This window comes from Benincasa hispida, chromosome 2 (assembly GCF_009727055.1).
Source record: "Benincasa hispida cultivar B227 chromosome 2, ASM972705v1, whole genome shotgun sequence".
In the NCBI taxonomy this organism is placed as follows: Eukaryota; Viridiplantae; Streptophyta; class Magnoliopsida; order Cucurbitales; family Cucurbitaceae; genus Benincasa; species Benincasa hispida.
The window spans coordinates 30,431,585-30,503,673 of record NC_052350.1 but is presented as its reverse complement, the minus strand read 5'-3'; the positions used below and the strand labels follow the sequence as shown (position 1 = coordinate 30,503,673).

Here is a 72,089-nt window from a genome sequence, read left to right as displayed (position 1 = left end):
ATTATCTGAGATATGGGTATGTTTAACTTTTTTATGTAAACATAAGTTTGAAGCTCTTGAAAAGTTCAAAGAGTATTATCAGGTCGATGTTGAGAATTCATCAGGTAAAACCATTAAAATACTTCGATCAGATCAAGGTGGAGAGTATATGGACTTAAGATTTCAAGACTGTATGATAGAACATGGAATCACATTCCAACTCTCAGCACCTGGTACATCTCAGCCAAATGGTGTATCAGAAAGGAGAAAAAGATACTTGTTAGACATGGTTCAGTCTATGATGCTCATTTACCTGATTCATTTTGGGGTTATGTAGTAATGACTACAACTTGTATTTTGAAAAATGTTCTATCCAAAAGTGTTTCTAAAACACTTTTGGAATTATGGAGAGGTCGTAAGGGTAGTTTACGACACTTCATAATTTGGGGTTACCTAGCATATATGCTTGAGGAAAATCCTAAGAAATTGCTCGTTCAAAATTGCGCCCATTTGTTGGTTATCCCAAGGAAAGTAGAGGCGGATTTGAATATTTCCTCTTTTTCATAGATGATTATTCGAGATATGGGTATGTTTAACTTTTTTATGCAAACATAAGTCTAGAGATCTTGAAAAGTTCAAAGATTATTATAAGGCTGAAGTTGAGAATTCATCAGGTAAAACCATTAAAACACTTCGATCAGATCAAGGTGGAGAGTATATGGACTTAAGATTTCAACACTGTATGATAGAATATGGAATCACATCCCAACTCTTAGCACCTGGTACACCTCAGCAAAATGGTATATCAGAAAGGAGAAAAAGATACTTGTTAGACATGGTTCGATCTATGATGAGTTATGCTCATTTACCTGATTTATTTTGGGGTTATGCAGTAATGACTGCAACTTGTATTTTGAACAATATTCTATCCAAAAGTGTTTCTGAAACACCTTTAGAATTATGGAGAGGTCATAAGGGTAGTTTACAACACTTCACCATTTGAGGTTACCCAGCATATATGCTTGAGGCATCCTAATAAACTGCTCATTCAAAATTGCACCTATTTGTCGAATATCCCAAAGAAAGTGGGAGTGGTTACATCTATTAATCCTAAAAAGAATAAAGTATTTGTGTCAACAAATACTTTTTGGAAGAGGACCACATCATAGAGCATAAGTCATGCAGTAAGATTGTGTTGAATGAACTTTCCAATGAAACTATTGAAACTTCAACAAGAGTTGTTGAAGGGGCTAGTACATCAACAAGAGTTGAAGGAGACTCGGCGTAGTGAGAGTGTTTCAAACTCATCTGTTCATTATATGGGTTAACAGAAACCCTAATCGTCATATCATATGGCGATATTGAGGATCCATTATCCTATTAACAGACAATGTATCACCCCCCCTTTAAGCTCGTCTCTTTCGCCCGAATGAGGCATGAAGACAACAGATACTACCCTTTTGAGATATCTATTACCCAATTATTCTATTCTTAGTTATCCATAAAGAACGAACTCAATGTATAACGGTTCATTACTCAAAAAATTAACTTAACAATTTATTTGATTTAGTTCAAATATTTGTTACATGCTCTAGTTTACTCATGATAACCTAGTACCAACTCAATGCATAACATTCATCGTATGTGTACATAGAGCTCTCGTCTTGGTACTAGGTTTCATGGATTGAAAAAATTTCTTTTGGGAATCTTAGCTCAACATTCAATCTAGAGTTTCAAATAACTCAAAGCATAAAAACATAATTTCTAAAACTTTACTTAATCAAGATTTTCTTTTTAAAATAATCATTCACAATTAACCGGTATCAACTCTTTTTCCTAAGTCTCTGGTGCTTTTTCTGATGTCTCCCCAAATCCCAAGCCTTTAAGGATTCATAAACAACTTAAAATATTGAGTTTAAGCTTAAACTGACCTTAGAACACTTTCTAAGTCCCAAATTTTCCTTACCAACCCTAACAGGTGAAAACTAGCCCTTTAACTAACAACTTCAGATGTGGACGCAGACTTGACTTTCCTCAGCTCCAGGTGAACGCATGGCAGCCATTCCTAATGCCTGGAGGATAATCTCAATGCCCAAACAACATTTTGGACGCCCAATGGTACCTTTTCAATGCCTAATTAGTCTCCCACCTCTCTTTTAAGCCCTTTTTTTGGGAGGACTTTGAGTTGTGTGGTGAAATGAAAGTCTTTCGGGGTGTTTATAGGCTCTCCAAATCATCCTTGTCATCATCTACTATCACCAATTCATGACACCTTCTTCTTGTGAAATTTTGAAATGTCTTCATCTCATTGTGCCACCACCTACTTTCATACCACCTCCTACTTGCATGTGAGCTTGAGGTGTCTTCTCCTTCTTCATCCTATGCATGCATGCATCCACCTCCTACTTGGCTTGGCCAAGATTCCATTTGGTTGAGCCACCTAACTCACCTTGCTGTCATTTTGTTCCTTAATGCCGAAGAATACTCAATCTCAACGCATGTTACATCATCTGGACACATGGTTCTTATCTTCTGATTATTTTTCTAAGTGTTCATTGGTTCCCATTCTCAATCCTCAAATCCCCATGATTTCCTCACTTGTTGTGTCATATGTTGTCCAACACTTAGCCAAATTTTCAACCTAAAACTGTGTTATGCATTCATTTTTACCATGGCTATGCGTCCACCCTAAATTTATGGTTTTTCATAGCATAGTTTAGACCCTTAGCCAAATTTCTTTATTCCTTACTATGTTGTGACTTTAACTCTAGATTCTCAAGTCATAGTTTGGACACTTAGTCAAATTTCTTCATTCCTTACTATGCTATGACTTTAACTCTAGATTCTCATAGCATAGTTTGGATACTTAGTCAAATTTTTTCATTCCTTACTATGTTGTGACTTTAACACTAGATTCTCATAGCATAGTTTGGACACTTAGTCAAATTTCTTCACTCTTTACTATGCTATGAGTTCAACTCTTAATTCTCACAGCATAGTATGCTATGAGTTCAACTCTTAATTTTTACAGACCCTTTGCTATACATTAAAGCTCATATACATGTGAGCAATTACAAATTTCAACAAGAAATTAAATGAAAACTAATGTCAAAATCATAATGTATCCACTTTAGTCAACCAAACATTCATCATATGAATAACACCCACCAAAATGCAATAGAACATTATGAGCATGCTCTAATACCATTTGATGAAACATAAAGAGCGCATGCACAACGGAAGCGATGAAATCGACAACGTTCTAATTGCAATAAAAACAAGAATAAACATGCAAAAGGGATAGAAAATACAACCTTTGAAGACTCCACCGCAATATTCCTCTCCGAGCTCGATCAACACCACCAACGGTAAATCCCACCATTCTCTGGTTGAAAAACACAGTTGTGGGACTGTTTTGTTAGTGAAAATAAGGGAATTTCACTATAGAAGAAAGGAGAGTAAAGAGAAATGAGGTGGAATATTTTAGGTTAAAAGTTGAAGAAGCATTAGTATTGTAAATTTAAAAAACAAAGCCTTTTGTAAAGAAAACACATTGCATGTCTTCCACCTCAAACTCCACTAGCATGTAATCTCTAGGTGTCAAGCTTGGGAAAAACCACTTCAAAGTGCACTTAGTTATTAGGAAAATCCAACAATTTGATTTTTCCACTAACTAATTTTTATTATTAGAAAAATGAAATACAATTTTCAAATTTTGGAAATTTTATAATCAAAACAATTTCAATTAAATAAAATAAACAAATTTAATATCACATATTAAATTGTCTTTGACACCTAGCTTTGATTAATCACATTAATCAAGTTTTAGAAAACACTTTCATGCTAATGATCAACAATACTCTAAAAAACAATTTATGTCAGAGTATATATCATTCATGCAAAGTAGTCGGATATAAATAAAAAATATATACCACAATATATAAAACCCAGATGAACTCAATTTCAACATCATTCATCGTATAATCATAAATTTTCAACATAAATCATAGTATATATACCATACTTGGGATGTAGTGTGTGTGTGGTTAAGAAAAATAAAAGGCTTCCCATCTTCACCTTTGCCTTCGTTCGACCACCTGTCGCGTGATCACTATTGTCCGAACCATATTGTCGCATCGTCAATCTGAGTCGTTCATCATCCATCGTCCAGCCGAGTTGCGCACTGTTTGAGGTCGCTGACCCGAATCTGTTGTGTGTGCACCATCATCCAAGTCAAGTCGTCGTCTATCGTCAAGCCGAGTCACTCATCATTCATCGACCAGCCAGTCGCTTACTATTCCGCTCAATTAAGAGAAATCATGTACTAACTTCTATTGCCATGCCTTCACATGATGATGAGTCGATGGTAAAGCTTGCGAACTTGTACATCCTAGAGCGTTTCATTCATTGTAAGCAAATGCATAATGAAGTGGAGTTGAAAGAACTTGAGATGATAGAAAACGATGAAACTTTAAATAACTTTCCATGTGGTTGATTAGTTTTTAATCTGAGTGTAGAGTTTGTTAGAAGGGTTGCACAATCCAAAAGCCTAAACTATACATTGCAAGGTTTCCATAAGCTTTGTTATGTTGGGCATATAAAATTATCCTAAAACTTTCTAAACAAGGTGTTAGGATTGTAATACAAATTAGTAAAGAATGCCCAAGAATGTTGAGATGGAAGCCAACAAAAAAAGCCTGATTGGAACTACCATAAAGTGTTGGGTTGTATATCCTAAAACTCGCAGTTTGTAAAGTTAAACATTTTCTATTATCAATAAAGGTGTTATTGACATTTATTCAATAAATCTGTTGTTGAATATGTAAATTGCACTTGTAAAGACTAAATCCAATAAACTAAAGATCCATGACCATTATATAAATACTTGAACTTTATGTGGAGACATCAAACTGGATCAGGTTCGAGTAAATAGCCAAAACGGTGTATATTACATGAATAAGGTTGGGTGCCTTATTCTGGTAACACTATCGGATGCGACCCGCTTTGTAGATAGTACAAATGATGTGATCCTGAATAGAGACATGAGAAGTGGGTGCGTCCTATGCTATGAGTTTGCATAAGATTGGACCAAAAAATAAGTCACTCTTACTTTATAACATTGTTTACTGTTTAAGACTGACTGTTTCGAATAGAAGATCTAGGTAACTCAACCTCAATCCTGAGCTAACTATGAACTCCTGTTTATTCAGGATTATCCTTCGACTTTCATAAGTGAGGGTTGGCTCAACAACACCAGCTCAATAAGCCTCTCATTTCAAGGATAAGAACGGGTAGATAGTTGAAGACATAGGGTGCAAGACGAAATTCACACCTACCCAATTTAAGGATAGAAGAAAGGTTGTTCTCTTAAGTATTGAATTCAAGTCTTGAGCAAGAGGCCCCATCCTCTCATTGGCCCGAGAGGGATACGGTTAGTGATTGGATTACAAACTAATTGTCATTAGAGGATCAGTGGAACTTAAGGAACAAAATGTGATTTCAGAGGTAAAACAACATTTGACCTAGTTGTTATTACGAACAACTTGTGAATAGTCTACTTACTAATTATTGTTAAATTAAGTGGAAAAAAATAATATCTAAAGTGAGAAGGGTGTAGCTATCAAGCTATAGTGGTGTGTCTCAGTAGTTAAAGAATACTGATTAATTCGGTCTAAAGAGTTTAGCCAATTAATCTCAAATTGTTGGAGCTCATGATCTGTAGGTCTATAAGGTTTCTCTAGTAGCTCATAAAACATGAACAACTTGAATCAGTGAATTGAGTGATTTTGAAATGTTCAAAATTAAAATTAAGTTTTCAATTTGAAGTATTCAAATTGAATTTTAATTTGAAATATTCAAATTGAATCTAGGTTTCAATTTGAAGTGTTCAAATTACAAATTAGGATTTAAATTTGAAATATTCAATTTTAAATTAGGGTTTGCATAATTATATTCAGTATAATTAACGTTTAATTTATCAAATTAGACGAAATTGGGGAGTTTAAAGTATTTAAATATTGACTACATGATTAAGATTCATGTATAAAAATTAGGTGTTTGGTCAATTTAATATTTGATATTAAATTATTATTTAATTAATTAAATTCAAATTAATTTTCAATTTTCAATTCAATTTGAGAAATTGAATTTTTGAATTGATTATTTTAAAAATAAATCAAATAAATTAAAAATTAATTGTTGAGATAGTGGAAATTTGATATGGACTAAACAAAATTCCAACACCTAGCCCACTTCCTTGTGTTTTTTAAAGTGTCAATGAGTTGATTTTATTAGCATGTATTGGATATATAAAATCTCCAATTTTCAGATTGGAAGAAGAAAAGTTGCTGAAAATTTTGAATTTCTGCATAAATTCTCTCTCTCTAAAACTCTCTCCATACCTCTTGTAGAACTTCTTCAAAGCTCCTTCTCCAGCTGCTATCTTCTCCGAATCTTGTTGCAAATCACCTCAAGATCTTCCTCACTATTCTCTTGGTGCTATAGATTGAGTTGTGTGATTCAAAACAAGCTTGAATCAAGGGATGAAGAAGAAAAGCTCACAGCAAAAATCTTGGTAAAGAATCCTTTCTTCAACCCGAATTTTCTAAGTTCTCTATAAATTGAATTTTAATTTGAAATATTCAAATTGAATCTAAGTTTCAATTTAAAGTGTTCAAATTGCAAATTAGGATTTGAATTTGAAATGTTCAACTTTAAATTAGAGTTTGCATGATTATATTCGGTATAATTAACATTTAATTTATCAAAATTAAATGAAATTGGGGAGTTTAAAGTATTTAAATATTGACTACAGATTCATGTATAAAAATTAGGTGTTTGGTCAATTTAATATTTGATATTAAATTATTATTTAATTAATTAAATTTAAATTAATTTTCAAATTTCAATTCAATATGAGAAATTGAATTTTGGAATTGATTATTTTAGAAATAAATCAAAGAAATTGAAAATTAATTGTTGAGATAGTGAAAATTTCCAACTTTTGGAAATTTGATATGGACTAAATAAAATTCCAACACCTAGCCCACTTCCTTGTGTTTTTTGAAGTGTCAATGAGCAGATTCTATTAGCATGTATTGGATATATAAAATCTCCAATTTTCAGATTAGAAGAAGAAAAGTTGCTGAAAATTTTGAATTTCTGCATAAATTCTCCCCCTCTCTACAACCCTCTCCATACCTCTTGTAAAACTTCTTCAAAGCTCTTTCTCCAGCTACTATCTTCTCCGAATCTTATTGCAGACCACCTCAAGATCTTCCCCACTATTCTCTTGATGCTATAGATTGAGTCGTGGGACTCAAAACAAGCTTGAATCAAGGGATGAAGAAGAAAAGCTAACAGTAGAAATCTTGGTAAAGAAGCCTTTCTTCAACCCGATTTTTCTCTAAAATTCTCTATAGATTGTATGCTCGAATTTCACTTCAATCTCTTCATTATATTGCAGATCAACAAGCGAAGGAGAGAGTTGCATGAGTTGCAGCTCATGCTTGGAGAAGACAAGGCAAAAAATATGCTATTTGTGTGAGCAACTTAGTGGATAATGGAAAACAAGATTTTTCCTTTTTGTGTTTTGTTTTTCTCTTTTTCAATTTTTATCATAAATTCTCCAAAATGCCCCATTAATCCTCCCCCATGAGCTTCCTTCACAAGCAACTCTCGAATGGAATACTTAGGAATACAAAGTTTTCCTTTCCTAAAAAGCATTTCATCAAACACAATAAAATCATGCACACTTTTCCCTTCTAAACATTGAATATACACATAATGAAATTCAGATGTCTCTACTTTGTACAAACCAATCATGTGTTTAAAACCAAGAATTTTTGCACTAAGGGAAGAAAACAATGCATACCTTCTTGATAATGCATCAACCACCACATTATCCTTACCTTTCTTGTAATGAATGACATATAGAAATGTCTCGATGAACTCTACCCATTTAGCATGCCTCTTGTTCAACTTTGTTTGGCTTTTGAGGTGCTTCAAGCTTTCATGATCCATGTGGATAACAAACTCTTTTGGCCACAGGTAATGTTGCCAAACTTGCAAAGCCCTTACAAGTGCATGTAATTCCTTATCATATGTGGGTAGCTAAGTTGTGCTCCATTTAGCTTCTCACTAAAGAACATGATTGGCCTCTTTTCTTGCATCAAAACAGCTCTAATCCCTATCCCACTTGCATCACATTCAATTTCAAAAGATTGGTCAAAGTTAGGTAAAGCAAGACAAAGTGCATTTGTCAATTTATCTTTCAATTCCTTGAATGCATTTTCTTGCTTTTCTTTCCATTCAAATTTCACATTCTTTTTAATAAGTTCTTCAATGGTGAGGCTATGCTACTGAAATCCTTAATAAACCTCCTATAAAAACTAGACAAACTATGAAAAAATCTCACCTTGGTTGCATTGATGGGTGTTGGCCACTCTCGAATAGCTTTGACCTTTTCTTCATCAACTTTCACTCCATCATTTCCAACAATGAATCCTAAGAAATTGACTTGGTCTAGAAAAAAAACTACACTTTTTGAAATTGGCATAAAGCTTTCTTCTCTAAGTTTAAGCAAAATTGTCTTGACATGCAACATATGTTCATTCAAATTTTTAGAGTAAACAAGAATATCATCAAAGTATACCATAACAAATTTTCCAATGTATTCTCTCAAAACATGATTCATTAGCCTCATAAAAGTAATTTGTGCATTGGTAAGACCAAATGGCATAACAAGCCACTCATAAAGACCAAATTTTGTTTTGAAAGTCATTTCACACTCATCTCCTACATGCATTCGAATTTTATGGTAACCACTTTTAAGATCAATTTTTGAAAACAAGTTTGCACCATGTAATTCATCTAGCATGTCATCCAATCTAGGAATAGAATGTTGATACTTTACCGTTATTTTGTTGATGGCTCGACAATCAACACACATCCTCCATGTTCCATCTTTCTTGGGCACTAAAATGTCTGGAACCGAACAAGGACTCATGCTTTCTCGAACATAACCTTTATCCATGAGTTGTTCCATTTGCCTTTGAATTTCCTTGGCCTCGATTGGATTGGTCCTGTATGCCGCCATATTTGGAAGCGTTGCCCCGGGTATGAAGTCAATTTTGTGCTCAATTCCTCATAAAGGAGGTAGACCCGTAGGTGCATCTTCATGTGGAAACATGTCATTAAATTCCTAAAAAGAGATTTAAAAGCACTAGGCAAACCATCATTAGAGGTAGGTTCAGTTACTAAACACATTCCTTTGCACATAAGTACAAAGTTTGGTACTTCCAATGGAAACATATTCCTATCTTCCCCCTTTCTCATAACCAAACTCATACTCTTTCTTTTCTCTTCAAAATCACTCTTTTCTCTCTCTTGATTTTCACTCACATTTTGCCCCCCCTCCCGCCCCCACTTTTGCTCTCTCCTCCTTTTTTTTTTTTTTTTTTCAGCTCTCTGCCTTAACTTACTTTCTTCTCTCCTCTCTTGATCCTCAAATTCTTTTCTTTTCTTTTCTAATTTCACTTGATCGCATTATACTTCATATGGAGATAATGGAAGCAAAGTAAATTTCTTCCCATTCAAAGTAAATGTGTACTTGTTCAACAAACCATCATATGTGACTTCTCTATCATATTGCCAAGGTCGGCCCAATAACATATCACCCGCATGCATAGGTACTACATCACAAAGAACCTCATCCTTATATCTTCCCAAAGTAAAAGAAAAATAAGAATTTGGGAGTTTACCTTCAATTCTCCTTTGTTTGTTAACCCTTGAAGTTTATATGGTTTTGGATGTGGACGAGTAGTGAGCTGGAGTCTTTTTACAAGAAAACTACTTACTACATTTGTGCAACTTCCACTATCAATCACCAAGCTACATGAGGTTCCTTCAATCAAGCACCTTGTGTGAAATAAGTTCTCCCTTTGATCTTCAACTTTCTCCTCCTTGATCTGCACATTAGGTACTTGCAACTAAGGATATGGAGTTACCTTCTTCAATGTACTCATCATCAAAAGCTTCAGATTATTCCTCAAGGCTGCCACTTAGTTCATCACATTCATTTTCCGAATCAATAATTCCATTTCTTATAACCATGACTTTTTTATTGACACAATCTTTGCTCATGTGCCCAAATCCTTTGCACTTCCAATATTGAATGGAACTAGATTTCTCTCTTTCCTCCTTTGAAGCTTCATTCTTTTTAGTATATGTGCTCCCGGCTTCCACTATTTTAAGAGCCACAAACTTCCCTTTTTGCTTCACCCCTATTCACAAAACCATTCTTGTTCCAAACATTAGAATTTGAAAAGGTATTAGTTTTAGAATTATACCCCTTGGGATGTTCCTTTTCTTCTCTCAATTGTTCTTCAATTTTGATTGCATAATGATACATATCTTCCAAGTATAGCTATGGATATCTATCAACGATATGAGCGATTTCTCGATTTAAACCTCCAAGGAATCTAGACATGGTGTCTTCTTCTTCTTCTCGAATATTTGCTATTTCTATCAAAGTTTCTATCTCTTGATAATATTCAACTACACTTTTTGTTCCCTGCCTCAAAACTTGCAATCTAGTTCTCAAATCTCTTTCATAATGTTTTGGAACATATCTCTTTCTCATGGCTTATTTAAGTTCTTCCCAAGTTTCAATGGGATCCTCCTCTTTCCTTCTTCTCTCGGATTTGAGATGTTGATACCAATTTCCCGCATGGTTAGTGAATTCGACAATGGCAAGTCTCATCTTCTTATTCTCACTGAATATGTTACAATCAAACACATGTTCTATCTTCCTTTCCCATTCCAAGTATGCCTCCGCATCTGACGTTCCACAAAATGGTGGAATTTTGAGCTTGACTCCACTATCTCTATCTTCATGGATTCTTTCTCCTCGTCTAGGGTGCATATTATTTCTTCCTCTTCCTCTCATGTTTCCTCTTCCTCCAATTTATCTTTCTTTCTCACTTTTTCTCTGAAAATTAGTTGATATTTTTAGGTAGCATTCGATTACCTTTTGATTTTCACATGATTATACTATATTCCCTGCCACATAGTTTGTAGCTTCTAATATAGTCAACTAATTACCATCTGATTTCCTTCTATTTTTTGTCAAGTAGTTAATAGTTCATGATAGCCTTCTAATAGTCATCTAATTGTCTTATTATTACCTTTTGATTGTTTTTTTTTTTTTTTTTTTTTTTTTTTTTTTTTTTTTTTTTTTTTTTTTTTTTTTTTTTTTTTTTTTTTTTTTTTTTGTCATCTAATTATTTTTTTATTGTATAAAATAGGAAGAACAAGGAACTTGAAAAAAGCAAAAAAACGACCTAGAAAAGTTAAGAAGGGAGAATGTTCGACAAAAAAAAAAATAAAGTAAAAGAACAAGGATCAACCAAAGTCTTGAAGTAAGTAGCATGTTACCACATTGTTAAATTGCCAATTGTTTGACTCATATTTTACTTCACATAATTGGTGATTGTCGTTGATACATTCGATTCTTAAATCTAATACAGTGGCAATATACTTTAACAGGGTATTCCATCACGCCGGGTCAAGGTTCATTATTATTCTAAATTTGAAATAATTAAAAAATTGATTAAAAATCTAACAACAACACAAATGGAAATGTTTAAAAGAGGGCCATTGGGATTCTTTTTAGACTTTGGAATCAATATATTTCACGGACACTTGTTGGTTCATCTTATAAGAAGATTGTCTGAAAAAGATAGCACAAATGAACAATTAGTCTTCCATTTATAAAGTTTTAAAGTAAGATTTTCCATCAAAGATTTTTCTTTGATTACTAGTCTAAATCTTAGTCCATTTCCACAATCCTTACAATTGACCAATGAGCAAAGTAAACCGCGTTATTGAGAATGACATTTTCAAGAACTTAGGTAAACATATAACATGTTGGCTGAACATTTCTATTGGTTGAAAATGAGAAAGGATGTGAATAAAGTGTGCAAACAATGTTTCAAATGTAAGGAGGCTAAGTCTAAGACACAACCACATGGTCTTTACACGCCTTTAGATGTTTCTAGTGAACCTTGGGTTGACATTAGCATGAAATTTGTTTTAGGACTACCAAAGACTAGGAGACATCATGATAGTATTTTTGTGGTAGTTGATAGGTTTAATAAAATGGCACATTTCATACCATGTAATAAAACAGATGATGCCACTAACATAGCTAATATTTTCTTTAGGGAAGTGGTTAGATTACATGGAATTCCTAAGACCATTGTTAGTGATAGAGATGCAAAATTTTTAAGTCATTTTTGGAAAGTTTTGTGGGGTAAATTGGGAACTAAGCTTTTGTTTTCAACAACTTGTCACCCACGAACCGATGGGCAAATTGAGGTGGTTAATAGAACATTGGGAACTTTGCTTAGGTCATTAATGTCTAAAAATCTCAAGTCTTGGGAGGATACTCTACCTTTTGTAAAGTTTGCTTACAATAGAGCAATACATAGCACCACTCATTGTTCACCTTTTGAGGTTGTGTATGGCTTTAATTCATTAACTCCGCTAAATTTGTCACCATTTCCATCTAATATGTTTACTAGTGATACAACTGTTTCAAGAGCAGAATACATAAAAAATTTGCATAAAAAAGTCAAAAAAGGGATTGAAAAGAAGAATCAAAAGCTTGTCAATAGCAAGAACCAAGGGAGAAAGAAAATGATTTTTAAACCCGGTGATTGAGTTTGGTTTCATCTACGAAAGAAAAGGTTTTCCGATCAAAGGATGTCCAAACTTCAACCAAGAGGAGATGGTCTATTTTAAATGATAGAGCGGATCAATGATAATGCCTACAAATTGGATTTTCGAGGTGAGTACAACATAAGTTCTACTTTCAATGTGGCTGATTTGACTCATTTTTTATGTAGGGAATGAAAACCTTGATTTGAGGACAAATCCTTTTAAAGAAAAGGGGGGATGATGTGAATTCAACCATTGAATCATTGCATGTACCTAAAGGACCAATTACAAGAAGCAAGGCAAAGAAGATTCAAGAGGTATTCACACTACATCTTAAAAAACTAGCAGATTCACAAGAACCGACAAATAATTTTGAGACCAGAGTTTTATATAATGTTAGCTTAATGAGTCAAGAAGAGAATGACATGAAGATGGTACATGAAAAGTCTTATAGTTTGGAAGATGACACGGTGGTAAAAAAAAGTGTGCATGTTTTGTGAAGAAAGTGTTGTCAAGTGTGCATTACATGGGGAAATGTGATGTAAACCTTGTCAAACATGCATATCTACTTTGCCGCCTTTTAGAAGAGATATTTAAGACAATTTGAAGACTTTCTACATTCCTAGTTTTGCATTTTGACTTATAATTTAGTATGCAATTAAGTTTCAAGTTTCTAGGTGTTATTTTCTACAATTTGCAATTAATTGTATTTGAATGACTTTTGAGTTTCTTGGTCTACCCACGACCATTTGGCCTATAAAATGGCTTGCAATGTTCTTCAAAACTCAGATTATCGATAGTAAAAAGCTTGTGCTTATTCAACCTTTTGGTGTTGTCTTTTTCTTTCAAATCTTGCTTTAGATTTGATATTTAAATCAATTAATTGGATTAGTTTTTAATCAAGCTAATTCTAGAGTGAGTTGTCTTAGGATCTAGCAGTGACCATCATAGATCTAAGTTCGATCTAAGTAGCTTTCTTTGTGAGTGTTTGCAAGGATTCTAGAATGATCTCTAGCTTTGCATCCAACAAGCATCGTGGGCGCTTATCAGTCGCTCTCTGGCCGAAGCTTTTGTCGGCGAAGATGATACATTAGCGCACAATGACACGAGCTACAAATTGACTGGCCGATAAGAGTTGGCCAGAGCACAACACAAACTACAAGCGGCAAGAGATTTTTGTTCAAGGGCGTTGTGAGTCAAAAGAGAAAAGATGAGGGGGAATTATGGGTTTTCCTTTAAACTTTTTTAACTTATTTTTCTTTTTTTCTTTTTTCTTTGTTTTATTTTTTATTTTATTTTCTTCTTTTTTTTCCTAATTTCATTTTTTTTTATGTTTCTTTTGTTTTTTTCCTTTCTTTCTTTTTTTATTATTGTTTTTTTTTACTTTTCGTTTCTTTACTCTTTTTTTTTTTTTTTTCAAACTCTTCTCCTTCTTTTTTGTTTTTGTAAATTTTATTTTTACCATTTTTTCTTTAAATTTTCTACTATTTTTTAGTATTTTGCAGTCTTTCTTTTTTATTTGTTATTCTTTTAATTTTTTTAAAAATTTCTCTCTCTCTCTCTCTCTTTTTTTATGGTTTTTTTTGTTTGCATTTTTTTTTACATTTTTTAAAATAATTTTCTCTCTATAATTTTTATAATAATTTTTTTCAAATTCATTTCTTTTTACAGGAGTTCACAACCTTTGTTCCAATTTCATTATCACTTCTCAAGCGTTGACAAAGACTCTTCCTTATTCACAACATAGTAAAGCGCATCAACTTTGGAGGTGAAGAAGTGGCTCGCCAGACTTAGAGATGAAGCGAGCCACGCCAGCCTTTGGAGATGAAGCGAGTCACGCCAGCCTTTGGAGATGAAGCGAGCCATGCTAGGCCTTGGAGATAAAGCGAAGCTGTGCCATCAGTTTGGAGATGAAGCGAGTCACGCCAGACTTTGAAGATGAAGCGAAGCCGCATCATGATTTTGTAGATGGAGACATTGTAGATGGAGTTGAGCCATGCACACCGACCTTGAACTTGGAGATGGAGCGAAGCCATGCACACTAACCTTGAACTTCAAGATGGAAGTGGAGCCATGCACACCAATCTTAAACTTGAAGATGGAAGCAGAGCCATGCACACCGATCTTGAACTTGAAGATGGAAATGGGGCCATGCACGCCGATCTTGAACTTGAAGATGGAGCAGCATAGATGAAGCCTCTGAACTTGAAGATGGAGAAGCATCAACGAGACCTTCACGTTTGAGTTTGATAAAGAATCAACAAATCCTCCGCATTTGAGTTTGACGAAGCATCGATGAATCCTCTACACTTAAGCTTAAAGAATTGACGAATCCTCTGCATTTGAGCTTGAAGCATCGGCAAATCCTTCGCACTTGAGTTTGACGAAGTATCGATGAATCTTCGCATTGAGCTCGACTTCGCAACTTTGAGCATGAAGGTGGCATTGCAAAGCCTCTAGACTTGAGCATGAATATGAAGCATCAATGAAACCTCTGATGAAGATGGAGGAGCATCGATGAAACCTCTGAACTCGAAGATTGAAGAGCATCGACGAAGCCTCTGAACTTGAAGATGGGAAAGCATCCAAGTTTGATTTTGAAGAGGGTGCCTTTTATTTATTGTGCTAGCTCCTTACTTAGGATGAACATCTTCAATCTAGAGTGTCATTCTTTAACGGAGATGATCGACGTCAATCTTGTAGTATCATACTTAGGTGGTTGTGGTACCCTTTCTGATGGACTAAACTCAAATTTCTTTAAGTTGCCTTCGTACCCTTAAAGAAAGGGATCAAATCATGACGTAGTTCAAGTTTTTTTTTAAAAAAACTGGACTGAACTTGAAGTTTCTTTCAAGCTGCCTATCTACCCTTCATAATTATAGGGATTAAGTCATAACGTAGTTAAAAAAAATGTTTTTTATGCTTGATTGAGCTTAAATTTCTCTAAGTTGCCTACGTACCATTTATAATGACAGGGATCAAGTCGTAACATAGTTCGTCTATTTTTTGTTTTCTGGACTGAACTTGAAGTTTCTTTCAAGCTGTCTACGTACCCTTTATAATGACAGGGATCAAATCATAACGTAGTTCAATGAAGAGATTTTTTTTTTCGGTCGTTCACCTTTTAAGCTCACGCGGGCCAGGAGCACCATACAATTTAGGCTCTTGCGATGAGGAGCTTCTACATTTAAACTTCAGAAGCTCTTATTTCATTATGACTTTGATCATCCTCTTCATTTGTAGTATTTATCAATATGATGAGTTTTGACTTCACTATCAAGTAACCTTCTGTATTTATATCAACAGATAATTTCCTCTTCATGCGTGAAGGGACACGACTGTGGATCTTATCATCATCGTTTTCTTCATGAAATGGTCTTGCCTTCAAGATTTTCATCCTTCCTTTATGTTGATCGCTTTATCTTGAGACGATCAAAGACAGATGTTGAAGGTCGATCTTTCTTTGATGTGAAGATACTTAGCCTCTTGAAAGCTAAAGTTCGAATTGCAGTAGACATTGGACATTGGTTTCCTTCTTCTATCGTGGCCATACTCAATCTTTGGAAGATTGAATATCGAGTAGTTGAAGGCTTGATACGATCCAAGACAGAAGCTCTTTGCTCGATTTCTTTTGAATCATTGACTTATTTAATAGCTGTATGATTGTTGTCAACTTTCGCTATGCTGACAGCATGACATCCAATAACTTCTGATACTTCCTCTGAATGATTATTGAGAAAGCTTTTTGGGAGAAATTCTGTCAAAGTTATCGGTCGTTGAAGTTGAGAAAAGTTTTCGTCTTCTTCCTTAACAGGTTTAGGCTTCCATGCCTCATTTTTTTCCTTTCTTTTTATGAGTCTTGTTCTTTTTTCTATAGCTTCGATAGGAATGCGACTCTTTTTTGAGTGGAATTTGGTTGTCTTCTTTTTCGACCAATCACAATTATCCAACCTTTATTGTCATCTTCAACAGGATCATCTTTGCTTCGAAAATCTGTAGTTAGAATCTCTTGTTGGAACCGAACGACTATAGGCTCAAAAAGTCCTAAACTGGATGAAGCTTTCTCTTTGATCATGAGACACAAACGGTGTTGGGACATTTGAAATCCTCGCTACTATTGTGTGATTTGTTTGAGCTCTTTCATCAAGCTCCAGCTCAATCTTCTTTTCACGAGCCAACTTTAGAATCAACTTTGGAACCGAACGACTATAAGTTGTTTCTCAAATAATTACTCCAACATGTCGAGAACATCAGAGTCTGGGAATGGATAAGCCTTCTCATGTCTTTCTTTGAGAGTTGGGCGACGCTTCTGGCCGCCATCATACTTTCTTTCAGACTTTGTTTCTTTTCCTTTGGAGGAATTTTTCAGCGAGATCATCTGAACGACCATAGATTCTCTTGTGGCACTATCCACGATCTTTTCAGTGCCCTTGGCTTTATTCTTGTATTTTCTCCCTTCAGAGACTAGGAAATCTTTAGTTCCTCTGTTGGCGATGCTCAGCTCCATATCATAAGCGCGTGTTACAAACTCCTCAAAGGTACAAGGTTTTATCCCTTGTAGGATGTAGAGAAGCTCCTAGTGCATGCCTTGAGTGCACATCTCCACTGCAGATAATTCAGTTAGTCTATCTTTGCAATCCAGACTCAAAGCTCTCCATCGATTGATGTAGTCGATGACTGTCTCTCCCTTCCACTTTTTGGTGTTTGTCGGCTCCATCATACTAACAATATGCTTTGTATTGTAGAAGTAGTTCAGAAACTCCCTTTCTAGCTGTTCCCAACTGTCAATCACTTCTGGGTCCAAATCAGTATACCAATTGAAAGCATTTTCTTTCAAGGTACGAATGAACTGCTTGACTAGCTGGTCTCCTCTGGTTCCTGCATTTTTGCAGGTTTCAATGAAGTGTGCAACATGTTGTTTTGAATTGCTCTTTCTATCGAATTGTTGGAACTTTAGAGGTTGATACCCAGTTGGCATTCTTAGGTTGTTGATTCTCTTGGTGTACGAATTGGAGTACATAATGGAAGATTGTGATGGTTCTCCATACTGAGTCCTTATGGAGTTTGTAATCATATATTGCAGTTGTTAAACTGACAGGGCGACGATAGTGGTAGATTGTTGCGGCTGGTCTTCCTGTAAGACAGTTTTCCCTTTGTCATTGACTTTTGTAGCTGGAGATTGACTCGACTCGGTAGTTTCTCGAGCCTGTATTTGATCTCTTAAAGCGGGGATTTCATGATATCGCTCTTCTACAGTTTTCATTAGGAGATTTATCTTTATCTCCATCTCTGCCATGGTCGAATCAGTCGTTACGTCAGTCATTATGACAGACACTACATCAAAATGTGATTCTTTCTCTGATAGATCGGTAGCTGAAGCATAGTTGTCGAACAAAGGATTTTCTCTGATGACGATCCTGCCTTTAGGAGATTCCATCAGTTAGTCCCAAATTTCCTTCGTGATGACAGAGCTTATGTAAGTGTTGCTTGTGACGGTAGATTTGGATGCAACTTCCTTTGGTGTTATTTGTAGATTTGTTGACTTGGATGACGAGAGAGAGATGAGAGGTAGAGATGTCCCACTGGGTGTGCCAATTTGTTCGCACGAGATTTCAAGAGAAATTTATTTCGTGGAACTTGAACTTTTTATTTGTATTAATTTTATGGAAGAGGAGTACTATCTCTAATACATAATATTTTGATGCTTTAAAAATGAACTGTAGTCTTTAAGCTGGTTGATCTTCTTGAATGATCGACCATTGGGTTTGTTGATCTTTTTGGATGATCGACCTTTGGGCTTGATGATCTTCTTGGACGATCGGTCGTTGGGCTTGTTGATCTACTTGGATGATCGGCCTTTGAGCTTGATGATCTTCTTGGATGATCAGCCTTTGAGCTTGATGATCTTCTTAGACGATCGGCCTTGAGGCTTGTTGATTTTCCTGGATGATCGACTTTTGGGCTTGATAATATTCTTAGAGGGTTAATGTTTGGGCTTGTTGATCTTCTTGGACGATCGGCCTTTGGGCTTGTTGATTTTCTTAGATGATCGGTCTTTGGGCTCGTTGATCTTCTTGGATGATCGACCTTTGGGCTTGATGATCTTATTGGATGTCGGCCTTTGGGGTTGTTGATCTTCTTAAGCGATCGGCCTTTAGGCTTGTTGATCTTCTTGGATGATCAATGCTCACAAGAGGCTTCCGAAGAAACTTGTTTCGTGGAGTTGAACTTGAGTTGGTGTTGAAGTTGATGTTGATTTGATTTGATGTGATGTGATGTGGTTTGATCTCTAGTACTTGATCCTCTGATTCTCTCTCGATTGAGTGTGTACGCTTGATGTATAGAAGTGGGGCATGTGAATGTTTGATAGCAATATCAAAATAAAGAGAAAAAAGGAAAAAAAGGGAAATTGAAGTTTGAATCGGTTGAAACTTGTTGTCAATGTTATTGAGAGAAGTTGAGGTTTAAAAAGAAGGAAGGAAACAGAAGATGAGGGATTCTGAATATTCATGAGTGAGGAAGAGGAGTTTTCGAGAGTGGGAGTTCGAAAGACGCTGTCGTGATAGTATGCCGCTTATCGTCTACTTCTACTAGGTGATCGTGTAGCAGAACTAAGCCATCGTGTAACGGAGCTCAGTGATCGTGTTGCATTTGGTAGACGATCGTATAGCAACTGGTGGGCGATCGTATAGTAACTGGGTATGCGATCGTGTAATAGCTTGTAGGCGATCGTGTAGGAGTTAGTGAGCGATCGCAGAGAACTTAGTAAGTGCTCGTTTAGTAATACTAGGCGATCGTGTCGAAATTGTAAACGATTGTTTAGTGTTTTGTAAGCGAACGGGTGATAATTGTAAGCGACCGTTTGGTCTTGTTGACTCATTTCGTTTAATAAAGAAGTTGTTCATAGTTTAACTGCTTTCCTGGAGATTATACCCATCTGTTACGTTATATAAAGAATTTCAAGAATCAGTTTCCTAACAAATTGTTAGCAGAGCAAAACACTTGGGCAAGCATGGTTCATAAATGTTTTGAGGAAAAACTGGAATTACTAGAATAAGAGATCTCAAGATTCAAATTCGAAATATAGAAACTGTCGACCATAGAGGAGAACTCGGCGTTGTTGGCGAAGAACGTAGAGAATTTGGGATTGTAAGCAGAGAAGCATCAACAGATGCTATTCTCTCATGTTACGGAACTGGCCAAGGGAAAGGAAAAATTTACGGAAGAGGTAGAAAGATCGAATACCCGTAATATGTGTTACACAAATAGTTCGAAGAAAGCTGCTAGAGAAGATGCGATTGGCAATTGTAGCAAATTCAAGAAAGTCAAAATGCTAGTATTTAGCAGAAGCGATCCAGATGCGTGGTTATTCAGAGCAGACTGCTATTTTCAAATTCATAAGTTGACAGAAACTAAGAAGATGACAGTGGCAGTTATGAGTTTTGACGGTGCCGCCTTAGATTGGTATCGGTCGAAAGAGGGCAAAGAACCGTTCAAGGACTGGGAGGACTTGAAGGAAAGGTTGCTTGTGGGATTTCGATCATTAAGAGAGGGATCGATCTGTGGAAGATTCCTGACTATTAAACAAGAAACAACGGTGGAAGCATATCGAAATTTGTTCGATAAGTTAGTGGCACCGTTGCGCATCTATCGAACGAGGTTCTTGAGGAAACATTCATGAATGGTCTGGCGACTGGGTTAGCACAAATGATGTCGCTGGCACAACGTGTTGAAGATAGAGAAAATGCATGAGCCGAAATCGGACGAGCGCGAATATATGTGGGTAAGTTCCACAATTTGAACGCTTCAAGATCTAATATTGACAATGTGAATAAATCAGTAAGCGAGAATGATTTGAAAGAGGGGAAGAAAACCGAAGAGTCGTTTTCGATAAGGACCATCACATTGCGAGGAACGTCGAGTAATGATAATCGGAAAGAAATCCCGACGAGAAGATTAATAGATGCTGAATTTCGGTCGAAGAGAGAAAAATGGGTCTATTTCTGGTGTGATAAAAAATACACTGTTAGATATTAGTGCAAAGGGCGAGAGTCAAGAGAATTGAGATTGCTGGTGGTGCAGGCATCCGGAGAGGAGTGGGAGTTGCATTAGGAAGACGAAGCAAGAGAAACGACGTTGGAATTGTCTTTACTGGCGCCGACTAAGGAAATTTCATCTGTTACTGAACTGATCGTAACTCAGTTGTGGGGTTGACGAACCCACGAACAATGAAGATTAGAGGGGATATCAAAGGAGAATCAGTAGTGGTATTGATAGATTGTGGATCGACACATAATTTCATATCAGAGAGTTTAGCGAATCAACTGCAGTTGAACATCACAACCACGACCAGTTCGGAATAGTTTTGAGAGCGGGACCTGCTCTACGAGGCAAGAGAGTATGCCAAAATGTGGAAATGAGGTTGGGAGATTGAAGAATGTGTGACACTTTCGTTCGCTGGAGTTGGAAGGTGTTGACGTGATTTTGGGGATGTAATGTTTACGCTATTTAGAGAAAACAGAGGTCGATTGGCAAAATTTGACAATATCATTTGTTCGTGAGGAGTGAAAGATCACTTTGCAGTTAGTCCAAAATGTACGATGAGGATATGGAATGGGGCTCTGCAAGTACTTCAAAAGCATTGGAGGATGACTCAAGAGAAAATGAAGAAGACTGACAAAGAGGTAGTTGAACAAATAGAGCTTTACCTTGAGGACAAGGTAAAAGTGGAGGGCGGGGGTAATGATAGGGCTCCAATTATATGGCAATATCAAAACAAAGAGTATAAAAGAGGAAAAGGAAAATCGACAGTTGAATCGGTTGAGAGTTGTTATCGAGGTTGTTGGGAGAAGTTGAGGTTTAAAAAGAAGGAAGGAAACAGAAGAAGAGGGATTCTGAATATTCATGAGTAAGGAAGATGAGCTCTCAAGAGTAGAAGTTCGGAAGACGTTGTCGTGGAGAAGCCATCGCAATGTGCCGCTTATCGTCTACTTCTACTAGGTGATCACGTAGCAGAACTAAGCGATCGTGTAGCATTTGGTAGACGATCGTATAGCAACTGTTGGTGATCGTATAGTAACTGGGTAAGTGATCGTGTAATAGCTTGTAGGCAATTGTGTAGGAATTAGTGAGCGATCGCAGAAGACTTAGTAGGCGTTCGTTTAGTAATACCGGGCGATCGTGTAGAAATTGTAAACGATCGTTTAGTGTTTTGTAAGCGATCGGGTGATAATTATAAGCAACCATTTGGTCTTGTTGACTCATTTCGTTTAATAAAGAAGTTCATAGTTTAACCGCTTTCTTGACAATGTTCTTGAGCTTCGAGTCTTGGAAGAATGTTTGTATTTTCAAAGGACTTCAGTCTTCAAGCGTGGTCAGATTGCTTGTATCTTTAGAGCTTTAGTGTCTTCTGATCTTCAAGGCTTTGATATGTCTTCTGATCTTCAGAGCTTTAGTGTCTTCTGATCTTCAAAGCTTTTGAGGAGTTATGTTATTCAGATCCTTGGAGCATCAGACTTCAGATCTTCATAGAGCTTCTACCTTAAATTCCTCCTCCCCTAAATAAGGAAGTAAGACCTCTATTTATAGAGGTTTCTTATGGACCTTACATGGGCTTGGGCCCAATTGCTTTATTAGGCCCAAATTGGGCTCGGGCTAAAGTTGGGCTTAGGCACATTTATTGTAGGCCGACATATTGGGCTTGAGTTTCATATTTAATTTGGCCCAAAATTTCACCATGGACTTGAATTGGGTTGAATCCGAGCGACTTTAATTATTCGGCCCAATCCAACTTATAATTTTTCCAATAGGCTACTACCTCATTCTTCTATTTTTTTTTAATCAAAATCAAGCCTACTTCTTTTCTTAATTTTTTGTAATTTTTGTTTATTCTTCCTTCTTTTCAAGATTTTTTTTTTCTGCATCTTTTCCAAACTTTTTTTTCAAGTTATCATTCCTTGGCCGTAGATGGTAGGATGTCACCGTCATTGGCTTTGGTGCTTGATACATTGTTGTTGCCGTGTGTTGTTGGTGGTCGATGGTTGCCTTCTCCTACATCTTTTGCCTTTTCTTTCCTTCTCTTCTTCTTCTTTTTTTCTCTTTTTTTATTGTGTTTTTCTTAGTGTCTTTGATGGAGACTATGTCGGCCATGATGTGAATTCAACCATTGAACCATTGCATGTACCTAAAGGACAAATTACAAGAAGCAAGGCAAAGAAAATTCAAAAGGCATTCACACTACATCTTAAAAAACCAGCAAATTCACAAGAACCGACAAATAATTTTGAGACCAAAGTTTTATATAATGTTAGTTCAATGAGTTGAGAAGAGAATGACATGAAGATGGCATGGGAAAAGTCCTATAGTTTGGAAGATGACACGGTGGTCAAAAAAAGTGTGCAGATTTTGTGAATAAAGTGCTGTCAAGTGTGCACTGCATGAGGAAATGTGATGCCTCCTTCTAGAGGAGATATTTAAGGCAATTTGAAGACTTTCTACATTCCTAGTTTTGCATTTTGACTTATAATTTAGTATGCAATTAATTTCAAGTTTCTAGGTGTTATTTTCTACAATTTGCAATTAATTGTATTTGAATGACTTGAGTTTCTTGGTCTATCGACGACCATTTGGCCTATAAAATGGCTTGTAATATTCTTCAAAACTCACATTATCGATAGAAAAAAACTTGTGCTTATTCAACCATTTGGTGTTGTCTTTTTCTTTCAAATCTTGCTTTAGATTTGATATTTAAATCAATTCATTGGATTAGTCTTGATCAAGCTAATTATGGAGTGAGTTGTCTTAGGATCTAAGAGCGATCATCATAGATTCTAAGTTCGATCTAAGTAGCTTTTTTTGTGAGTGTTTGCAAGGATCCTAGAAGGACCTCTAGCTTTGCATCCAAAAAGCATCACGGGTGCTTATCATTTAGTATCAGAGAATTTGTTCATCATTCTTGGCCGACTTTAGAGGTGTTATCTTTACTTTATTTCAATTTTTTTCTCCATGGCAATTGCTTACATCTTGTAACAAGACATACTACAACTTGTCTTGTAAACTTCTTCAAATCAGCTCTTGGATCATAAAGGGAAAAAAAAAAAGTCAGCAAAAAAAAAAAGAAGAAAAGAAATCAAAGATCCATAGCACATGAAAGTTTCTTGTCATTCATTTGAAAAAAAAAATCCATATTTGTTTTATTTTTAGCCTAAGTTTAGTTACTCTAGTCTTAGTTTGTGAGAGTTGATCATTTTGAATTGTTTTTTTTTTTTTATCAAACTTTTAGTGAGATTGCACCAAAAATATAAGTCAACCCTTACATTTTTGACCTAGTACCAAAAGTCTACCCTTGAGTGATAAACACGAATGTTCTCGAGTGAAATTGGTGAGAAGTGTGGTGAGGTCCTTTTATTACTAACTTTAAAATGCCACAGGGTGAAATAGTTGAAATAGTTGTTGATAACAATGATGTTTTTAGTATTATGAAACTTGATCATTCAAGGAAACTAAAACTTTGCTCATATTTCCTTGTTGTTTATGTTCATAGATCATCTAATTACCTTCTAATTTTTGTATGATTACATTCTGATCATCTTGCGTCTTACTCTCCATCTTGGACTCTTCATTGTCGTGAGTCGTCTTGCGATCACGAGACAAACTGATAGAAATGTATTTAAGGAATCAAATAGAAATGTATTGTTATTTGACTGCAATTTGATCATAACCGTGAGTGTCTCATGATCAATATTGTTATTCAACTGCAATTTGATTACAATTTGATTACATTCTAATAGAAATGTATTCAATCCATATACAAACAAATGTCAAACAACTCCAAAATCAAAATGTAATATGATAATAGAAATGTCATTCATATACTAAAAACAACTCCAATATCCATATACTAAAAAAACAATGTCCAACAACTCCAAACGATACATTTTTGTTATATAATCAAATGAAAACAAATAGTAAAGACATCTTTGATGTCCACAATATGATTGTTTAAACAAGTGAATATTGACATCTTCTCTTATTATGAACAACATGCTTGCAACGGCTACACTTTTTGCGCTCCTTCAATTTACCAATTGAAGGCTTCCTTTGCTTCCGAGGTCTTCCTGCTTGATGTTTAATAATTGGAGGCAATATAATGTCATTCATCTCTACATTACTCCATTCATTATGGTTACCAACATGACGAACTACTCCACCATATGTTGATGCCAATATGCTAGCAAAATAAAACTTTGAGACAAAAGAATACAGATTTAAATTAAGTCCACGAATAATAACAAGAGCATGAGTATTTCTTCTAAATCCCAAATGCGATAACTGCAACTTTGGCAATTCAATTTTATCAAAAATGTTTTACCTCCATCAACTACTTGATATCTAAAAGCACCAATAGGATTAACCTAAAAAATATAAAATAAAAATAAATAATATAAGATAAAAATCCCATACCAATCTGATGCAATCAGACAACAATCATATATCAATCCGACGACAATCAACATAAGATAACATTTAAGGAATCAAATAGAAATAAATGGCAATCACTTACAGTGAAACTCCGTGATTCAATTACTCAAAGTACTCTTCACACTGCATGCTAATTTACATATTTCAATTAAACCATTGCTGGAATAACTCTCTGATTGAATCAAATGATGATGCAACATGTAAATTTCTTTCATTTTTCAATATTGAATTTAAACTCTCAGCAATATTCGTTGTCATCATTTGATATCTTCTTTGCTTAAAGTATACACGGGCTCATCTATCAAACCCAACGTTCCTAAGATATTCTCTAATAGATGGGTATATTGACTCCATCTACCTCATATACAACTCAAAATCATCTATTGTATAAGATTATGCACATGAACGAAAAACTTGATCGATCAAAAAATATTTGAATGAAAACTTTAAATTCTTCAAGAGATGTTCCATATAAACACAATATTGAGCTAATAGAAACACATCTAAAATAGCTTTTGAAGTGCTTATATGCCGATCATAAACATTATTTTTGCAACGATACTTAAGTAATTTAGAACAAATGCTACCGTGGGGCAGCCAAGAATTCCTTCACAAAAGCAAGACAATTCTTGACCAAATACTATCTCCAGAATAATTCATATTCTGATAGTCATTTAGTTATCGTTTTTGGTCAAGATCATTACTAACACTTAGTAAGTCTTGTAAGTGTAGACCCACCATTTTCAGATCTTCCAGAACAGTATAAGTATGCATCCGAAATAGAAGACAATACCCAAGATGGAACTATAAGACCCTATTCATTTTACTGAAGTCTGGGTTGTTCCGAATCCTATGTTATAACCCTTTGTAGGGATCGCCGCAGTTAACGACTAGCTAGTGCCACATGAAAAACGATAGCAGACACAACATAAGAATCTCACGGTTCAAACTAATGAAGGAAACCGTAGGACAATGTTGACACATTTTCTTCACGCACTTACTATGAATGATTTCCCCCATTCACCTTGTTATTGACCCATACAAACACTTTCCGTATGGAGCAGTCGAGGTAAAATTGACAAGAAGTCGAACATGGATCTCACGGTGTGAACTCTTTAAGACATGAGAACTAATAACTTTTATTCTCCCACTGAAGTGTTCTAAATGTTTGGGTATATTTATACTTAGGTTCTTTTCGGGTAGTAAAAATAGCCCTAAGTCTAGGTGGTTTACCCAAGTATAACACTTATAAATAGATTTTAAACCTACAATGTCTAGGTGATAAACCGTTTTTATTACCTCACACCGCTCACGAATGCTCATACAACCCGTTAACAACGCTCAATTATTTGGCTATAATCCCCAGGTAGGAGGTGTTTCGTAGACCGTCAACTTAAATACCCCCAGCCTTCGATAGGATTATATACCGGTTGAGTTTGTAACCATAGTTTTACAAGTTTAACAACCTATTTTAACTATTAAAACAAGTGGTTAACCTAAGTGAGCATGCAACTGTTCTTTGTTATGGATTTTAAACGTCTAACCAATTTTATAACAGCTTACAACATTTTAGACATGTTAAACATCCACGTCAAACAACAAAGACATTCAAAATCTAATATAACTATTATATTAAATAAAAAGAAACCCTAACATGCATACTATATATTATAACATTTTATAACATACTTTTAATGCATGTAGCATGCTTCCTATGGTTGGATTTTAAATCTACATGGCATGTTGTATGCACATACTGAAGGATCTCATACCGAGAGTTCCATGAGCGGGTTTAGATCGCTCCAATTTCACAGTGACCGAAACATAAACGATATACATTCTATACCAACAGTTATGCATATTAAACTCATCAACAACATGCTCAGAATATGATAAAACATAGAGAAAGGGGGTTCATACCAGAGGAAAATGATCTTCGTTTGTGTAAACCCACAACAGGGGAAAACTCCTACCGATCTACCAGTACCCGACGAGTCTCTCGACTGTTACTGCACGATTCGAACATACATGAACAAGGTCGCGGGGACAACACCACCACAAGGGAAATCCGGGTATCCTCGGCGTAAAAAATCCAAAGAGTGGGCTCTAGTGAGTTTGGTAGAGGATGGAGGAGAAGATTTAATGTAGAAGATAAGCGTGCACGAGAAGAACTCTGCTATCGTATAGCGGGGACGTTTATCGTATAGTAGAACTACACAATCGTTTAGGAAAAACTAGACAATCGTTTAGGAAAGTGGTATACGATCATTTAGGGAACGCGTGAACTAGTCGATCGTTTAGACAAATGAGATTCTATCATATAGGCTCTCGGCGATCGCTCTTTCGCGGTTTCTTTTTGGGCGCGGGATATCGAATGCACGAATGAATTAATTCTCAAAATGAAAACGATTTTCATACTTCAATCCGCCGGTTACCTTGACTTTCGCGGCCCCATGTTCCCACGTTCAAACGTGAATTAATTGGTTAATTATTAAATAATTAATCAATAATTTAATTAATAAATATAATCATATTATATATATCTCTATAGTTTGATATCATATATCTACTATAGTATTTTTCCTCTACTTGATATAAATCATATTTATATCTAATTTCCTAAAAAATAATGTATCTCATACATTTAGCCAATTATATCATATATAATTAACCAGTCCAATTATATCATATATAATTGAACTTTCTCTTGTCAATTTGAAAAGTTCAAATTAACCCAAACACTAGTTCTCGACTTTATCCAAGCTACCTAGGCGACCTAATGGACCTGTGGCTCGAAGCTCCAACGGTACGTGAATAGCTGATTAAATTCTTTAGCCACGAGATTCACCATCCGTTAACGGAATGATTCCACTAAAGACCGACAACTGAACTATTCTTACCACAGATATATTTATGTGTCCATTGGATATAACCAATCATGAGTACGATGACCCTTCACAGATACTCATAAGTACAACTGGGCCAATTTATCGTTTTGCCCTTGTAGTTACATCTCACTCCTTAAGTACCACTGATTCCTCTAATGAACAATATAACATAGTCTAACTATGTGCGAACACCTCTCCGGCCAAGAGAAGGTGTATGGCGCCACATCGTTCAAGTCCCGGAATCAGCCCTTAAGGGAGCCATCTATCTACTTACCCCTGCCTCGAGGAAAGAGTGAATTTCATCTTGTGTAGTTGAGTTCCCAGCTCCCAAATCAGACGAATCCCCAAAATGGTAGGTTTGAATCGGCAACTTGGCCACTCGCACCCATACAAATTAAAGGACCGCCCTCAATGGCAGGAGTTTCCAACTCACTCAGGATTGAAGTCCTGTTATCTATGATCATCCTAGTGAAGTGAAGTCTCTTCGTGAACGGTGTTATATAACGAGACATTAACACTTCGTGGTCAGGTCTTATACAAACTCTTTGTATAGAACGCCCCCGTTCGCATGTCCCCAACACGAATGATCAGGATCAAATCATCTGTGGCAAGTCACAACACTTGTGACCATTCCACAAAGCAGGCCGCGTCCGTAGCATTACCGGGATAAGGTTTCCCTCCTTTATCCATATACTACAGACCATTTTGGTTATCACTCAAGACATGAACCACTTGTATGTCACCACATACATGCTTGAGTCACATATAGATAACCATGGATTTTATGTTTATTGATTTGTGATAAAGCAAATAAAACACGTAAATGAGCAAAACAACAAGATGTGAAGTAAATATCATATATCAACAATCACATGTGTTCATATATACTGTTTACAAACTATAGGACGCGAGACTTTAGGGCATCAACCCCAACACATACGAGATTTATTTAATTATAACATATATCACATGAACTGATATGGTTTTAGTTTTGGCAAAAAAACAAGCAAACAAAACCTAATTATTACAAAAACAGCTTCCAAACCGCTCTCGGACTGCTCAAACCGCTCTAAAACGAACTCAAGTAGCTTGAACCGGACCTGAACCATCTGAACCAAACCAACCAAGTCTGAACCGAGCCAGCCAAGAACCATTCAAAGCTGAACCAGACCAGACCACAAGAGAACCGGTCGAACCGGCAGCCCTCGCTCATGTTCAACATCCCGTTAAGTCTCATCGTTTAGCAATGACGACCATCGTTTTGCACTTTGCTTGATCGTTTAGTAAATGCTTGATCGTTTAGCAAAGCTATACGATCGTGTAGTATTTTCCTTCTATCGCATAGTGTCATCGTCTAGTGCCGAAGGAAGCTACACGACCGCTTAGTGTCTTACACTATCGCACAACTCCATCGTTTAGCACAGACAATTTACTACACGATCGTTTAGCTCCATCGTCTAACGCATGAAGCCAATTGTTTAACGCTCAACATCACAACGACCAACGCATATTACTAAACGATCATATAGCTTTTCTTCTCATCATGTAGCATCTGGAGCTAAACGATCGTTTAGCAACTGGACCTCGGCAACAGATTTAAGCAGAAGCTGAAAACTCTGGAACAGCAGCTCGACCTTATTCGCTTGTTTCTTCAATTACATCTTAATTTCAACTCTAATGACTTCAAATAAACTACAGACTCTTACTAACACATAAATGCTCATCAAACAAGAGCCAATTACAAATTTAATTGAGAAATTAAAGAGAATTAAAAGCCAAAATTGAAAGAACCATATCAGTACAACAGTTTCATAATTCTCATATAAAACACCCACCAAACCAAAATTAAACCGAATTGAATGCTTATTAACGCTTTGATACCAGTTGTTAGAAGGTACCAATGTACAGTGGAAGAAAACCAAGATCCATAAGCACTCTAATTCATTAATTTTGGCAGAAAATAAAACATTCTTCAACAGAAAAAATGGGTTTTAATAACATACCTTTGAAGAACTTCCTTTAAGCTTCGATTCAGCTACAAATCTTCACAGAATCTTGTTGTAGACCACCCCAAGATCTTCCCTACTATCCTCTTGGAGCTCAAGATTGAGTAGTGAGACTCAAAATAAGCTAGAATTAAGATAATTTGGAGAAGCTCACAATAGCAACCATGGAGAAGAACACCCTTCCTCTTAACTTTTTTTCAGAATTTCGTTCGATTGCTCTCTCCCAAAACACTCCAAAATTTTCTATATATTGCAGATATTCATGCAAAGAAGCTTGCTGCATAAGATGCACCTCATGCTTGGAGTTAATGAAGAGCTAAAGTAGGTTGTTGGTGAGCTAGTTCATGGAGTAAATGGAAAATCAATTTTCCAACTTTGTGTTGTTCTTTTCTTTTTCTATTTTATCAAAATTTATTTCAAAAATCAATTTTATCCAATAAAATTGAAAATATTATTAATTTTACCAAATTAATTTTCTTTAATAGAATTAATAAATAATTATTTAAAAAATTAAAAAATTATAATTAATTTAATATCAGATATTAAATTAATTTTTAATACAATTCCATATTCAAATATTTAAATCATATTTAAATAATCTTTCTTCAAATTCATTTAATTTTAATTTAAATAAAATTCATTAGACCGATGTAACCTTCTTTCGTTAAGTAATAGGTGATTCCACTAAACCAAGATGAAGTCCTATTTTTTCATTTCTGCATTTTGTTTTGAACCATCTATGCGACTTTCCCGCTTTTGTTCCTCAAATTCCATTTCCTTCGTTCTTCACCAGCGGCTTCGTTCGAACCCAAAATCAATTCAACTCTCAGTCTTGCTCTATGGATATCACTGAAGAGCAACGAAGGCGTGCGGAAGCAAACCGTTTAGCTGCCATAGCCAAACGCAAAGCACTGATTGAATCTTCTAAAGGCCAACTGCAACACCAGGACCCATGGAAGCTTTTCAAATGTCGCAAGCTTTCCACTGAACTTAATGCTGCCAGTACCATCCAATCATCGAAAAGCTTAACCGATAACAACACCCATTTGCCTGAAAGGTTCCGAGTAAGGTTGGAAATTTGCTCCCCTGACTCGTTCTCGATCACGCCGGAAGTCGTGAAAGGATGCTTTTACCCGGGAGAGGAGAATTGCTTCAGGATATTGAGCGACTGTTTATCTAATGTATGAAATTTTGGGAATTTTCTTATCACTGTCTTTGTTTTGCGCGGCTCGAAGATAAGAAATCAGTCGGAAAACATGATGCCGTTTGGATTTTGTAGGCGCTTTTTATTGAAATGTCTTCTGGGGGAACTTGTGATCTGTAGTACCTTTACTTTTTATTCCCTCTGCATTTGTCTAGCTCGCTGGGATCTTCTTTTGGTTTACTTGATCGCATGGCTTTTCGGGTTTTACGCAGTTTCACTGCATATCTTGATCACATTTGAAAACTAGAAATTTGCCTGTTTGACATTATTTGGATTACAAGCGCCGTCTTTCTCTCTCTCCCCCTCTTTGCCAATATCTGAATTCCGAGTTACTTGCATCATATCTTTGACCAATCTCTGTTTAGAATGTTGAATTCTAGTAGCTTTATAATTGTGACGACCGTTTGTTATTCTTTCAGGTCACACATTCTCACTACACACAAATTATTGGCGGCGGAAAGGCTTCTGTTTATAAGCTGAGGGATTATTGTTCTATTTTGAAATGTTTAAAGAACTCCAAGGACATTGATGTTGACGAGATACCATGGACAACATTCAACGTGGTCGAGAGACTCTCGCATTCATTTAGTTCAGGGCGCTGGATGCCATGCAGGCCTGAGCATCTTTCAGATGAGAAGGTCAATGAATTAATGAAGAAGTTACCGGATCGGTTACTGAATAGACTCTTACCGTTCCAACTTGATGGTGTAAGATTTGGCTTGCATAGGGGTGGCCGATGCTTGATAGCCGATGAAATGGGTCTTGGGAAAACACTGCAGGTACTAAATTGTATGTTAAATGGACTTCTGTGCTTCTTATTGACAGATCTGTCTAGTTTTTCTATTAGTTCTAGTTGGGTGCTACTGCCACGTCCTTTGTTCTATTACATAATTCTACTTGTTGAATCTTCTTGGCATTGGAATTGAGTCCCTGGTTTCCAATCGAGTCATTCACATTCACTTTTCATTTAAAGAAATATTATCAACTAGTCTCACTTAAGTATTTAGTGCGGCTGCCGTTGAGCAAGTTTATGTTGTTTGGCTTGCTTGTTCCAAATGCTTGAAGGTCTGGTTTATCATTTGAGGGTGATGGTTTGTTGGAGAAAGAGTCAGAAGAAAGTTGCAGAAATCATATGGGCTTTGAAGAGTCAAATTCCTTTGAATTAGGTTTTGCAGGGTATAATAGGTCGTGGAAAGTTGGTGGTTCTGGTTTCTCTGGAAGTTATAGGCACTGGATTTTGGTTTATCGTGTGCTAGCTCTCAAAGTTTTTGTCTTTGTGGTTAGTGTTTGCTAGCTCTCGTAGTTTTTGGTTGTGTGCGTGCATGTGTTGTGTGTTGTATGTTACGTGTGGGGGGAGGTTTTAGCCCTGCAACTGCTAAAACCGTTCTACTGTCAATTAAACTAATACCTTTTCCCATTTACTGAACTATTTCCATTTCTTTAAAAAAATATTTTTTAGTGAATCGTAAAATTTTCTCAATTAGAGGGAATAAGTTCAAGCCACAATGGTCATCTACTTATTTAATATTCTATGAGTTACCTTGATGACAAAATGTAATATGGTTAGGCGACCTGCTTATTTAATATCCTATGAGTTACCTTGATGACCAAATGTCATAGGGCTAGGCGATTTTCCTGTGAGAATATTCGAGGAGCATGTAAGTTAGCTTGAAGACTCGTGGATATAAAAATATATAGATAAATCTTTTCAAACAAATCAACTTTGAAAGGTATTTCAAGGGAAGGCCAAACACATCTTCCTCGTTTATTTCTCAGTGCGTACATGCATCCTTTTACATTATTGCTGTAATTATTTGCATTAGCACTCACAATTGTGTGTAGCATATAGCCTAATCATGATATTGATTTTGTTTACTTATGAAGCCCATCCATATATCTTAGAAATTTTGATATCAAGCAAGGAAGCATCTTATACATCTACCATCTCTGCTATCAGAAAGGTAGATATGTGACCTCTGTACGCTTGATTGTCTTCAGGCTATTGCAATTGCTAGCTGCCTCATGGATGAAGAGAGTTCAATACTTGTTGTTTGCCCTGCTGTTTTACGTTTTTCTTGGGCAGAAGAACTAGAGCGTTGGCTTCCATTTTGTTTGCCTTCTGATATTCATCTTGGTATTGTATTTCTTTTTCCTTTCCTTTTTTAAATAAATTTGATGCCCTTCGTTCTAACAGAACGTGTACTAATCTTGTCAAGCTAGAGAAGTTCATTTGTTGATACTCCCTCTTCTCAATCCATTTAAAAGGTTCATTTGAACGGTATTGATATAATATAAAATAACAAAAGGAGCTGTCTTTGTATGAGATTGTTTGATGATTTTCTAACTCAATTGATACGTATAAGACTATTACCATCATTGCATGTTAAGAGAGATATATCGGCTGCAGTCTCAGGCTATAGTTCCCCAGACATAGTAGTTAGAGTGCCTTACACTGGTCATCGTCCCCCCCAGCCTCCCCTCCCTACTACACCGTTAACGATTAATTTAGAGTGGTAGAATTCATTTTAACACCCTCCTTTTTGGGGGCAGTAAGTTATGTCCCTAACATTTTCTTAACGATCCATTCCCTTTGAATGAAATGTTTCATGTTTCTTGTAAAAGAAAAAAGAAAAAGAAAATTCAAATGTCATTGTACCCTCGCTTTGCTTCTCCTATTTGCTTTAATAAGTTATACTTTCACATTATTACTGTTCATGTATTTGTGAATTTTGTCGTTTTCTTTCAAATTAAGCAATTTATTGTTTCCAGTTTTTGGTCATCTGGACAATCCTTGCCATTTATCAAAATTCCCTAAAGTTGTGGTTATATCATATACGATGCTTCATCGTTTGCGTAAGAGCATTCTTCAGCAGAAGTGGTCTTTGTTGATTGTTGATGAATCTCATCACATAAGATGTGCCAAGAAGTCATCTGAACCAGAAGAGGTAAAAGTTCATACCATAGGTTTTTAGTTGGATGCTATCTTTTTCTTTCACTTCGGTAGAAATTTCTTTCTATTATTATTAGCTAGTTTATTTTGAAGTGATTCACTTGCAACAAACTAACAAAATAACACCTAATGGGGCTAAGGAGGTATTTTTCAATGGAACAGATGGCTTAATCATATTAATTTTACCTCTAGACGTACGGTTTTGTGTTTGCCTGCTGAAGGGATATTATTGTTATGATTGAGGAGTTCTTCCTCCGTCTGCCTTTTTGTGAGAAGGATAGCTTCTTGTGACTTACTAGGGGGTGTGCTATCATCATGGAATCTTTGGGGAGAAAGAAATAATAGATTTAGAAAGTTGAAAAGGGATCCTTGCGATGCATGTTATTAGATTTCATGTTTCTCTTTGGGCTTCGACCCTAAAGATTTTTATTTTTATTTTTTTTATTTTTTTTTTATTTTATTTTATTTTATTTTTATTTTATTTTAACTGTTCCAAAGGCTCTATTTCGCTTGACTGGAGACCCTTCTTTTTGTTGGACTCTTTTTTTGCCGGCTTGATTTTTTGAATGCCCCTGTATTTTTTACCGGCTTGATTTTTTGAGTGCCCCTGTATTTTTTTTCTCTTCTTCCTCAATGAAAGTGGTTGCTTTAATTTTATTTAATAAAAAGAAGAAGAAGAACTTATTTAAAAAAAATATTATTTATTTATTTTTTAGTATTCTAATTATGTCAAGTTAGTCCTCTTCCTTTGACTCAGGATAGGAGGATCACGATATAGAACCATTTGTCTTTAACGTTGTTATACTATATTAGTGTGCACATTCTTACTTGAAGGTGATCTTCATGACTTTGTATCAGGCCCCTTCAATTTTTGATCAATACTGTCAATTTGAACCACGTTTCTATTGCTTTTTGAAAAAAAACTGAGTATTTGTATATTATTATTGCACACATACTTCTTGAAGGCGATTTTCTTTTAGAATTTTTGGGTCTTCACTTATTTTTTCGTTTAGATTGGGGATTACTCCTCTTCTTCCAGTCTTGTAATTTTCTTTTAAAAAATGTCCAATTATTCTTTCCTTTAAAAAATAAAATGGGCACAGATCATTCTGCCGTATAGTGTTCATCATTATGATTATGTAGTTCGTGTAATCACTAGTACGTTTGCTTTATATTTGGAAGTGACATTCTTCCGTCACCAGAAAATACGTGCAATACGGATTACTATGCTTCACTAGAAAGAAACAAGACAACCTTTAAGGGTGTAGACGGGTCTTGGAGGATATTTGAATTGTGGCTCACTTCCTTCCTTTGGGTGTTGCTTATAGAAATTATCTGTATTTTCTCGTTGTTTTGATTTATACTAATTGGAGTCAATTTCTTGTAATGGCCTAGTTTTGTTGCAGCAGGTTCCTTTGCCTTGAAATTTTTATGTGTGTGTGTGGTCCTCTTTTTTATGTCTTCATTTATCATATATCCTGGTTTTTAGTTTAAGAAAAAGGATTAATAAGCTTGCATAGGGAAATGTGTTGTAACCTCTTGTGTTTTTGCACAGATAAAGGCTGTTCTTGATTTAGCAACAAAGATGCAGCATATCATTCTTCTATCTGGAACTCCGTCTTTATCAAGGTTGCACTGTGGCTTTCTCAATTGAATTTTTTTATGATCTTTTGAGAATGATGTCTTTTCTCACTGAAGACATATCTATCATGTTATATGTTGTATTTTCCATTTTAATTTCTATTCGTTATAACATCTCACTTCAAATTTTCCTAGGTGATCTTAGGCCATATGATATTTTTCATCAGATAGACATGCTATGGCAAGTTCTCTTCAACCTTTACATCTTAGATCTGAATTGGATGACTTATTCTATTTCTAATGATCTATTATGTCAGAAGTTCATTTGCCAACTATGTATGTATTGTAGGCCTGGTCTGCTTGGAAAGACCAAGTATGAGTTTGCAAAAACTTATTGTGATGTCAAATTTATCTCTACTTCCCAGGGGAAAACTTTCAAGGTACTTAGTTGGACATGGAATTCTTGTTGAAGAGCATTCTATCTTTCTTATTCTCGAAGTTTAGAATCTGAATGTGGTGTTATCTAAAAAATTGTGAAGGAAGAGGGAAAGGAGGATAAAAAAGAAAGAAAAAAGTTAAAATGGTTGTTGCTTTTTGGATAATACAAGAAGATCAACTATAAGGAATGTTGTTTTTATTGAGAATCCTACATTGAAAAAGTAAAGGGACCTCACAGTGTTTTGTAAGATACATGGGCTTCTCCTTCCATTGCCAATTGGTTTTGAGATAGAACCTCATGTTATCTAATAGTTTTATATTTCAACCTTGTCTTGGCTTTTATTTACAATTAATTTTTATATTTCATTTTAAGGCTACAAAGTTTAAGCTTAGATGAAACCTTTGCTGCAGGACTTCTCGAAAGGCATTCGATTAGAGGAGTTGAATGTGCTGCTCAAGCAAACTGTTATGGTGTGCGCTCATTCTCTCTATTACTTATGTTTGATGAGACTGGACAGTGCTGCTTTGCAAAAATGAGTTTCTCATTGTGCCTGAGAGACAGATTTGTCAGATTGCTGGAGCAATATTTTCTTTTAAGAATATTATGGTTTTATGTTAGGAAAATATATTATTTGAGGATGCTGGACTGTGCTTATCAGGAACGTGATTTGAAAAGTAATTCATATTGTAATAATATTTTTTTGTCAGTGACTGCAAATAGGTTGTCTTCCTTGGTTAAAGCCCTTTTTATTTCTGCACTAAGGGGAAATTCTTCCTTGGTTAAAAGAATTTTTCCTTTATCCAAGGGGAAGTTCTGTTATTTTTATTTCCATTTTCTCAAATAATTTTATGCAATTCAGAGTCTTTGCTTGTGTGTGTTGTTTTAAAAGGTAGGCCATGCTTGCATACACCCTCCATAGTTATAAATTTTGAAGAAATAGGAAATTTGTTGCCTAAAATTTTTCTTTAATTTTTTGCACCTCATTATCCATAATACCATGTCTTTTAATATACATTTTTTTAATAAGAAATAATTTCATTGATGTATGATAATACAAAAGAGAGGGGAGGAAAAATATAGGATTGTTTTCAAATATAGGAAAATGAACCAAAGTATTTACAAGTGATAGCAAACTCTCACAATCTATTTGTGATAGACAACGATAGACAACGATAGTAGTCTGTGTTTACACAGATAGACACAGATAGTAGTCTATTGCGGTCTACCACAAATAGACTGTGATAATTTGCTATTATGTATAAATATTTTTAGCAATTTTGTAATTTAAAATAATTTTCCAAAATATATACACATAATTTTTATTTTTATTTTTGTGTGCCCATAATATTTTTTTTCAAATAAATTATATATATAATTAATTAATTAATTAATTAGTTAATTTTAATTTTTGTTTAGTTTATTATTTTTTGAATGAAAGAATGAAAGCATTAAGTACATGTGTGCCTAATGCTTAAATCCTACAAAGTAATTGTGCTTCATACACCTTGTGCTTTAAAGAACAATGGTTGTTGCTTTGTTTAGCAACTTGCATTGGAATTGTTGTGCCTCTCTTGACTAGTTAATTACTTGTACTGTTTTCATTGTAGATAAGACGTTTGAAAGTGCATGTGTTGGTTCAACTACCACCCAAACGAAGGCAGATCATAAAATTATTGTTGAAAAGTTCTGATATAGCTGGAGCAAAGGCAGCTACTAGGGAGGTGATCAATTGTGACCATGACAGAAATGTTGTTGAAAACAATACTCACGATATTTTGGGGGAAGAGGAACCAGATGGTAAAGCATGAATGTAGATCTTATCTGTTGTTTGTGCTCTTTTTGTTGCGTGTGATATCTTTAGGCATACTACTTTGCTATATGTATGAGTCTATGGCAACAAGACAATCTAATGTTTTTAACTATTCTATTTTTAGATTCGTACGTGTATTTAGTCACATCTGATTTTAACTTTTCACTATCTCATCCTGTTATTGTTCAAAATTTTACTATTTAGTATTTATAAATATTTATGTATACATATTTGTTGCTAATGGTCTTTATTTTCCTTATTTGTAATCGGTCTTCTATGTTGCATAGTTAAAGATATAGCACAATATGTATATATATATATATTATCCTCATCTACCTGCTAATAGATATCAATTTTGTTGTTCTTGTATTATTACTATTTGTCTATTTCTATTTCGATTATTACTATTACTGTTATTATCATTGTTATTATTGTTATTGGAGAGTAGTTTTGAGTTTGGTGAATGTCTATTATTTTGTTGGTGTTTTGGAAGGAAGATGTGGAAGAGATGAAAGACTCTGTGAAAGAGCATTTCAGCTACTTTTTGGACTTCCCATCTCTTTTTTTATTGACTTATTTTTCCACTATTTTTCAGATGGTGGAGATTGCGGAATTGGGAAACTCTCGTATCATGAACTGGGTATTGCAAAGCTATCTGGTTTTCGTGAATGGTTTTCTATTCATCCAATCATTTCCGAATCAGATGGTTTGATGGACTTGGATTTGAAGACAGATTCCCAAAAGATGATCATTTTTGCTCATCATCATAAAGTTCTTGATGGATTACAAGTGAGATTCTCTTTAATTTCTCCTAGGAATTTTTTGTTGATGAAAGTTTGCTTGTTCTTTATTCAAACTTCTGGTTCTTTTGAAGTTTTTGGTTACAAATACCATAAATTAGACAATGTTTAGTAGATTGTAATGTGCAACTTATAGGGAACTGACGATATTGTTTATAGGAGGTCTACAATGTAAACGAAGCTTTACCATATATATTTTTATGCTTTTCTGAATAGGAATTATTGATGTAGTTGCTCCAGGAAACTTCTTCCTGAAAATGCTTGTTATCTTCTTTATATTTTTAGATAAAAACAACAGCTTTAATTAAATCCACATCTTCAATTTTTTAAGTTGCTTTACCGTTTAAGTTCACATTGGCAACTAGTGCTAGTGGCATACCAATTTCTTGTGTGTAACTTTTGTCTCTGGCTTCTATTTTTTTCTGCTTAAATCTTTCCTTCTTTTATTTTCCCTTAGGAACTTATGTGTGAAAAGGGAATCCAGTTTGTTCGCATTGATGGCACGACTCTTGCTCGAGACAGGCAATCGGCTGTGCTGTTATTCCAGTCATCAGCCGAGGTTTGATATTATTCTTGTGTAACTTTCACATTCAATATTTACATTGACGTGCTTTTCTCTGATAGTGATTGTGAATCAATTGTTGACTGTTAGAATACTAAAAAATGGGATCGATGCAACTTACATATAGAAATATTTAAATTATTAACATCACGAGATCATTTTTTTCCAATTTTTTATTACTATATATATATATATATTATTATATATATATTTATTTATTTATTTATTTAATAAGAAACTAAGGCCTCAGCTCGTGAAAATAAGGATAAAATAAAAGAGTATTTCTTTAACTTGAAATTGCATTGGGTAGCAGTTAGAATCACAGCTTTGAAATTGGAAAAATTACTTTGGCCATTATTTAAATGCGCAGAAAGTAAAATGTCTTTACTAGAGTGTAGCTTTTTAAAAATGATGAACCCAAGTATTTCTTATCGATGAATAAACCATAAGAGAATTTCTTAAGCTTTTGACTTTTGTGTAATGGGGGAAGGGGGAGGGAATGCTTCAAAAGAGATAGGGAATACTATACTGGAGAACAGGTTTCCTTTTCTCAAAAAAACCAACTTTCCCCTCTGGAAATATTGTATTAAAAAAAAAAGAAAATGATGAAAGGATGTTCTCAAAATATTGCGAGAATAATCCTATAAAAAAGAGGAAATAATTGCTAGAATAATTTTTGGGACAAGTCTTGCCAAACAAGAATTTGGTATATTCACATAAATCATTGTTTTCAACATGAAAGTGAAATTGTCTTGTATAACCAAATTTCGTTGTAACAAGCTTTCATCAATTATTTGAAGAGTAAGTATGGCTTTTTTATTTCTATTTTTTTTTTTAAGAAAATGTATTATAGTTTATTTGCTATTACATGAATCTGGGGTCAATTTGTAATCATAATCTTTAATTTTTCTAGCGCATAGAGAAAAGAAAACTGAGGACTCCTCAGTATAAAGTGTACAAGGAAAAATAAACTTGCTGCAAATGAAAAAACAGAATATTGAAAATAACTAGATATGAAAAATTAAACATAGAAAAGATGTAGGTTCTTAGAAAATATATTACTTATTTCTTTTTGAAAAAATAAAAAATGAAAACAAATTAAGTAGCACCCACAATTTGTACTTTCATTGATCTTTATCTTGGTTAAAGGTTGGTTTTACTATCCAAAAGAAGCCAGTTGCTTCTTCAAGAGACTGTGGTGCTATCATATTGTGGATAAATTGTGCATCCACATGGTTAGCTATGCCGCTCATATTGGCCACAATAATTTTCTCCATGCATCAGGTTAAAGTTGCTATAATAGGTATTACTGCTGGTGGAGTTGGACTTGATTTCTCTTCGGCACAAAATGTTGTGTTTTTGGAATTACCTCAGTCACCATCGTTGATGCTTCAGGTCTGCATACTTATCCTTCTACTTAAAATTTGTCCAAAAAAAAAAAAAATACTTTCATCAAACTCATTTTTATATTCCTGTCTTGGGCAAATGTTATTTTTGATAACGTAAGTAACCATATAAATTAAGCATTAGAAAGTACTAGGAGAAGGGAGATAAGGTATGAACCCTCTAGAAGGAAAAAACAAACACGTCTCCTGACATGGTACTTTTGAGTCTCTGCTCAACTACTTGAAATTTATGAATAAGAGAAGGGAGATAAGGTATGAAACCTCTACTATTCATGACATGCATGTTTTGCTTGACCTGAAGGCAGAGGATAGAGCTCACAGGCGAGGGCAGACCAAGGCAGTCAACATATACATTTTCTGTGCCAAGGTTTTCATTATGCTTACAAAATGTGTTAAGATTCTCCCTGAGAATTATTTGGACTGTTTTTTTGCTGATTATTTATGTTACACAGGATACGTTAGATGAGTCTCATTGGCAGAACTTGAACAAGAGTTTGCACTGCATTACCTCGACCACTGATGGAAAATATGATGCAATCCAAGAAATAGCGGTGAACATTGATCTTTCCTTACATCTTATGATGAATCATGTTTTATATATATGTTTTGAATTTCAGGACATTGTTTCCTTGTGTGACACCTTCTCGAGAAATTAATTTCTCACTGAGATTTGCATCCTATCACGTAAAGGCAACCATGTAGAAAGTGTGGTCACTGGTCAGCTGTGGAAGGGTTGTTTATATGATAAAGGGTCTTAGTGAACCTATTATTCAAGTCTTTTGTTAAGAGCTTTTAGTAGTATGTACCTTCGCCAGTGTTCTTGATATTTTTATATTGAAGTATTTCATGGATGCCATCCTAGGCAATTCTATTTTTTTTTCTGCTTTATTTTTGCGTTTTTCTTTATTGTGATAACTCCAACATGTTTATACAAGCCACTTGGACAGTGTTTATTCAACTCTCTTGGCTTCCTTCTGTTATTTTGTTACGTTCAATTCAATGAAATAATTTCATAACTTTAAAAAAAAAAAAATGAAAGAAAAGAGTGTAGAATATACCCATTTTCTTAGTTTCATTCATTTATTATATTTTGTGCAATCTGAATATTTGATCATTAAATCAAAATGTGCTATGGAATTTCATTTTATGATTATGGACAGGTAGAACGTGTTTCTTATCTAGAGGCATGTGGCAGAAGTGGTAGAAGTTCTGAGAGTGATATGAATTCAGCAACAAGCATTGAACTCTCCTCAAAAGGAACGAGATCTCAAGGCCATATCTCTTTAGTGGTTGAAGTAAAAGATGATTTAAATGCGAAGACTGATTATCCATCTGGTCAAAATGATGGCATCGACAATACAACTCAAGTAGATCAAATAGCTTTTAAGGTAATTTGTCATAGAGAAAGGAAAAAGCTTCCTAGTTGCATGTTTCAATTTCAAAATTTCAACACATATTTTGAATATTCAGTTCAGCTTCTATTGCAGTGTTTTGTGTTTCTGAGACATAAATTTAATTATTTAAATATACTTCTTAGTACAGGGTGAAATGTTATCTGTGCAACTAAACAAAGCTTTGCTCTCAATGGGAAAATTGGAAGAGAATGTTATTGAAGTTGACACCAGAAGTCCTGAAAGAGCTTCCTATCCTCAATTGGATCAGCAAAGTGGAGAGAATGATCAAGCGCAGCAGGTAGAATATTGATAAGAATTCTCAAGACACTTGTATATTTCATCTTCACTGTCCAGGTGTTAATGAAATGCAGGAAGAAAAGTTAGGCTCTGGTGCATTGAAGGTTGATAATGGTGAATCCCATCTGATCATCGAGCCTGAAAAAAATTCCTTGAACCATGTTCATGTTCTACGGTTTGAGGTACTTTGGTTCTGTTTATTGATTGATTCTTCTTTTGATAACCTGGAATGGGATGTTCTTTTCAATAAGTGAAACTGCTCAAATTTTGTTCCTTCATGTTGATTACTCCGCTAAAACTTTGTCGACATTTAACCATAAAAATTTCTTTCCAAAGAAAGGGGATCTGTACTCTCTTTCATTAGGACGTAGAAGTTCCATTAAGAAAAGTTTCATATTCGAAGATGCCACGGGTGCTCTCTTATATTTGAGTATGGAAAAATGGTAATATTAGATTTTTCTTCTTCTCTCTCTCTCTCTTATTGTTAACAGATATCTCATCAATAGTGTGAATAATGATATTTAACAAAAATGGAGGACGAAAATCAAACCGTAGCAAGGAAGATTATAAAAGGGAAAAGACGACTTAAGATTAAAATTGTTGAAGGGAGAATGAAATCATGCAATCTAGGATCAGAATCATGGTTAAATATATTTTAAGCTTCTCCCGAGGTTCATTGGAAGAGATTGTTTAGTTGCATTAAACCATAGGTTGGTTGATGAAGCCAAGTCGGGAGTTTATCAGATATTCAATAAAGAGTAACGTTCGGCTTATATACTGACCCAAATTACAACTCAAGACTAAAAAAGAGTTACCATACGGTAGCTTTACAAATGTTATAAAACTTAAAAGAACCCGTGTATGCTTAAGAGAATTCTAAAGAAAATAAAAGAGCCAAAAGCTACACACAAGCTACATCGTTGGTTCTATTCTTCTCAAACAGACCAAACTTAGCTGACAAGGAACTACTATTATGCTTGATTTCCTGAATTCTTATCTCTTAGTTCCTTTATAAAGTTCATTCTAGTTGTTGATTTATATTGTTCTCTTTGATTTAGTCATGTCCTGTTCATGGTCGTTGATCGTTCAACTTAAATTGGACACAGTTATGTCCGCGTGCCATTTAATAGTTGGACAGGAGTTGTATTCAATCTATTGCTGCTTCCTTTGTTTATTTTCTAGGCACTGGATGTTGCGTAGGCAACTGATAGCAAAATGATTTACCTTCATTTTCAGGTTAGTCAGTATACAGGAAGAGTGCACTTGTATACATGCATTCCTGGGATAGACTTACGACCAAGACCACTGTTTCTGAATTTCCGACCAGAAGAAGTTGAATTGATGAACTGTTCTGTCGATAATAGTGAAAAAACAGATTTCAATTTGGACGGTACACTTTACAAACATGCTCTTCAAGAATTTCTCAGTGAATGGCATAAGTTGAGACCGATTGAGCAAAGAAAGTTACATGGAAAGCCACTGCAACTTCCTTTAGATATTGAGCTGTGGTACTCGAAGGAAAACATCAACCACAACGCGGCTGTATGTTGAATATAATTTTAGTAAGATTTTTCCTGGGTCAAGATGAGTTCAATGTATGCCTATTCCCTTTCATGTAGTCTGGCCAGCTTATATAAGCTACTCCATATATTGGTTACAAATATGTTAATCATATATTGGTTATATTCTTATTCTCTTTATATCCTTTTATGTATTGAGATTTTCTCCGGTAGGAGGCTCAGTACCTTATTATTGATTTATTAGAATACAAATATTTTATTCTATACAAATTTAGAGTTAATTTATCATTTATACCTTTTCCATTGCTCGTGTGGACTTGTGATACAATGAGTATATTGAGGTGCCGAATCTATACCCTTGATTTAATTGTTCTTGTAGATTTATGATACTATTGATTTATTGGATGTATTTTTTTCTTGTACACTATAGCTAACCAGTAAGTATCTCATAATATCAACACTGGTGTTGCATCTCTCTGTGCAGGGAGTGTTGAAGGGTAAAAGTTTGCGGCGCACAACACCACTTGATGACATTAGCAAACCATTGCCGTCTTCTGCTGTATTGAAACTGGTCCAATTATGCCGTGGCTCTGGGAAAAGAAAGAAAGAGTATGCTCAGGGTTGGACACTGACAGATGAACCTCTCTGTAAACTGTGTCAAACGCCATGCCAGTAAGTTCATTTCTTTATTTTTGTAAGTTTAAAATTCTTTGATCGAACTTCAATTGTTTCCTTGACTTTCAGGGGCATCAATGCGAAGACACCTGAATATTTCGAAGATCTTTTCTGTAATCTTGGCTGTTATGAAGAATACCGCATTAGGATTAGTACCACATCCCTCCGTCGGGTGAGAATATCAATTATTTATGTTTTCTCCGTCAATGTTATGCAGTTTAACATGTGTATAATATAGTAGTGGAGTAGAATTTCGGTTGGCATGCTGACCACATGTAAGACAAGTGTTTGTGCAAGTCGTGTGTGTTGAAGCCTGACAACATCTTGTGCCCGTTATATCAGCATGCACAAGAACCCGTATGTTAGGTCATTTGACTGATAGTAACAAATAAGATATATATTATGAGAATTGTTTTTTATCTTGTTAAACTTTCCAATTGATGATTTAGCGAACTCTTTTTTTTTTGTTTTTTTGTTTTTTTAAATCTATTTAGTTAGAGTTGAGGCTTGACAACAGATTACTCTTCAAAAATAATGATTTGTAATTTACTTAAGCATGTTTGAAACTTTTCTTTTCTTTTTTATAAATTGGAGTGACGAAAGGAAGCGGGTCATAATTTTTTGAAGTCCGACGTTCATCATGAGTTCTTTTCTTTTTCCCAACTCTTTATATTCACAATCATGCTTCCATCGACATTTTTTTACATGGATACATGTAAAATGGGAGCATGTAGTTTATATTTTACTCTCTGTTTTCCATTTTTCTTTATATTTATATGATTATTGTTTGGCTATATCTGTTATTAAATGCTTGAAATACCAGGAACTATTTCAAATAGAGCGTGGTGTCTGCTCAAATTGTCATTTGGACTGTCATAAGCTCGTAAAGCACATAAGACCATTGACCTTGGACATGCGGAGTGATTATATTGAAAAAGTAGCACCTAATTTGGCAAGGCGGAAGAAATTGTAAGTCTTTCAATTAATTGGAGTATTGATGTTGGTTTGCATAGGCGTGATTGCATTATATGCTTTCCTTTCATGGTCAATACATTAGCGAATGTGTATGCCTTTGGTAAATTGTGAGTGTCTACAGTTTTAAATAATTAGGTAGATGAGTATTCAGTGAATAAGGAATGGTTCCTATTTTCTGAGTTCTGATATTATCTCGTCTCATCTGGAAGGCTTGATAAGATTGTTAATAATCCAACTGAGGGCAACGCATGGCATGCTGACCACATTGTTCCTGTTTACCGAGGTGGAGGTATGGAACATTCTACCTTGAAATTTATGCATTAGATATTGCATGTACGCTTTTGTTTTAAGTTTCAAGCTTATACGGATGGGATAAATCCCAACATGCTCATCTCCAAGCTACTGATTAAAGATCTCGATATCTGTAGTCAAAGCGACCAGAACATTATGGATAATTATACTTTGAGAGGGTCCAAATGCAATCATCTTCTAACTTCAGCTCTATGATTTACTATAACCCCATGGATATTTGCAGTTAACGACGAAGAGTGAGATACCTTTGTCTTCATATTGTAGTGGCATTCCTAGAATTGAAATATATGCATGTAGAAAGAAGAGGCAATGATACTATTTTGAACTCCAGTGAGACTAAAGAGGTGAGGGAAAAGAGAAATGAGAGGACGTATGTCAATCCAATTATTTTTATTAGAAAGCAAAGTATCATTATCATGAAGAGGTCACTCATTCCATAGAAGAGTATAGAGTTGGATTTTTAAGGACAAGAATTCAACTCATAGAACATAACTCTTAATAACTAACACTATCACGCTTCCTCACAAACATGGTTTATGGGCCCCCGGTGTTTCATCGTCGTGCTGCGGACTATCTTGATTGTCTACCTTGTTTCAAGCCCGGGAATAATTTCAGGATTCTATAGTCTACATTGACCAAACCATTTGAATCACCAAATAGTTTGCAATAATCTAGCTTTCTATTTGGTCTTTTTACTAGAAACTGAATTCGACTGATTAGCCTGAGTTATGTTTACCACTGAAGGTGAGTGCAGGCTAGAGAATATGAGGACCCTTTGTGTGGCATGCCATTTTGATGTTACTGCTGAACAACGTGCTGAACGACGATTAGTTCGGCTCAAAGCTAAGAAACAACTTAGAGACACTATCACTGATATCAAGAAAGGTGGAAATACTGAAAGGATAGATACCAACATTCAGGTTTGTGCTTTTTGTATTAGTTGTCTACATAGTTTTAGTCCAAACAAATTTACCTTATTAAATTAAAGAGGTACAATCCTTATAAAATAACTGGTAGTCTGGAAACAAATTACAGAAGCGATTGCACGATGAACAAGAGAATGTAATTGATGATCAGCTGATCTTGGTGAAGGTTCCTGGAAGTGCCTACTCCAAAGACGACTGCCTAGACAATAATAATACGGAGGGACCTAGAGAGTCTATAGGAGCTTAGGGGACAAACATCCGGTGGTTCACATTCTTCAAGTAATTCTTATCACTCCACATTGTTGTACATTAATCTTCCATGGCTGGGTTTTGTATGTATTTTGCAGTCAGATTTGGTGGCTCAATCCCAGCTGCAACACGTGAGCCAAAAGATCAGTCTCGGCTAATTGCATTCGTTGGACTTGACTGGCAGGAAAATAGGTGTTGTATGTTGTAAACACATGGATGATCCAATTTTGTTGCTCAATCTCGACCATACCCATTGTTTGAACTTGCAAGTTAATGATGCTTGCTTGTTCCCCTTGTAGTTTTATAACTGAATATTTTTGTAAGTTAGATTTATTTAATGTAATTGCTTGATGGGTCCGAATTGTGGGCATTCTCAGAGTAATTAGTTCCAACCTCAGTTAAATAAGCTAATGATTCCATTTGATAATCATTAATGGTTGTTTTGGACGTGAGTTGAGTCCGTGGTTATTATAATATAAAATTGTAATAATTTACGGTGTTGAATAATTTGTATTTGGGTTATAAAGTATTTAAGTTTGGGTTTAGAAGTTTGTATGGTTCATGAGGTTTGTGTATGGGATGATTGTTTGTTTAACATAGAGTTTTGAAGTTTGGTTGATTGTATTTCATTTCATTTTATTTTTGTTTAGCATGAGTTTCAACCTCACATATCTATTGCAAATTTCATCCTTACATCTTGGAGGAATTTTAAAACACATATATTTGGATGCCTTAAAAAGAAAACTATAAAAGTTTAAATTGCATCTGATAATATTTCTTTATTTTTATTATTATTAGCTTTAGGAGCGGCGATTCAAATTTTGAAATGGTTCTGCTAATAGCAGGAAATCTACAGTCTCTTTTCGTTGAGATTGCTAATACAGTTTTGGAGAAAGAAAGCTACACATTGTGGCTATCATGTGGTGGACGTTTTCTTTTCATGCTGAAAAAGGCAATGAATTCTGAAGGATTGGTGGCACATTTTAGAGCTCACAGAAAAAATTGAAAGGTTAGTTCATGATTTGGAATGAAAAAGGTAATTTTCTCATTCCAAATTGAGAAGTAAAATTTAATAAAATTGAAAGAAGTTAATTCCTTGAAGTAAAATCAGTTTTTAGATTTGTTGGTCTATTTTATTCTTGATGATTGAATAGTTTGTTTGGAAGAAATTTTGAGAAAGATTATATTTTGAATCTCTATTTTACACTTGGATTGCTAAGAGATATCTAAAATAATCTAGATGAATTTACATTGCAAATTGAGAAGGAAAATAAAGACTAGCTGAAAAGTAGAAATTTGGAAAAATAAATTAAGAAAATAATGATCCAAATAAATATGCACTTATTTTCAAAATGATTTGTTGGCATGATTTGGAAAATTCGAGGAGACAACTCAACATATTGATTTCCACCTCTTTTGATTGGTAGATTGATTTATTTGATTTGACATATATGCATGTGATAGATAGTTTCTGTAGTGGGTCTACTAAATATATTTTGATTGGTAATTTGTTCCACCAATGTAAATTAAATGGTTGAGTTTTCTTTGGCTATTTCTCAATGAACTTTACATAGGTTATCGTGCCTATAATTTTAAGCTCAACGACATTTCAAATTTTTATATGTGGTATGCATATAAAAATTTAGCAATCTTACTTCTTTGCTATTTTATTGCGTGATGTTTAATATATATTTGTTTAGTACATATTTGAATATCCCATAAGCAGTAAATTAGATTACCTCAAATGAGATGTTATTGTGATCAAGTCTAAATCATCCTATATAGGTTACTTTTGACAAAGTTTATGTATGATTCATGTTAAAAAAGAATATTATGTTTGGGCATTAATTTTCTTGGAGCTAGAAGTATTATAGTTACTTTTAGACTTTTAGTTCAGTTTGACCATATAACATTATTTGTTGGTAGTATGAAAATATGCAAATTTAGTATTTAGGAAGCTTATAGAATTTGATAGTAATTTGAGATATTGTCTAAGCTATAACACATGTGATATTTTATAAGGCATGAAAGCTTATACCCAAAGTTGTCCCTAATAAGTGGTATCAAAATATGTCTCTAGCTTAGCCATGTTGATATAATCCTAAGGTATCGAACAAAGATGTGGTGGAACCTTAAAAGTAGTCGTGGTGTGATCCATGGTTGAACTATATCGGATAGGTAGTATGCTATAATGAAAAGGAGTTATCCTAGATAAGAGTTAGATAGATGGATGACTACTCTAGGAGAAACTTAGTTGGTCATTTGTTTGAGGGGAGGATTGTTGGGAATGTGACCAAAGTCATACATTGATCAGATAAGGGGATGATCATGGGTACATATATATAATTTCAATTGATTGAAAGTATAAAGTATAAACATGGATTCCGTAGAATTTTTTAAAAGAAATAAACCAATATGGATCTTCAAGAAGAAAATTAGACCAAATGGTTCGATTAACAATTTTAAATCAGGATTAATAAGAAATCAAATATTCTGATGAATGCTCTTGTATGACTAAAATAGCTACTATAAAGACTTGATAGCATTTGTAGCAAAAAGTTATTTATGTCCTCACAATTTGAAATGAAAGATTTAGGTGAGAGTGATGAGATACTTGGTGTTAAAATAACAAAAACTAAAAATTGATTATCTTTAGGGGTCGTTTTGTTGGAGGGTTTTTTGCATGGGAATCGACACAGACATCCAAATCCCATGTTTGTTTCACAGTTTTCAATCATTTGCCTGAGAATAAGCTATTCCTAGACATTCTCATTTCCCATAGACAAGGGTTTTCTATTCCCTTCAAAAACTGTGGATTTTCTCTTTTCCATTCTTCGTCATCTCTTTTCTCTTCCACAGACAAGAGTCTTAGTGGACCAGCCTGATGATGATGATGATAAGGAGGACGGAGAGGATGAGCAGTCTTGCATGCTTAGAATTTGGTTATCTTGTTTGTATTTTTGTTGTCACCTCGAAAGGTCCACCTTTGGCTTAGGAGTAACTGTCCTCGTTTTAGAGCAAAAGACAAAGTGGGTATTAAAAAAAAACGTGGCCTATATATGTAAAGAAAAAAGAAAATAAAGAAAAGCAAATTAGTTGCAATTCTGAAAAAAAAAAGCACATTCTTCTTCTTCTTTCTTTCTTTCTTTATTATTATTATTATTTTTGCCAGAATTGCTAGAGCCTGCTCATCCTCTTCGTCCTCCTCGTCATCATCATCATCAGGCTGGTCCACTCCTCTCCCTCGAAAGGCTGATACCGATGACCTACTGATGGGAGCACGACCCCCGATCTTCTCCTTGTCGTCAGAGATCTCCACCCTGGACCTCCGGCACAACTCGGTAATCAGGTTTGGGTGACCTAAACTATCGGTGGTGGAACACCGGCCACAATGACCGATCGAAACCCTAATGACTCGACCAACGTTGATGAACATCCCTTGGACAAGGCAATAAAGGAGTTTGGCCCGGTCCTTCGTGACATCTGTGAGGCGCAACACTGATATCAATCTGGAGCATACAAATGCGTGCCAGATCTGACCAGAGACGGACATATTTGTGCTCCTGAATCTCACAGCGACCCCTCTGGACTTGGCCCACTGAACTCCTAGTCCACATAAGGCCTGAATAACCTCCTCTTTTGAGAACTGCCCGAAGCAAAACCTGCCATACTCATCATTGAAGTCACGTAAACCGTAGACTTCGTTGATGCAGGATGATGAAAAAGGGACCCTCCCTACTCTCGTCCATGTTAGCGTAGAACTCCCTGACTACGGGTATAACCGCCTTGATAGGACGACCGGCTAAAGACTCCCACCCTCGCTCACGGATCTGCTCAGTAACGTGGGGATAGTAGTTAGCCTCTAGGCTCAAGGCTCTCTCGGGCACTGATCTCCTATAAGAAGCAACGTTGTTATATCTATCTAGGGCTTCCCTAGAACTAAACCTAGGATGGTCAAACTCTGGCTCGGGGTTCTGCCCACTAGTGTTTGCTTCATTTCTTCTTACCCTTCTAGGACCCATTCTATTTTTTTTTTTATAAAGAAAATGGCTCACAACAATTCAAATCCTAGATAATTTCCCCCACCCTTCTTCTAAAACACACCAAATTTTAACCTGCAAGCAGAAAAACAACATACTCATATGCTATTCAATATTATCAACATCCAAATCTCAAACCCATACAAGAATCAAGCTAAACTATGCAAAAACAAATTTCTTACAACCATTCACTATTAATATGCAACAATAAACAATAGTGGCTAAATATTTTTACCTTTGAAGCGAAAAAATCTGAAAAAATGCTCAAGAACTTTGCTAGACCTCGAATAGATGAAAAACCCACAAATATGGCTATAGATCTAAAGGAAAATGTGGAGAGATAGACGAAATAGTGTAAATAATCGTGCAAGAGGTGAAAAGTGGTGAAGAAAACAGAGGAAATCAGAAGAAGATGGCTCGAGTTTGAGAGAAAACGCTGTTCTGTCTCGCAGCATTGCAACGTTGCAATTGCAATGTCGCGATGCTGTGTCCTAATTCCAAAATTTTAATTTTTAATTAAAAAATTAACCTAAAATAAAAATCTAGCCTAATAAAATAAAACAAAAAATGAGAATATTTTTGAAACCTGATTGGCTCTAGGGAGCGTAAATTTTTAACGTCGGTTGCTCGACGTGACCCGTCCCTTATCAATGTACAAAGAAATTCTCGTATTTCTCCGGTCCTTTCTTGGATGAGTCGATATGGCCTGGCAGGGCCATAAGGGTTCCCATCTTCCGAAAAGAACCAGACATGTCGATTTTTTTATTTTTAATTTTTGAAAACGACATTAAAATAAAAGGCTCTAAAACTGACTCATTTAAAAAGAAAGGCTCTAACTCAATTGACTCATGAGGCGAAAGCAAGCAAAATTGAAAAAATAAGAGGAATATCGGTATAAAGAACAGGGCGAGGCTTGGGAGCCTCTAACTCTTTTACCTGAAATTCTTCCAAATTAAGCCCATACTCATACTTAACCTCACTGACTCGTTCTTGTTGTGGCAAACGATAAATATTATTGTCCGAATCGGTTCACGTATATTCCATCACAAGGTCGAGCTCAGTGCCACATACATGGGATGACTCTAATTGATTTCCTTGCTCAGAAATTTGAGGGACCATTGGTTATGCGGGATCCTCGATGCTCATATCTCCGCTGCTCACCTTGGCATCCTCAGAGGGTAATTCACAAGGCTCCTCCAATTTCCTAACTGATTCAGCAATTTGAGCGATTTGGTTACTCATATTTTGAATTTCGGCTCTGACCTCACGTTCGAAATAGAGGTCGTCCTGCTGGAAATTGATGGGTTCTTGATAATAGTAAGGGCATTCCTGCACCAACTCACTAGAGCGATTAGAAAGTTCCCTAACTATATCCTCTAAAGAAATACCTGTGTGGGTAGACTGATATCGCATTGGCAACGGTGTTTAGCTCGCCAACTCCCAAGGAGAATAATATCTGCACTCAAGGCTGTGCGAATTTTGAATCTGCATATTTGCCAAAGCTCTTACAACAGAGGTTAGTTCGGAAATTTGATCTCTAAGGCCACAAATCTCCCTTACCGCTGGTGATTCTCCTTGCTCCACATATTGAAAACCATACCTGTTGATACTTCCTATCATGAAAGAACAAATAGACACACAAAAAGGAAAATATATATATTTTTTTTTCGTTTTTAAAGTTTAACAGTCAACTCTAACTAAAAGATGTTAATTGACTTGCCTCCCCGGCACCATGCTCGAATAAAGAGAAATTTGAGAGTTTTGTCCGAGAACAAGCCCGAATAAAGAGAAATTTGAGAGTTTTGTCCAGTTTTTGAGTGATTTGAGTCAAATTGCTGAGCAATTATTGGTATAGTCAGCCTCGATCCCCTCTTTGATAATTGTATTCTTAATATGCCTTTTAGAGGCTAAATTATTTTCTTGGGATAGTTTGTATGTCTAAATTTTTGAAGGTCAACTAGTTTATTTTATTCAATTGTTGTGAACCCTTTGAGGGATTTGTTTTATTTTTAATTGAATTTCATGATTGCAAAATCTTTCTAGCCTATGCATTGTTGATCGATTAAGTTGCAAATATTAGGGTCACATGGTTGACGTCTAGACTTTTTCTGGCCAAGTTCATGTGGGTCCTAATATAATCTTTCCCAAATAAATCATGCAACAAGATATGGCTTTTCGGTTTGTTGAATGTCTCAACAATTGAACCTCTTTCTTAACACTTTTCAGTTTCAACTTGGGTGTCGCTAAGAAGAAAAAGTTTTTAAACTGAATTAGGACTGATTTAGATTTTTATAAAAAATTGGCTAATTGGGCTATTAGAATTTCTAATAGGTTGAGGGGTTTACATAATTGGAAAAAAGTAACTAGTACCTAAGCATAGAAAATAAAAAGTATACAAACTAATCCCAAGATTTTTCCTCAATTTGATTCAAAACCTTTTTTTTTTTTTTTTTTCTTTCTTTCCTGCACTTGCTCTTGTTTCTCTATTTGTTTAATTTCTCTCATCAGAACCAAAACTATTAACCCCCCCCCCTTTAATTCATAAATTGTTCTAAATTGATTCAACAGTCTCCCCGTGGATTCGACCCTGATCTTACCGCTTTGCTACGTCTGTAGTATAAATTTTAGATCGGTGAAAATAAATTATTTTTGTTCGATTTTAGAGTTGAGTAACGACATCGATCCCGAATCCCAAACACTCTTCAAACTCCTCAACCCTAGCATTTAGCTCTTTAAAGTTAGATGCAGCCTCTACAAGAACAAAAATGGCTTCTTTCATCTGTTCCAAGTCACATCCCAGCTCACAAAGGAGATAAAGTTCATCTACAACTCGATTAAGATTCTCAAAAAGGAAGCACCAGAGCCGCTGCCTAAACCTTTCTTTACTCTCTGTCTCACCTTCACTGGGGACACTCACAACTTGCACATTATGAGTTCCACTCCCTTGTTCAATTTGGGCTTCTTCAACCGAATCAAAGGAACCCCTTGAATTTTCATGTCCACTAGTTTCAGTTGGAACTGACTCAGCATTCAGAACAGGCAATGACAAGCTATAAATCTCAGTCTTACCTGCTGCTTCATGGAGCACTGGATTTTCTACCTCAGGTAACTCGATAGCTTTCAGGACTTTTGGCTCAGTTACAATTTCTTCACAAGAGGGAGAATTAAAATTTGGGCTGTGATCATCTACAGGTTTGGTGTGTTCAGTTCCTGTATCCTTGAAATTTGAGCCATCACTAACCGGACAGACTCTTGCTTCACTATTACTTAAATACTTCCAAATCTTCTATAAATTCCCTATTTATATCTTGATGGCTAACTTGGCATAATTTGTCCTCATTAGTTGATAAAAGAGTCTGATGAGAGGCCTCCTCTTCTCTGACTGATGCTGCCACCAATTTGTTCGCTTGGGTATCTATGGATGAAGAGACGAGTGAAGCCAAGTCGTGCTTAACCTCATTTTTTTCAGGGACACCTAGATCAACCTCTCCAATATTACCAAATTTATTTCAACTCCATTAGGACCGTTATTCAATACCAAACTATCATCCTCTAGATCACCTCATTTGACTTTCTGAACCACTCCAGGCATATCCCTATGGGGGACTTTCTCGCACTCTCCACTTCCAGCATGAGAATCTGCAATGTGCAAAACAGATGACTTGGGGAATTCAGTGTCTTGTCTGACCATGCATTTATCAGGGCAATGTGAATCTTCATCGTCTCCAATTGATGTAGCAATAGAATTCTTAGTATTACTTTGAGTATACGCTGCATAGCTTCCTCCTGATGTTGGAGGATGAGACTTTGAGTTTGACCTGTCATTTCGGGGATTTTTATTCATAAGATTTGGACTGCGCAAGGAATTAGAGGATTTTTTCCCTGAAAATCCTCCAACCCAACTCTGTAGGGAAAACTTAGAACTGCTCCTGTGCTTCTGGGAAACAAAGTAGAGAAATTAACATAAATGTTAGCTTCGCCACCCCAAATATATGATATGATTAGAGCATTGCCAGGAACGTAAAATAGATAAGAATGAACCCAGTACCCAGAGGTTGAGGAAACTAAACACTTATGAAAAAGAATGGGCTGACAAGGATAGTATTAACGTTATATCATATGATGAAGTGCATGTAACTCAAATTTCAACAAAAGTGAATAAAGAAATGCTTTGCATAACATTTACAGCACCTCGAGAAGGAAAGAAGAGCCCAACACATATCCAAGTATGCCAGTAAAATTTCTAGAGCACCTACATTACAAACAAATAACTCTGTCGCTCAAGCTTTCATCTAACAACAAAACATTATCTTTAGATACAATAAAAGAACCCATTTCAAAGAATCTGTCTAATGTCCTTAAATTCTTAGAGAAATCACTGAAACAAAGAAAGTAGCTACCAATCTTTTTCAAACTGACAAACACAACTTTGAAGAGAAGAAACTCATACATTTCCCCGGGAGAAAAATGAAAAGTAACTCAAAGATTAAGATAGAATAAATCGGTGGGCTTTGGGGACTTTATTCGGATGCCAAGTGTTATAATTCTATTGTTAGGGTTTTCCATTCTTGTAAATATTTTGTGATATTTTCCTTTTCTATGCTTTGTACATGTATAAAGCATAAAGTTTTACAAGTGTACACTTGTATATATTCACATCTTTGGTTAATGAATAGTGCATTCTGATTCTCTCTCAAACCTAAAAGTTTTACATGGTATCAGAGCTCTCTAAACAAACTTAGGGTTTTGTGAACCTTAGGGTTTGAGAATTTAGAACCCGTTTGTGATACGTTTAGGGTTTTGTGGAGAGGTGAGTTTACACTTTTGCTCACAGTCGCCGTCTTTGATTTGTTCGCTGTCGGAAAAAAAAGCTAGTTTTTCGACACCGCCCAGTTCGTCGAGGAGCCCAGCTGTCGATCTACAATTCGGATTCCATCTGACCAGGGCGTGGGGCTCACGCGCCGCTTTTTCATTCTGCCGTCGGTCCATGCGCCGACGCGTGTAGGTGCGTGCACCATTTATTTTGGTTTGTCTTCTGTGGGTTTCCTCAGTTTTATTGACTCTTCTTGGTGGTGTGTTTATTTGGGATATATAGATATACTCACTACTTGTAAAGACATCTCTTCGGTAAATTAGGGTTTGATTCTCTGCTGTCTGGTGTCTATTTTTTGAGGTAATGGCTGATAAGAAACCAATAGTCATGTCTGAGATTGTTCCTATGGTATCAAAAGTAATTGAACACAAGTTGAATGGATCCAACTATTATTCATGGAGATCAAATGTTCGCCACTTTATTAGGAGCATGGAGATGGATGATCACATCACAGATGAGCCACCGATTGATGCTAATAAAAAGATTTTGTGGTGGGACGATTCAAGAATGCTATAAATCAAGAATTCTATTGATCGTGAAATCATTGAATTAGTAAATCACTGCGAATCAGTCAAGGAACTATTGAAATATTTGGATTTCCTTTATTTAGGGGAAGAGAATATTAATAGAGTGCTTGATGTTTGTAAGACTCTATATCAACCTGATCAAGGAGAAAAATCTCTTACAAGCTACTTTTTGGAGGTTGAAAATACATGCACGGAATTCAATGCCTTGATGCCAATCAACACAGATCCAAAAGTTCTAATGGCTCAATGTGAAAAATTGTTTATCATGAACTTTTTAGTAGGTCTTGCCTCTAAATATGAGATGGCAAAAGATCAAGTGTTGTCAAGCTCAAATATCTCATCGTTGGTAAAAGCTTACACTCGAATACTTCGTACTGAGAAGACACAAGAAATTACGTTATCTGATTCTAGTAGTGCTTTGATTGGGCGTACAAATGATTATAGAGGTAATAAGGGGGTTGAATCAAATAGCTCCAAAGGTCACCAATAACCAAAGATCAAATCCATGAGGTATTGTTTGCTATTATTGTCATAAACCTGGCCATATAAAGCGTGAATGCAGAAGATTGATGAATAAGGGTCAGATCACCCTCTGCACATATCACTTCTACTCCTGATAATCTTGAAAAGTCAATTACGATTTTTGTAAAGGAGTTTGCTAAATTTCAGTAGTATCAAGAGTCATTGAGGGCATCATCTTCTACTCCGATTATGGCCATCGTAGAGACAGGTAACATTTCTAAATGTCTTCTTTCCTCCACGTAAAAATGGGTCATTGACTTTGGCGCTACAAACCATATAACAGGTAACCCCAGTTTATTCTCTAACCTTTGTACATCTACCTTTTCACCTAATGTCACTATAGCTGATGGAACCTCCACTCTAGTTTTAGGATCAAGAACCGTCCATCTTACTGAATCAATTTCTTTGTCATTAGTTTTAAATTTACCACATTTCTTGTTTAATTTGATTTCAGTCAGTAAACTCACTCGTGATCTTCATTGTTGTATCTCCTTTTTCCTTGGTTATTGCTTATTTCAGGATCTTACAACGAAGCAGACTATTGGTAAAGGGCGTGAATTTGGAGGTCTTTACATCTTTGAACCACAAACACCTACGACCATCACATGCTCAAGCGTGTCATCTCTATTTGAAGAGCATTGTCGTGTGGGTCATCCGTCTATCTCTGTGTTGAAGAGTCTTTGTCCACAACTTCAACATTTGTCTTCTTTAGATTATGAGTCATGTCAGTTTGCTAAATTTCATCGTTTGAGTTTGTATCCTCGAGTCAATAAACGAGCTAGTGCTCCTTTTGAATTAGTCCATTATGTTGTTTGGGGTCCATGTGCTGTTGAGTCTAAAGAAAGATTTAGGTATTTTGTTACATTTGTCGATGACTATTCTTGTATTACGTGGTATATTTAATGAAAAGTCGTTCTGAGTTACTTTCTTATTTTCATAACTTCCATGCTGAAATTCAAATTCAGTTTAGTGGTGCTTTTAAAATCCTACGGAGTGACAATGCTAAGGAATATTTCTCTCATACACTCAAGTCTTATTTAGATGCCCATGGCATTCTTTATCAATCTTTTTGTGTCGATACTCCATCTCAAATGGGGTTGCAGAACGAAAGAATCATCATCTCCTTGAGACAGCTAGAGCTTTGATGTTTCAGATGCATATTCCAAAATCCTTTTGGGCTGATGCTGTTTCCACAGCTTGTTTCTTAATAAATCATATGCCCTCTTCCATTCTTAAGGGTGAGATACCTTTTCGTACTTTATGCCCCAAGCAACATTTATTTCCCATTCCACCCAAAATATTGATTTTACCTGTTTTATTCAGGATGTTGACCTCAACATACCAAGCTGGATCCAAAGTCCTTAAAATATATTTTCCTTGGTTATTCTCGTGTTCAAAAGGGGTATCGGTGTTATTGTCCTAGTCTAAATAAATATTTCGTCTCTCCTGATGTCATGTTTTATTAACATACCCCTTTTTTTTCATCACTATCTTTCTCTTCGAATAAGAGTTAGGGGGAGCATAAGAAATTAGAGGATGATTTCATTGTCTACACAGTTATTTCTCCTTCTGATCCTCTTCCTGATTCATCTCTACCTGTGGCTACCTCTACTATTCCACCCATCGTTAAGGTCTACTCGACGACGACGACCTTCTTCAGTTCCATGCTCTGTACCAAAGTCTTATTTGCCATTGGATCAAGAAACGAGTGATGATCTTCCTATTGCTCTTCGTAAAGGTAAACATACATGTGCTCATCCTATTTCCTCTTTTGTCTCATATAACTATTTGCCATCTTCTACATGTTCATTCATTGCATCCTTAGAGTCTGTATCCAAAACTGTTCATAAGGCTTTGTCTCATCCTGGTTGGTGTGCCGTAATGGTAGAGGAGATGCCTTCCTTAGTTGATAATTGTACTTAAGATTTATTTTCTCTCCTTGCAAGAAAGAAGGCTATCGGTTGCAAATGGGTATTTGCAGTTAAAGTCAATCCTGATGTTTCTGTTGCTCGGTTAAAAGTGCGCCTTGTAGCGAAAGGTTACGCACAACCTTATGGCGTTGACTATGCTGATACTTTTTCTCCTGGAGCAAAAATGGCATCTGTGAGGTTGTTCATTAGCTTCAATCAATCATTGGCCTTTATATCGGCTATTAAAAATGCATTTCTTCATGGTGATCTTCAAGAAGAGGTGTATATGGAGCAACCACCAGGGTTTATTGCTCAGGGGGAGAATGGAACGGTGTGTCGCCTTCGTAAATCATTGTATAGATTAAAGCAGAGCCTTGGTAAATTTAGTAGGTGATTGAAAGCTTTGGAATGCGGAAGAGCACGTCAGATCATTTGGTCTTTGCTTTGGAATGCGGAAGAGCACGTCAGATCATTTGGTCTTTTTTAAGAGATATTAGGGTGATGTCATCTTGTTAGTCGTATATGTGGATGATATTGTGATTATTGGTGATAATGCTTTAGGTATCCAATCTCTAAATACTTTTCTTCATAGTCAATTCCATATAAAAGATTTGAGTATGTTGAAATACTTCTTAGGAATTGAGGTGTAAGAAGCAAGAAAGGAATACTATTATCACAGAAAAAATATGTACTTGACTTGTCGACTGAAACAGGAAAGCTAGGGGCTAAGACATATAGTACCCCAATGATGCCCAACTTACAGCTCACAAAAGATGGAGAATTGCTAAAAGATCTTGAAAGTTATAGGAGGTTAGTGGGAAAACTTAATTACCTTACAGTGACTCAACCTGGCATAGCCTATGCAGTAAGTATTATGAGTCAGTACATGTCATGCCCTACAGTTGATCATTGGGCTGCATTGGAACATATTCTTTGTTATCTGAAGGCTGTCTCGGGCGTGATTTATTATATAAGGATTATGGTCTTACTAATATTGAATGTTTCTCAGACGCCGATTGAGTAGGATCCAAAGAAGACAGAAGATCAACCTCAGGGTATTATGTTTTTGTTGGTTGTAATTTGATTTCTTGGAAGAGTAAGAAGCAAAATGTGGCGTCATGTTCAAGTGCGAAATCAGAATATAGAGTAATGACACAATCTGTGTGTGAAGTGATTTGGATATATCAACTTCTTTTTGAGTTGGGATTTGAAATCACCACATCGACAAAGTTGTGGTGTGATAATCAAGCAGCATTTCATATTGCGTCTAATCCAGTATTTCATGAAAGGACTAAACATATTGAAGTTGATTTCCATTTTGTATGTGAGAAAATTCAACAAGGGTTAGTATCTACAGGATATGTGAAGACTGGAGAACAATTAGGAGATATCTTCATGAAAGCTTGGATGGAAGACGTATAGATTATCTATGTAACAAGTTGGGCATGATTAACATATATGCTCCAAATTGAGGGGAAGTGTTATAATTTTATCTTTAGGGTTTTCCATTCTTATAAATATTTTGTGATATTTTCTTTTTCTATGTTTTTTACACTTGTATATATTAATATCTTTGGTGAATGAATAGTGCATTATGATTCTCTCTCAAACCTAAGAGTTTTACACCAAGAATTATTCGTTCATTCATTCATTTTCAACGTTCTCAACAATAAACAATAACCATCATTCATCTCCCCTCGACCTACTTCCCAACCGTCAAGAAAAGGAAGAAGAAGAAGAACTTAGCCGATAACAGAGTTGGCACCTTTTTGACTTTGAACCATCCTGATCCTTGATCATCCATTCCACTGCTTTTCTTCATCTCCAATCAATCAAAACTTAGATGTCATTTTCCAAACAATGCAAAAACTAAAAGAAATAGTAAATCAAAATCCTTCAATAATACCTAAATCTTCCAAGTCGTAAAACCAAAGCTAACCTTCCTAATTCTACGGCATCACAGATCATTACAAAAATATGGAAATTAGTTGAATCGATCACATCTATGAATGATCGACGGGAAACACAAAACGACTGCTCCCGAAGAAAATTGAAAAATCGAAAAAGTGGGTCCAATTATTCGTAGGAAAACAAAGGGAAAATTGACAAAAATGACCAATTGGAAGTTTGATTTTGTTTTTTTTACCTATTTTTTAAAGAACAAATTTTTTTTTGACCCCCTTGATGATGAAAATTATGTAAGTATGGTAAATATTGGTTGTATAATTACTCTTATGCCCCTTATTAAATTCCCACTTTCAATTTCAACCATCAACCTACAAAATTAATTCACATTCTCCACCTAAAATTAATTTATCCAAAAACCATTAACAAAAAATTATTCACACAAGAAATTCTCCACCAAATTTGATTTGTTTACAACCCCACAAAAAGTTCTCTTCACCAAATTGTTTCCAGAACCAAATTCGTCAAGTCCAAAACTTGTATTTCACGAAGTTATAATTTTGCACACTCCGTCGTAAGAAGGTATGTATTTCATTTTTGTATATATTCTCAATAGTTCACTAATTTCTGAGAAAATTGACAAAACTAAATGACATTTTTGGAGTTAGATTTATGCTTGCTTTGTTGATTTTTTTTATAATGTTCTGCATTTTATATTTATTTATAAATTTATAAAAAAAACATTAAAAAAATAGTAATTTTTTTTTAAGATACCCGATTGGGCTTCATTGGGTATTCACCGAGTAGAAAACAAATGAGTTCAAATTACTCGATCAGGCTTCACCGGGAACAAAATAAATGTTGGAATAAGTTTGATTCCCGGTCGGGTTTCACCGGGTATGGTATAAAATGATTGATCCCTCACCGAGTGACCCGGTCGGGCTTCACCGGGTCTTTCTCGGGTCCGGGCCTAATAGAGTTAACCCTAGCTCGGCCAGGTGCACAAAAAGCCAGGTGGACGATTGGGCCAAAAAACAGAATCATTCAATTTTTTTTTTTGTTTTTTTTTAAAATTTTGCTTTTTCTTTAACTACATTATATTAATACATTTTTTATATAAAGAAAAATGTGTGTTTGGATTTGTTTTGGTGGCGTTTGGAATGAAAGGGAAAAGAATTATGATGGAGGAGAGTTGCAGGGGTTTGGCACTGAGTTGAGCACAACCTATGATGAATTCCTGACTGGAGTTTATAGAATAAGTGGAATAATGTCAGATGAGTATAATATTATTATAAGATGTATACTTCAATTGAGATCCAAAGCTAATAACATCACTCCTAGGTTCCTCTACCTCTCGAAGAAAAATATAATGAATTAGTGGTTCATTGAAGATGATGTTTGTGTCAAGGAGAGGTCTAAAACATGTTTGTCTAAACATTGCTAATTGTGTAAGAGTTTGTTTTTTTTCTTAATTTTAGGGATAGCATTTTCTATGTGGAAACAACATGAAAGGGCTGCAGGAAAATAGTCATTAGGATTTCATATCTAGTTCCATTATAACCTACAATTTTCATGAAATAGATAAATTAGAAGACAACACATCAATGCGTCAGAGTACTTAAAAAGAAAAAAATTACATATAAATATAAAGAAAAAAAAATGGCTTTGCCTCATATCCGATCGGGTATGGGATCGGGCAAAAAACCAGTAGCGATGCCTATCCCTACCCGGTTCCGCCCGCCCCCTTCCCGGTCCAGTCCACCGCACCCTTTCACTTTTGGATTTTGCGGTCTTACTTGATCGGGCCTGGGACCGGGCCAAAATCCAGAAGCAATGGGTGAAACTCCCTGCCCGACTGTACCATTCTCAGACCCGGCCGGGCGCCCCTTACCCCTACCCGGTCCCGATCGAGTATACTCGTTCCCCTCCCCTTTTAGCCCCGTCCCGCCCCTTCCTGGTCATACCCCTTCACAGTCTCGGTCGGGTGCCCCCTACCCCTACCCGATCTCGGTCGGGTCTACCCGTTCCCCTCTCCTTTTCGCTCGATCCCGCCTCTTTCCGATTATATCCCTTCACAGTCCCCTTTTCTGGTTTTTGGCCCGACCTCTATATCCGGTCGGGCTCAGGACTGGACTAACTACCAATCTTCCTTGCCCGGTCACATACCCGACCAAGTAGTTTAAAGCCCGATCGGGTGCCCCTATCCCTACCCGGTTTTGCCCCCTTCCCCCTTGTCCTTTCCCCTCTTTCTCGCCTATAACCGGTCGAAATATACATGGGCCCTACCGGTCTAGCATAGATCTAACATAGATTTAAAACAATCATTTTATAGCATCTAAGATAAACTAACATTGAGCGAGAAAAAATGAAAATCTGTATCTGATTAGATGAAAAGTCCCAAATAATCTTCAATGAAAAGGAAATGGCAAGGGAAATTGAGATAAATAGAGTGAGATTGAGGAAATGTTAGGGGAAATGGAGGAGAAAATGGCAAGGAAAATGTGAGAGTGGGGGGTTTGGAGTCACTTTTGAAATGTGAAGGGCATTACAATAATTTTACTTAATTTTCAAAATTGTGGAGGTCAAAAAAACAATCTTTTTAAAAAGGGTCTAAATTTCAAAATTAAAACTTCAAAAATGCTATTTTTGTCAATTCCCCAAAACAGAGCTCTGAGTAATCAGAATAAGGAATATAGTGGCAAAATATAGGTGGGCATGGCAATGGCAGGTGGGGAAGGTTTTTCTAGGTCTTTATACACATACAAGAAAGGAGGAAAAAGTAGGTGAGAAATTTGTATATTATATGACAACAAAAACGAAGAAGACGAAGAATTGAAGGGTTGGGATGAGAACATTATTTCAGTTAGGAATCTATTTCTGCCGTATAATTCAATCAAATTTCCTTGATCGGTCTTAAATATTGTCCATAACAGCACAGCTCCGTCGCGTCGGAACCGCCTTTCCTTGTCCACGGCAATACAACAACATAGGCCCCTTCTATACTTTTCATTTTTTTTCCCTCTTTGTTAGGGATCAGATTTATTTTTTTTTGTTGGTTTTTAATTTATAATAAAAATTCTATATTTAGATTGAGCATTTTGAGTTCGATTTGTAATATAAAATTCATTCTATTCCGACAGTTTTTAATCTAATCCTCTCTTTCATTCATTTTCATGCTTCACGATCTCATTTTTATTCCGTCTTCGATTACTCACGTTTTCCAACACTCCTTTGATTCCCATTAATCCTGATTGCATGTGAGCTCTCCAAATACAACCGTTTCTTAGGTCCTGAATGATAATTATTTGGTTTTTTATTTTGTTTTTGAAAATTAAGTCTATATCATCAACATTTCTTATAATGATGTGCATATCTTTGAAAAGTAAAATTGTTGAATTCTTAGCTAAATTTCAAAAACAAAAATAATTTTTTTTTTTTTAAAGTTGTTTTTTTAATCCTTAAAATTTGGCTTGATTTTTTAAACTATTCATAAAATTTTAGAGATGGAAGTAGTGTCCATAGGCTTAATATTTAAAAACAAAATGGCTACGAAATGAGTTCTTAATTGTTGTTTTTAAGTCTCGTTTTGAACTCATTATATTTTGATTTTTTTTTTAAAAATTAAACTTATTTTTAGTTTTATCATGATTTCTTTGTTTGTTATTAAACAACCATATTGGTTTTGTTTTATCATGATTTCTTTGTTCATTATCTTTTTTCTTTTCTCATTTAATTTTTTAATTGTCAATATTTGTCTGAAATCTATATTATTTGAAATCATGCTCAAATTAACATGTTATTATCTATATTCAGAAGTACGTTATTCGTTTTTAAAAACAAGATAAAAATAAAGACTCAAATTATTCTTTTTGAAATTTTAGGGGCTAAAATACACAATTTAAGAGCTGAATGCAAAAAATGAAGTTCAAGAATAACATAAACATTTAGATATAGTAGAATATAAAAAAAAAATCAACTAAAATATAATTTTAGAACCTAAAATATCAATAATCTAGATGGATTAAAGATTATTTTAAAATGAATTCATATGTTTTTTCCTAAGTTCAGTTTGGATGACTCATTTATATTTGTAACCTAGACTGTAACGATGTAGATTAGATTAGTTGTGTCAAATGTTTAGAGTGATTAATATTTTTATAACTCTTAATTAAATACATGTTTAAAAGTTTTATAATTCTACTCTAAGGTGTGAATTTATCAAAATTCAATATAACCAGATCAGTCCAACCTAAATATTATAGGTTGGTTGATAAGAATGATATGGATTATTGAAATTAACAAATCAACATGTTTATAGCTTAATAAAAAAGTATAGGAATTGTAGGAATTAACAAATCAACAGGTTACATTTAAAATATGATAAAAACCAACTCAATCCAATCTGGCTGGGCTTTTTAATAAAATTTTGTTTCATTGGAATATATTTCTATGATTGATCCAATTATTGAGGTTTGCATATTAGGTGGGGGTTTCAAACTTGTGAATTATTAGGGTTATTTTTAAATATAGAAAAATAAATCAAAATATAGTAAAATTTTAGAACTAAAGTTAGGGGCATGCTTCGCTTTTGGTGTCACCAAAAGCCTCACCAATGGAGATAATTGTCCTTATTTACATACCCATGATCACTTCCCTAACCAATGTGGGATTTTGTTCGTATTCCCAACAAACAAAAACAAAAATAAGAAACTAAATAGTAAATAGACGGAGATTAAGAGAAATGTGGATTAAATTTCAATATTTATAAATGGAATTATTGGCTTAAAAGTACTATATATCTAATCTAATATATGAATCAACGAAAGTCGTCTAAAATTTGATTTAAACAAGTTAGGGTAAATTTAGATTAATATTGTTGTTTTTAAAACTATTTAGAAAAATATTGCAGTTTCAAAAGCATTTAGAAAATTATTGTATTTTTTTTATTCCAGTATGTCGAGTTTTGAAAACTCAACAAAGGAAGTCGAGTGTTCAAAACTCGACAAGGGTAAGTCGAGTGTTGAACACTCGACTTCTTGATTCCCTTTTCATTTTCTTATTTTAATATTCAGCCTCCATTTTTCATTTTATTATTTATTATATTCGACCTCCCTTTGTTATTATTTTTTACCACCATTTTCTTAACTCTTAATAATAATATACTACCTTCAATCTTTAACTAAACTCTAAGAAATATCATAGAAAATAATATCTCATTCACGTTTTCTTCTCTAATTTAAAAATAATAAAATATAGATTAAAATATCCATATTAATACAACCATTATCTCATTTATTTAAAAATAACTAAAGAAAATCAATGTGTCCCATAAGGCGGGCGTCGTTGATTTCGAGCTGGTTGTCGTCGTTGACTTTGAACTTGAGGTTGCTCTGGTTCCTCTTGATTTTGCTCTGGTACTTCTGTAGGCGCTCCATAGTATAAATATTCATTATGCTCTCCATGTTGCAGCTTTGTCCATGCATGTATGAAGACGATGGACCAGCCTATGAATCATAATATCCTGAATCAAATGTTAGCATCATCATCATCAGACTAACACAATCAGTTTGGCTCTGCATCTGCATCCTAGGGGAAAATTCTTCCACATTGTGGGCAACATCATCAAACTCATCTTCTTCTTCTTGAACAAGTCCCCTACGTCTAGGAATTGGTGGAGGAACAATAGGTATATCGTACATATAATGTATCTTCTCCATATAGCTCTTGTTATCACTACATATAGCAAGAACCTGATTCGGATCATTTGCAACATCATGGAGTATACTGTTGTTCGATCTCTGTGAATTATAAAATAATTAAACAATATTTAAAATAAATTTAAATTAAAAATAATTAGATAATATTTATTTATGTACCAGATGACTCACAACTACTCCCAGACGAGTAACGTAGCGCCTTGTAATATTATTATACCAGTTTATGTAGTTTTGAGTGACATCCATATCAAACTGTCCAATAGAAACCCTCGTTGCAATAAACCTTGCACAATAGTATCATTGCACTACTAAATGTGCAACTTTTTCAGACCAATCTCTATTTCTTAAGTTGATGTCATACAATAGGGGTTCAGTATTACAAGGTGATGGGACATCTTGTTGAAAACCGAAATGTCTCATTACCTTGATAGAAAGATGTCACTCACCAATGTGAAAGCATATGAAAGGATTTATCGTCCGCTATATGTTTTGACCATTTGTACAAAAATTGGGCAGTGTCCATAACAACTTTGTAAGACTCCTAAATAATCCGAAACACAAAATATTATATTGAAAAATATTAAAGACAAATACAATAAAAATTTGTATAAAAAAATTCAAGGGAAATTGCATTGTTTGACAAATACATTTTAAGAAACCAAAGTCATGACTTCAACTTTTTTGTAATTGCAGGTGTGACAATCATATATCAGTCACATAACAATCACATAGAAATCAAATAGCAATCATATAACAGTCACATAAAAATCAGATAGCAACCAAATTTTCAGGCGGAAGTTCTTTTACAAGTTTGCAAAAAAGCAAAACCTAAGAACACGCACCCAATTTTTAATTTTTTTTTTTTATTAAAGTTGCAATTGTCCCAAAATTCAATTTGGTTTAGTATTAATGTACCTGATCAGGTTGAAGCAGATCAAAATGTATATGTACTGGCTAACTACATGTGTGGCTATCCTAGTCACACAAAATTTGTCTCTCCACCTAAATTTTTAAATTAATAATTTAGATTTTGAATTAACTAGATCAATCATATAAAAATTAAATTGAATTAAAATAACATACCGAGAACTGTAGGCTCGTCCAACTAATTGAGTGTCATTTACATGTTGGAGCTATGGAATCATTGTTGAAAATCGTTCCCAAGCCCATAGTTGCAAAAATATCAGAGGCACAGTGATCTCGCAAACTTGAGGTTTTGTTGCTTTGCACAGCTATTTATACAGCCATGCCAAACATGATCCACTCCAAGAATACCGGTCTCACATCATAGAGGTTAGCTAACAGTGTCAAGAACATCAAGTGTATAAAATGACTTGATTTATCAGAAAATAGAGTTCCACCCATCATCTGTAGTATATATGCTCGCATATATCTCATGATGGTTTCATCGTCCGCATCATCGATGAGCTCAAGGAATTATGTCCCTAACCATATTAAACTTAACCTCGATCCTTTAATTTTATCGGGGGGTGGGGTCACATCGAGGTACAATTGACAAATATGCAATCAGTCATCATATATCACTCCAGAGACTGGATCACCGTCAATAGATAATCCGAACAACACTTCTATGTCCTGTAGAGTGATAGTTCACTCTCCAGCGGGTATATGAAATGTATGCATCTCAGGTCTCCATCTCTCGACCAATGCTGTGATGAGATGCCAATCTAGCTAAATGAATTCCAATCTGACAAGTCCATAAAATCCAGATATACGAAGTAACGGTGGTATTCAAGGGTAGAGTGGGATAGTGCGATGTACAACTCCCTCTTGACATCTACAATAAAAGAAACCAGTGACGGTTTTGCATAGCAGAAAGTGGGGATCGATCCCAATTTTGTGTTTCACATAATTCACAAAGTTACAAAATTAAGAAGAAGAGATGCATTAAAATTAAATTTACAACATGCATTTCAAAAGGAAAAAAAGGAGAAGAATTACTAACTTTTGAAGAAACTTTTCTTCACGTTTTCCCTCGAACGGATCACAAGCACGAACCGATCTCCAAAATGGGATACCACCATAAAATAGCCTCTTTTATTCTCTAGGGTTGAGAATCAACAGGAGTTGTGGGCTCCACCTTATGATTGGAAGAAGGAAAAAGAGGATTGAGAGGGATTTTTCAGGAGAACCTTTCCCTGCCAATTTTCTGTAGAGAGCTATTCTCTCAGACAATTCAAGAAGATGATGAATGATTGAAAAACTAATCTCATCCACTCACATCCATTTGCACGTATAGGTTGAGTGATTAGGGGGAGAGAGTTGTAACTCCCTTTCTTTAATTAAATTAATATTAATTTTATCAAATTAAATTAATAATAATAATATACATAATAACAACTTTATTTTATATATATATACTATATATTATATCACATATAACACATAACCTATAGTTATATATTGTATCAAATACAATATACCCTATAATTTTATTTTTTCTCAATAATGCATGACATTTAATATAAATTATATTTATATTAAATTCAATTATATGAATCTTATTCACATAATTAATAGTTGAATCATATTCATATATAATTAAATCCTTTAATTAATTTGAATACTTCAAATTAATCCAAAATTAATTCTGAATTAAATCCTTGTTAAGCTTTAGAGGGGACCTTATGGACCTGTAGATTAAAGCTCCAATGGTACTTGGATAATTAATTAAACTCTTTAATTAAATTACCCAACTTCCATTAACTGTTGGTCCTTCCACTAAAGATCGAGAGTTGCACTCTTCACACTATAGATATATTTCTGTATTCATTAGATATAACCAATCAACAGTGCGATGACCCTTCACAAATTGCTCTAAGTATAGCTAGCCAAAATTATCGTTTTGCCTCTGTAGTTACATTTAACTCCTTAAGTACCATTAATTCCTCTAATGAACAATAAGTCATAGTCCAACTATGACCAAGTCCCTCTCGAGCCAGGAGAGAGTGTGGTCACATTGTTCAAGCCCCGGAATCAGTCTTAAGGGACCAATTTATCTACTTATCCCGACATCAGGGAATGAATGAATTTCTTCTTGTGTAGCTTTGTTCCCAACTCCCAAATCAGACGAATCCTCAAAAAGGTAAGCATATTGAGTTGACAATCTGAGCATTCTCACCCATACAAATGAAAGGACTGCCTTCATGAGCAGGAGTTCAATACTCATTCAGGATTCAGGTCATGTCACCTATAGTCATCCTAGTGAAATGTAAGTCTCTATTATTAACAGTGTTATATAATGAGACTAATCATTTTGTGGTCCGGTCTTATACAAACTCTTTGTATAGGATACCTCTGTTCATATGTCATATGAATGATTAGGATCAGATCATTTTTAGCACTTTACAGCATTTGCAACACCTACAAAGCGGGTCATATCCGTAGTGTCACCAGGATAAGGTACCCAACCTTATCCATCTATTACAGACCGTTTAGGTTATTATTTAACCAAGATCCACCTGTATGTCTCTACATACTTGTTTAAATTACATAAAATAACCTGGGATCTTTAGTTTATTGGATTAAGTGTATGCTTATAAAATAACAATTATTTTATTAATAACAACTTGTTTATACAATGTTTACAAACTACGAGATTACTAGAGATTTAGGACACAAATCCCAACAATCTCTCACTTATCCTAAAGCATATGGAACCTAAGTACAATACAAATAAAGTACAAAATACAATAAACTAGGGCATACACTATACCCCAGTTACATCTCTGTAAACCTTGAACCCTAATTTCCCTACTTGTGTACGTTTACTACTGAGACCAATATGGTGAATAGGTTAATGTGAGAACTACTGTTTAATTTTAGGGAAGTGGGTGAAGAGTTAGAGGAAATTTTTAAGTTTGGAAGCTTGACTCTTGGGTGAAGCAAGAAATTGGCTAAATGTTGTTAGTGTGTAGCCCATGAGTTGACTTTGTGTTAGGCGCTGGAGGTGAGCCATGGGTGTTGGCTTTACTTATTTGTTGAGGTTAGTTGGGCTCTTAAGGAAGCCAAGTGTGGCTGAATGAGGAGAAGCCATGCGTTGGTTGTGCACGCCAAGAGGAGCCATGTTGAGAGTAAGCAATCCTATGCATGGACAAGGCATGAGACAACCAAGTCTTGCGAGGTTAGTATGCGTGCGACAGGATCGGTTGTGCGCGAGCATGGGCACTGGGTGTTGGAGTGTTCACGCGGACGATCGCATAGCTACTTGCGAGGTTGCACAATAGAGCAAGATGATAAACGTAAGTGCTAGACGATGAGCGTGAGCATTAGACGATAGCTATGCGATGGGCGCAAAGCTAGATGATTGAGGCTTTGCATGCGTGGGGGCCAGGATAGGCGTTAAGCGCAAGGTGCTGGCTACTCAGTGTGCGTTAGAGCTATGCGCTAGAGTAAGGCAACGTGTGCTGAGCCAGCAAGCGATGGCTTGGGTGATGGTTGGATGTGTGATGATTAAGCTTGGCATGCGATGAGTAGAGCTTGCATTGGTCAGGCTTTGCAACTGTCTCTTATACACATCTAGATGTGTATAAGAGACAGGATAAAGCTTGGCATGCGATGAGTAGAGCTTGCATTGGTCAGGCTTTGCAAAGCTGAAAGGGCTGGAGCTATGATGATGATTGAAGTCGAGTGGAGGCCAAGGGCTGGAGAACTATGGTGTGCGTTGAACCTAGTTGACGACATGCGTTGATAGTAGGTGAAGTAATTAGTCTTAAACCACTGATTAGAGGCACCAACTATCCTAATCTTTTGAACTAAGCCCACTTGAGGTGAAGGTGTCATGCTAAATATTTAAGATAAGAGGTGGGATGTAGTATAAAAAGGGAGGATGAACTTCAAAAAGTCAGTTTGTAGAAGGAAATTTCTTGAGATGAGATTTAAAATTTGAGTTTTTAATGAAGTAAGTCGAATCTAGAATTCTATGAACAAGCAGGCAGCTACTTGGGTTGAGTAAGTTGGTAGCTCATAATAGGCGCTCGGGCAGACTAAGGGTGGAGCACCCCTGTGCGTTTAACCTGCTGTTTGGGCTGAGAAGGCTTGCATGGAAGACTATGATGCATAGATGCCTATGTGAATAACCATGTGCGGTTGAAGGAACACTTAGAGCAAGTGTTGGTTGTATAGTGGGAATGCATTTGTGAGGTGTGTTGCCCACTTAGCAAGAATCTAAATCTCAAGGAAATTTCTAAGTGCTTGAATTATAGCCAGGTAAGCGTTTGAGTGAAGGCCTTCTAGGGGAAGGCTAAACACTAGCTTAATTATGAGTTAGTCTCAAAAGGGGAGACCATTGCTAGTAGCTAAATATATGTTGTTGTGTTCACAGGATTGACACAATTGCTAGAAGCATATCAACCTTTAAGGAGTAGCCCTAAAGTTGTGAGTGATTAAGTATTTATAATGT

At 35.4% G+C, this 72,089-nt stretch overlaps 1 protein-coding gene across 3 annotated transcripts; it reads left to right on the top strand.

Moving 5' to 3' along the window:
- The first annotated feature begins 30,775 nt into the window (after positions 1-30,775).
- LOC120072348 (DNA annealing helicase and endonuclease ZRANB3-like) lies at positions 30,776-47,663 on the top strand. 3 transcript variants are annotated; one of them, XM_039024827.1, is made up of 24 exons: positions 30,776-31,254; positions 31,697-32,056; positions 33,276-33,411; positions 34,047-34,222; positions 35,783-35,856; positions 36,014-36,049; positions 36,158-36,248; positions 36,658-36,717; positions 37,855-38,044; positions 38,653-38,846; positions 39,315-39,416; positions 40,704-40,814; positions 41,127-41,192; positions 41,278-41,376; positions 41,986-42,213; positions 42,368-42,517; positions 42,591-42,698; positions 43,753-44,058; positions 44,521-44,708; positions 44,781-44,883; positions 45,535-45,680; positions 45,896-45,975; positions 46,743-46,918; positions 47,034-47,663. In XM_039024827.1, exons 1-24 carry the CDS (start codon positions 30,913-30,915, stop codon positions 47,169-47,171), a joined length of 3,660 nt encoding a protein of 1,219 aa, XP_038880755.1. In that variant the 5' UTR covers positions 30,776-30,912; the 3' UTR covers positions 47,172-47,663. The 3 variants fall into 3 exon arrangements, 2 of the variants coding, with proteins under 2 accessions (XP_038880755.1, XP_038880758.1); XM_039024830.1 differs by lacking the exon at positions 30,776-31,254 and having other exon boundaries at positions 31,949-32,066; XR_005480422.1 differs by lacking the exons at positions 46,743-46,918; positions 47,034-47,663 and having other exon boundaries at positions 45,551-45,680.
- The last annotated feature ends 24,426 nt before the right edge of the window (positions 47,664-72,089 follow it).

Coding starts and splice junctions, on each gene's coding strand:
- LOC120072348 (XM_039024827.1), top strand. CDS start 30,913: ATGGATATCACTGAAGAGCAACGAAGGCGTGCGGAAGCAAACCGTTTA. Junction 32,057..33,275: donor GTCTTGGGAAAACACTGCAG/GTACTAAATTGT, acceptor GATTGTCTTCAG/GCTATTGCAATTGCTAGCTG. Junction 36,249..36,657: donor CCCAGGGGAAAACTTTCAAG/GTACTTAGTTGG, acceptor CCTTTGCTGCAG/GACTTCTCGAAAGGCATTCG.